Raw genomic sequence first — 72,089 nt, 5'->3', positions numbered from 1 at the left:
ATACACAGTGCCCACTAACTGATTTCGCACACATAGCGCTCGATTAAAGAACTCGCACACATAGTGCCTCAATTACCAATCTCGCACACATAGTGCTCGATTGAAGAACTCGCACACATAGTGCCTCAACCACTGATCTGGCACACATAGTGCTCCGTTGAAGAACTTGCACACACAGTGCCTCATAACTCTAGCATGAATGCCTTCGAGGTTTAGCCCGGATATATCACTAGCACGAATGCTCTTCGGAACTTAGCCCGAATACATTACTAGCACGAATGCTCTTTGGAACTTAGCCCGGATACATTACTAGCACGAATGCTCTTCGGAACTTAGCCCGGATTCATCACTAGCACGAATGCTCTTCGGAACTTAGCCCGAATACATTACTAGCACGAATGCTCTTCGGAACTTAGCCCGGATTCATCACTAGCACGAATGCTCTTCGGAACTTAGCTCGGATACATCACTAGCACGAATGCTCTTCAGAACTTAGCCCGGATACATTACTAGCATGAATGCTCTTCGGAACTTAGCCCGGATACATTACTAGCACGAATGCTCTTTGGGACTTAGCCCAGATATATATAACTCTCAATTCTCATGTATATATACATATATAACAATGCACATTAGTATATCATTTACATTACTTGAATACAAACACAACATGCTTATCGACCATTCAACTTTCAGTTCCATAGCCACATACAAAGATCACATTTATAGTCATAACACTCTTTCAAAATTGCATCACTTATACCCATATAATTCAGCCCAAATCAAAATTCAAATACGAGTACATGATACATACCTGATCAACTTAATAATCCGAGCATGTCCAAGTGAAGTTATATCACAAATTCTCATAGTCAGAAGCTTGCTACAGCTCGATCGGGATCAAGATTCATTACAATACAACAAACACATTTTAATAGTCAAAAATCATCACACTATCATTTTATCACTTTATGGCATGTATAAATAGACTCACGCGTGCTACGTTAGTCCTAGAATCGACTAAACCGTAGCTCTGATACAACTAAATGTAACACCCCTATCCCGTAACCGTCACCGGAATAGGTAAGGGGCATTACCAGACTTGTAACTCATGCCAGATCAGTAAAATTTTGAACATTTTCTTGAAGTAAAGATCATTCAATTGGATAATTGCTAGACACAACCAGGGATAAAATTTAAAAAAAAAAACTTATAAAAGTAAACATTCAAAAGATATCATATTCGCATAGCTTACATACATTAACCAAAATATCCTCCCACTACTAGTCTATTCTATACATGCCATAAGATAATCCAAAACATAGCAGTACCAAACAGTGGATAGTGATAGTGTGACTAGTTGCTGATGATCCCCGAGCCTGTAGCTTCCAAATGAGATCTATAAAACAGAGGAAACAAAGTAAACGGGGTAAGCATTACAATGCTTAGTAAGTTTTAAGCAGTGTCAACAGATAACAATCAAATTATAACATAGTTGTTCGTATTTTTATTTCACTCTTCCTACGGGCATACCATCCCTTTACCGAATATGCACATCTCATCATATATAATAGGCAGATAAATTCTCACTTGATAGTGATCTCTTATAAACATAGGTACATTACATATTTTCACATAACTTTCCACATTGACCAAACGCACAATAATCATAGAACAGTCTTATTGCTTTACTCACATATGCATCACATAACGACCTTGTGATTTAGTCCAAATCAAGCTTAACTATAATCTCAAAATACATACCTGACCAACTTAACGCATTGAACGTATTTATTACCAATTGTTACTGTGAAGTCGTATAATCTTATGCTTTACTCGAATCTTCAGCGAAACCTTTAGCTCGAATAGTCCCCACACGTAGTTATCGGGTCTTACCCGGACAAAATCTCCACACGTAGTCATCGGGTCTTACCCGGACATAATCTCCACACGTAGTCATCGGGTCTTACCCAGAATATATTTCCAAGTTTCATGTACATTTAATCACATGTTACAACATTCACATCGACTGTCATATTTGTAATTCATTTGGCTCATCAAATATCTAATAATATACACCTTTCACATTTGGTCATTCGGCCACAATATACACACATCTCCTACATATTTCACACTAGCCATTCGGCTTTACCACATATACATATCTCATACATATTTCACACTAGCCATTCGGCTTTACCACATATGCATATCTCATATATATATTTCACACTAGCCATTTGGCTTTACCACATATACATATCTCATATATATTTCACACTAGCCATTCGGCTTTACCACATATACATATCTCATACATATTTCACATTAGCCATTCGGCTTTACCACATATATGTATCTCATACATATTTCACACTAGTCATTCGGCTTTACCACATATACATATCTCATACATATTTCACACTAGCCATTCGGCTTTACCACATATACATATCTCATACATATTTCAATTAGCCATTCGGCTTTACCACACACATATATATTTATCTTGTACATCAATTTTAGCAATAGCTTATAAGCAATTCAAATAGTTTCATCAATGTTTACAACAAATTCACATATTCACTACAAGTTGTTTTCCTGAGCAATAGTCACTAAATTATTTATAACTGGAGCTACAAAACTCAAAATCAATTGCCGTTAATTTTCCCTGAATATAGATTCATATATCTTCTATCCATAAAATTTTCAGAATTTTAGGTTTGGCCAATCAATACCAGATTTTTCTTAAATTTTCCCTTGTTTCACTGTTTGACTAATCTGACCACTCTTCACTACGAATCAGATTTCTCATTGTACAGAATTCAAAATATGTTCTATTTGATTTCATTTGAAACTAGACTCATTAAGGAGTCTAAGCATATAAATTTTACCTTATAACCATTTTTGTACAAATTATAATGATTTTCTAAAATCACGTTACTGCTGCTGTCCTAAGCAAATTATTACAATTTGCTCTTAAATTTCCAAGTCCAAACACTTATGAACTTACCATTTGAGCTTAAGACATATCATGGCCACATCATATCTTATTAAATCAACTCATTATGTCCTATTATAATTGAATTTACTCAACGTTTAATCACTTAAAACTTACCTCGGAAGAGGTCGACGACTAGATATCCACGGCCATTCATTTACTTTCTCTTTTCCCCTATCCGACTTTGATCCTCTTTGCTCTTAAGCTTAAGTAAAACAATAGATTTGCTTAAGTACTTAACTAATATTATTCACTTAACAATCACATTTGGCAATTACATATCATTTAATCTATATCTAAAATAATAGATTTCAATATGTATCATATTTAATAAAACATGCCATGACTCGATTTCATGCTTATTTAATTTATATCTAATTCACATTCACAAGCAAGGAGTCACTTAATTTATCATGCTTCCTTATACATGAATTTAATCATATTGCCGAATGTCCTTATGTGTACATGGTACATACATAAGGCATATATATATATACCTATATACGACCATTACAATTTAAACATTTAATCATAATCGGCAAGCTTTATTTCAACTATTTAAGGTGCAAACCAATTATGTTATTCATTAACATTTCGTCCTATTAAATCTTTGATTAACCAATTTAACACATACCAAAATTCAATCATACATCTAACATTTATCTCAATACTAAACCGAGTTACAAGATTATACATTACACTAAGCATATCATTAAACATACCTATTCAATTTAGCTAATTTCATAGCCGATTAATCACCTTTCCCCACATTACTCAATGCCGAATATTAACCCAACATCACAAGCATAATCACCATGAAACTTACCTTAATACACATTTTATCCCATTGCCGAATACATATATATATCATCAAACAAATATTTATTCACATAACAACAATTCATTCACATCTCTATAAATGATCATAATCGGACATTATAAACAAATCATAAAACAGCTCATAACCATCATCTATATTTACTTCACATAAACCGAAATAACCATTACATCATCTTTAATACACTTAGCATTTTACCTATTTAATCAAGCCAAATCTCAAGACCATTCCATCACACAAATTATACCATAAATCATACTTACAATTTAAGTTAATACATGACCGAAAATCACCATCATTCACATCGTTATCAAACCAAAACCAAAACACATCTATCATCCGATACCAAGCTTACCAAAACAAACTACTATGAGTTTCAAGCTTATTGACCGAATCTCAAACCTCAAAATTCTAATTTTAATCTATGGGATAAGTAGAGTTTGAACTAATCATCTCAAACATGCATAGATTTTTAAGAATCATTCAATACATACCTCATTCTAGCCATCTTCTAAGCCAAAAATCAAAGCAACCAAACTTTCTTCTCCCTCCCTTTAGGCTACGGCAATGGAGGACAAGGATGAACCAACTTTGGTTTCTCCTCCCACTAACTATTATCTAATATCTTTTTTTTATTACTTATTTCCTATTATAAAACCATGTAGTCATTATAATATTAATAAAAAATGCATATATTTTGTATCCCATACCATCATGGCCGGCCACTTCCTCTAAAGTGGGGAATTCGACAAGCAAGCCCCCATTTTTTAATACATGTTCTATTAGATCACTTTATATATTTACCTAACCTATTTTACCAATGTTTCACATATGTCCCGTTTCAAAATTTCACATACAAATGGCAAAATTAATGCTTGAAATTTTTTTTTACACATGCATTCACTCACATTATGAACATAGAATATAACTTTCAATTATTTATAAAACTCGGTTTCGTGGTCCCGAAACCACTTTTCGACTAGGGTCTACTTAGGACTGTCACACATGTGTCCTCTTAACATGCCCATGTTGAAGGCCAGTGTAGCTCACACGGCCTGAACATATCGAGACACGCCCATGTCCCTTGCCCGTGCGAATTTATTTCTCAATTTGAACCTACAAGGTTTTCACATGGCTTGTGTAACACCCCTATCCCGTAACCGTCGCCAGAATAGGTAAGGGGCATTACCGGACTTGTAACTCATGTCAGAACAGTAAAATTTTGAACTTTTTCTTGAAATAAAGATCGTTCATTTAAATAAGTACTAAGCACAGCCAGAGGTAAAATTTAAACTTCACTAAGTAAACATTCAAAAGATGCCATTTTCGCATGGCTTATATACATTAACCAAAAATATTCTTCCGCCACTAGTCTATTCTATACATGCCATAAAATAATTCTAAACATAACAGTAACAAGCGGTGGATAGTGATAGTGTGACTAGTTGCTGACGATCCCCGAGCCTGTAGCTTCGCAATGAGATCTATAAAACAGAGGAAACAGAGTAAACGGAGTAAGCATTACAATGGTTAGTAAGTTTTAAGCAGTGTCAACAGATAACAATCAAATTATAACATAGTTGTTCGTATTTTTATTTCACTCTTCCTTCGGGCATACCATCCCTTTACCGAATATGCACATCTCATCATATACAATAGGTAGATAAACTTTCACATAAAAGTGAGCTCATGTGACATAGATATATCGTATGATTTCACATAACCTCTCACACTGATCCGATGTCACATAATCATAGGAATAGTCTCATAGATTGCTCTCGCATGCATCACATAACTACCTTATGATTTAGTTCAAATCAAGCTCACATATAAACTGGGAGTACATACTTGTTTAACCTTACACATGATTATATTTATAAGCAATTCTTATTACGAAGTCTTATAGCTTTAACCTCTACTCGGATTATCGGCGAGACCTTTAGCTCAGACGAAATCTCCACACGAAGTTATCGGGTCTTACCCAGACAAAATCTCCACACGTAGTCATCGGGTCTTACCCGGACATAATCTCCACACGTAGTCATCGGGTCTTACCCGGAATATATTTTCAAGTTTCATGTACATTTAATCACATGTTACAACATTCACATCGACTGTCATGTTTGTAATTCATTTGCCTCATCAAATATCTAATAATACACACCTTTCACATTTGGTTGTTCGGCCACGATATACGCACATCGCCTACATATTTCACACTAGCCATTCAGCTTTACCACATATACATATCTCATACATATTTCACATTAGCCATTCGGCCTTATCACACATATGCATGTTCACATTCATCACATTGGCCATTCGGCCTTAACACATATATGCATGTTCACATTCATCACATTGGCCATTCGGCCTTATCACATATATGCATGTTCACATTCATCACATTAGCCATTCGGCCTTATCTCATATATACACATAAAATCCTAAATCAAAATATAAATTTTCATGTATTCACATCACAATTATCCAAATATACTTCACATACCACATATACTATCATGTATACACTTTGTCTTGGCCAAATCTACATCAATCATTTTCCAATGAATAATTCAATTTCACGCCATACTATCATTTCATATTCGAATACTCATAACCTTACAATTTCACAAATTTTAATATCAAAGATCCATCTAACACTCATATATCATTTTACAATATCACGATTTAGAATTCACGTATGGGTTTAATCAATAGCTTATGAGCAACTAAAACAAGTTTTATCCATGTTTACAACAGAATCACATATTCACTATGAGCTGTTTTCCTGAGCAATGGTCACTAAATTATTTATAACTGGAGCTACAAAACTCCAAATCACTTGCCGTTAATTTTCCCTGAATATAGACTCGTATATCTTCCATCCATAAAATTTCCAGAATTTTAGGTTTGGCCAATCAGTACCAGATTTTTCTTAAAGCTTCCCCTGTTTCACTGTTTGACTAATCTGACCACTCTTCACTACGAATCAAATTTTTCATTGTACAGAATTCATAATGTGTTCTATTTTATTTCATTTGAAACTAGACTCATTAAGGAGTCTAATCATATAAATATTATCTTATAACCATTTTTGTACAAATTATAATGATTTTCCAAAAATAGAACAGGGGATTTCGGAGTCATTCTGACACTGTCCCACACAACTTTAAATATCTCTTTATAGGAAATTTCTTTGCTTCCACGGTCTCTTTTATAAGAAACTAGACTAACTAAGCTTTGATTACATATTTTATTCAGCCTATAATTCCACACCGACAATTTATAGTGATTTTCTAAAATCACGTTACTGCTGCTGTCCAAAGCAAATTATTACAATTTGCTCTTAAATTTCCAAGTCCAAACACTTATGAACTTACCATTTGAGTTTAAGACATATCATGGCCACATCATATCTTATTAAATCAACTCATTATGTCCTATTATGATTGAATTTACTCAACGTTTAATCACTTAAAACTTACCTTGGAAGTTGTCGAACGATTTCAACGGCTCTTCGATTACCTTTTCCTTTCCCCTATCCAACTTTGATCCTCTAAGCTCTTGAGCTAAATCAAACAAATTTACTTCCCAATCAAACATAGTCATACGGCATCCATATACATTTTAAAACCAATTCATTTGAATCAATTGACCACTTAAGTCTATTATCGATCGTTTTCAAATTTGTGTACTTGATAAGTCACATTAAACAATTGTATATGTAACTTTAACACATATTTATATTCGAATGTCTCACTGACACAAGACGTATACATAAGGTATCAACATACATATAAATATATTTTAGTCGATTACTCAAGTTATGCACAACATGTATGTATATACACTCTCATATTCATTATTATAAATGTTGCCGAATACTCATTTAATAATCAACTCATATATTCATACATGGACGATTTGAAGTTTCCTTTAACCAATTATATAATCGGCAATGGCTACAATAACTTATCAAGCCTTAGAAACTTCTTTAACCCTTTTAACTTCATCTTATTACCCCTAAAGTCCGAATGCACACATAACAAAATATAATGCCAAAACGCCATTAACTAATAAAATCACACATACACAATTTATATACAAATTTCATCCTCACAATGTATATAATTCATTCGGCCATTCATCACTCACCTAACAAAACTTCATATCAAATTCCTATGACCGATCACACCTATACTTACATTCCAATATTCGTAATATTCAAAATCACATTCTAAATACAATAGTCATGAACAATGCCGAATCCTTAAGTGTTCAAACATAAATTCTTTTACTTAATTCAAAACATATAAACAACATTTGTTCAAGACATCAAACCTCTTTAATTTCGGCTATTACTAATATAAACATTCACAAATCATATTCTTAGGAAGACCGATTTCTTTCCATAACACATTCATCATCAATACTTAGATGAAACAACCAAAATCCCTTCCTTTATACCCTAGCCGAATGCTCCAATCATCCATCAAAATTACAAATTTTAGCATGGGCTAAGTAAGAACCATGATTATTTACCTAAAACAAGTTAAAATTTCACAATTTAACATAATATACTAACCTTTTTAATGACTCAAGTGACCAAAAATTCTTCCCCTCCTTTGTTTCTTCTATTCGGCCAAGTTGAACAACAAAGAAAGAACTTTGTTTTTCCTCCCCTTTCTCTAGTCACGGCAATGGGGGGTAAGGGGGAGACAACTTTGGTTTCTCCTCCCACTCCCCTCATATTTTATTATTCTTCCCATACATATTAGCATAAAATGTCTATAATATGTTTTACCCCATAGCATGGCCGGCCACCATCTAGATTTTTGGCTAATTTGACATGCAAACCCTTCTTTTATACAACATGCATTAATAGGTCCTTATAGATTAACCTATCGCATTTCAAAAGTGTCACACATAAGTCCTATTACTAAATTCACATGCAATCGACTAAATCGAAGCTTAAAACTTTCACACATTCATATTCACATATAATAAACATAAAATATGACGGCTAATTATTTTTATGACTCGATTTTGTGGTCCCGAAACCACTTTTCGACTAGGGTCAAATTAGGGGTGTCACAGCTTGACACACGCTTGTGTCCCCCACACGGCCAAGACACGCCCGTGTACAAAAACCTTAACATTTTGTTTCTAAAGTAATCAACCATTTAGGGCCACACGGCCAAGGCACGCGCCTGTGTGCTAGGTCGTGTCCTCTACACGGTTGAGACACACAGCCGTGTCTCCTCCAGTGTGGTTACTACTGGGCATTTTGTTTTTCCAAATTTAGGTGCAAGGGACACACGGCCTGACTACACGCCCATAGGGCAAACCCTGTGTCACACACGGTCTAGACATACACCCGTGTGTCTACCCGTGTGGACAAAAATAAGGCTATTTACCAAGCCTTTTTGTCACCCTTACTTACACCCACCTACAAAAACATCAAACAATACCAATACCACATAAACAAATGACCATATCAGCCAATACCTAGGCATCCATACATCATTTCCAAGCTATTTCCTATCACATACAACATCTCCTACTTATCAACACAAACCATGCAACAAACACATTCATGAGAATTTTCATCAAATGCATTTCATAATAATCAGTATTAACCAACATCAATAACCTATACAAAATGAATATCACATCCATATGAGCCAACACTTGTGGCTAAACCAACATGACACTAAACAAAAAAAGACACCAAGTCCCTATACATGCCACGCTCAAAACATTTAAACTAACTATACCAAAAACTTTAGATGATAGTGTGATCAATGCCTCCGACGTCCCTTGATTCCCGAACTAGCTTGGTGGCACTATAAGAAAAATGGAAAAGAGAGGAAGTAAGCATAAAGCTTAGTAAGTTACAAGTAAATAATTAACATTGCTTTACTAAGCAACATCATACTCATAACATATCATATAGTTGCACAAGATTCTCGAATGACTATAAACATAACTTACTCATTTTCATCCCTACTATTCATATACATAACCCGAGCTCATTCTTATGAGTTTTGTGTAGGTACCTGTACCACTTACAAAATAATCATAACTTTTCTCAATCATGATATAATCTTTAAATTACCCGTTGAACCAGTTGGAAAAATAAATGGATACCCAATAAGCCTCATACAAGAGGGTAAGATGCCAATGTCATATCCCAGACATGGTCTTACACTGGCTCTCATATATTGGTGCCAATGCCATGTTCCAAACATGGTCTTACACTAGCCCACATGTCGAGGCTAATGCCATGTCCCAGACATTGTCTTACACTAGCTCTCATATAAATGTCGATGCCATGTTCCAAACATGGTCTTACACTGGCTCACATATCGAGGCCGATGCCATGTCCCAGACATGGTCTTACACTAGCTCTCAGAACCCTAGTATCACGGCATGGATATCCGATCTATTCCTATGGTTCAATCGGGAGTTTTACCATATCAAATCTCGCCATGCATATTTGTAACAAAATCGAACATTTCATGCAATATCAAGTATTTAATGCATAATAACAATATGTTTGTGATACTTACATGCAACTTACCTCGGTATACAAAATATGGGCGACTAGTTGAATTAGTCTACTAGTTTGGTCTTCCTCTGGTCTAGGTCTGGATTTTGTATTTCTTAATCTATAATGATAAAATTCACTAATTTAATCATCACATTAATCTAGACATTTCATAATTCTTATTTTGGTAAAATGACCGTTTTGCCTTTAGACTTCCACAAAATTATTATTTTGCCCTTAGGCTCGTAAAACAATTTTTATTGAATTTCCACATTAACCAAGCCTATCCGAAACTACTTTAAGCCTATAGCATCTCACAACTTCAATTATTTCACACATTTACTACTCATTTTGTAACATTTACAAAATGGTCCCTTTTTGGTGTTTTCATGAAAACTCCTTTTACTAAAGTTGTTTATTTAACAACCATGATTCATTTTCTTCTATAAAAATTCAGCAACCAACTTGAGTACTCTCATATAAAAACCCTAGACTCTCAACTATTTTTCAAAATAGTCCCCCATTAGTTAGCTTAAGCTACAAGGGCCCAAAAAATACAAAAATTATCAAGAAAGACCATCAAAATCACTTACTTGCAAGAGTCTACAGTTGCTGAAAATTTCAAGTTCCCATGGCCTTTTTTCTTAGAGAAAATCGGTGGAGAAGAAAGAATGAATGAAAAAGATGAAAGCTTCTCCTTATTTTATTATATTTCACCTAGCTTTGACCCTACAAATTCTTTGTCTCCATGTTCAGCCGCTAACAAATTTGTGGTATATTTATTCAATAAAGACCTCTAATTTAATGTTCCATAGCTATTTGACACCTTTAGCTAGCAGAACAAAATGTTTGCACTTTATGGGATTTAGTCTTTTTTCAAAATTAAGCATGCAATCACTGAAATTAATTCACCAAAAAACAAACACTTATATAATCATGCTATAACACATAAAATAATATTAAAATAATTTCTTCGACCTCAGATTTTTGGTTCCTAAACTATTGTTCCGACTAGGCCCAAAATCGGGCTGTTACAAAATCCAATCCATAACATATGCTCAAGAGGACTCATATCAGGATTACCCGCCCAGGCTAAATCCTTTTAGAAATGAGGTCAAAGGATTACTCGTCCGATTTAAATCCCGTTAGCAACAAATGCAGGACCTTATTCATTTCGAAAAATCACATATCCATTGATTTTCCATTTTATTCAACCGGGATTTAAACATTTTTTTCTCAAGCATTATCGGGCATGTGATTATTTCATACATCCATGACATTCATATGATTCAAATAAACACATTCCACATTCATTTCAAGGATAGAAGTAACATTCTCATTGTTTATCATTTATCATCTATTGGGCATTATCATTTAATTCAAACATTTTTATTTATCGGGCTTAATCGGATAGGTAATTATTTTCACATATTTATGAAATTTATACAATTTACATAAACACTATAAATGTAAGCATGTAAATAAATACAATTTAGTTACACGAACTTACCTTGACAAAGGTTCGTGTACAAACATCTACTAATATGACATTTTCCTCGTTCTAACTCCAAATTTGGTCTATTTGGATCTATACGAGTAAATTTAACATCAAATTCACACATCTCATATACATTTGGACTTAATTTACATCCTAGTCAAAATTACAATTTTGCCTCTAACTTTTCCATAAATTCTCATTTCGTCCCTAGGCTCGAAAAATGAAATTCATGAAATTTAACCCTCTTTCCAAGCCTAGCTAAAATTTATATTCTACACTTATAGCACATACATTTCAAAAATTTTAGAATTGTCCATGGGTTTTTACCACTTTTTCATTTTAGTCCCTAAATCAAGTTTTCATCAAAAATTACTTTGTAAAAGCTGTTTATGTACCAACAATCTTTCATTTTCTACCATAAATTTCTAATTTTCAGCATATACACTCATGACTCATTTTCCATACTTTGATAACTTATCAAATTGATCCCCCAAATAGATAGATTAGACTATCCCGATTTCAAAAATATAAAAATTACTAAAAACGGGGCTTGATTACTTACCCAAATAAGCTTGATAAGTCTTCTTCCTCTCTCCTAGGGTTTCCATGGAAATATTTGGGGAAGATGATATGAAATTGTTTCCTTTTTCATTTAATTAAATTGCCATTTAATAACTTTTCATCTTTCCAATTTAGTCCTTAGCCTTTTTTTTATTTTTCCATGGATGAGTCATATCAAAATATCTACATACTTTCTTTAATGGTCTAATTACCATATAAGGACCTTAAGTTTTGAATCCCATAGCTATTTGATCATTTTAGCTTCTAGAATCAAACTTTTTCATTTTATACGATTTGGTTCTTCCCGTAATTAAACACATAATCGGTAAAAAATTTCTTATCAAAACTTTCATGTAACATTTCTAATATAATACAGATCATATAAAAAAATAAAAATAAATTTTATTTTCGACTGGGATTTGTGGTCCCGAAATCACTGTTCCGGTTTCACCGAAATTGGATTGTTACAAAAAAGGGGTGTTGATAAATAGAGTTTTGGACATTTTTTAGTTGATCTGTGCACAAATAGAGGATTGGGTAGTCAAACCCTCTAATTGTAGTATTTGGTGAATGGAATGAGATAGGTGGAATGACATATTTCACCATATTTGCTCCAAAATTACTTCCTTTGTCATATGCTCTCAAACCAAATGAGATATGTATCTATTTCTTAAATATTTATGTACTCTTAATTTATTTTCAATTCACTTGTATAAAATGATTTCTTATGCAACTTTATATTAATTGAAATATGCTACTTGACAAATTTATTCAGAGTGTGATATAATTATCACTAATTTACATACTAAGAACATGGCAAAATTATCACTAAAAATATAGTTTACAGTTATATTGATACATTATTAATATTTATCAATTTCCACAAGGTTAATATTTGTAAATAAAGAACTTAAGAAATATGTTTATTTAAATTTTCAAAAATATTCACTAATTAATTTTCATAATGGATGTTTTAAATCATTGGTAATAGTATTTTATTTCAATAATTTCACCCAATAAACACTAAAGTATTATAAACAAATAAATACTTAACAATAAAATATCTCATGCCCTTATTTCTCATTTTACACATATCAGCTTTCAGCTATCAGCTTTTAGCTAAGTTTTAATAAACAGTCCTAAATAAACAATTAATAGAATTAGTTGGTCAAACCAGTCACTCAATCAGCAATCAATTATCAGCCAATTATTAAATAGTGCAGATGTGTTAGAATATAAATATCAATACAACTCATTTATTGGATTTTTTTTAGATAGGGGCAAATTTTGAAATTTCATATTAATTTACTCTTTATTTTTACTATTTAAATGCTTTTAATCTCTTTTTCCCCAAAAAGAAATGTCTAATTAAAAACAAAAATAATAATTATAGTAAAACTTTAAATTTGAGATTAAATAATAATGATTATATTCACCCTTTACTCATTAATATATTAATTATAATTATGATTTATGATGCAATCATTTTTCTTGAATTATTATTTATGATATATATTTATTATTAATTATTATTTTGTTTTGAGCCCGAAAAACATTAGCAACTAAACTTGGCAAGAAATATAACAAAGATAATTTAGTAATAAAATGAGTTTTTAAGTAATCTTACATTTCGTTAACTAAATACTAAAATTTTACATTTCAATTAAATAAACATATAACGAAACATACTTGACATTGCATCTTGTGATATTACATCCTCATAATCATATTAGTAAATGTAGTCTTATATTCTTTGAACCAAACACACCCTTAGCACATTTCTGTTTTTGTCATCTAATTCCAAAAATTTTCAATTTAGTCACAATGGTATCGATATTTGATATTTTAGTCTCTCCTCCGTTAAATAATTAATGAAATGCTGGCATTACTTTTTATATTGATATAATAACACACTTTGCCCTCTAGTTTTTATAGATTATACCAATTTGATCTTAATTATAAAATAAATTTTTAATAAATTTAGCCCTCAACTTCACACATTTTATCAATTTAGTCTTAATTTTAAAAAAATAAAAAATTGTTTAAAAAATCATTTTTTTAGAAAAAGTACATACACGTTTATACATATCTATAAAATCTAAAACCATTACCTTTGGGGTTGTCTAAACTGCATTATCTTCTTCCTTCACTGTCAATTTACACTTAAGAGTTTTGAAACGTTAGATTAAACAAAAAGCAAGAAAACCATTACCTTACCACCAATAAATGGCGTCCTGTATTTCCTTCACTTTTAAACCCCTTTTCGCTTCCCCTTGTTTTCCCCATAAAAATCCGCTCCCTACCAAAACCCCACAAACAACGGGTGGTCCTTCAAGAAATGATTGTCCTTGGCAGTTGGGAATTAAAATTTTTATGCATTTTTTATCGATTTTTAAAATATTTTTTAGAATGATGAGTAATTTAATAGAATATACAAAGTAAAGACTAAATTTATTGAATTGTATATAATTAAGACAAAACTGATAGAAATTGTAAATATTAGAAAATTAAACTTTTTTATTATGTTAATAAAAAATATCATGTCAATATTTTATTAATAATTTATCGGTAGATAAATGAAAAAAATAAAATTAGATGATGAAAATAAAAATAAGATTAATATGGGCATAATTTACAATAAAAAATCATGTAACATGCTTTAAGAAAAGCTATGCCCCAAGTACTGAAATATCATTGAATCAAAATAATAATTCATTGACCATTGCTGCATGTGATGCGAATAAAATCAACTTCGTGTCGTTTTTTTTTTTGGTTATGGCTTATGAGATCACAAATTTCACGACCAATGAATCAGATTTCTTACTTATATGATATGAACTATGCCCCACAAAAGTAGGCAACTGGTTCTTCAACATGAACAGAAGGGAGGGTTGCTTGCTGTAAATTTTGCTCAACAAATAGGTTGCAATGATGACCCATCTTTAAAATAATGATAATCCAAGTTTTAACTCTAAGTTACACAATGCTCACGGAATTATTTAGAAATTTTTATTCAAGTCACTAAGTTTTTTTCTTTTGAAAAGTCCAGTTAACAAGTTACAAGTGATGATTCGACAATCGGTACGATGAATTAATATCCATCGAAGAGTAAAAGAACATATCTTATATCTAGGTTGATTTGATAGTTAGTACTAGAAATTTGAGAAGAAAGGTGTTTAAATTTTGGTTCGTAGATTCGTGACGTTCAGAGTTGTTTCATAAAAAAAAACTAAACTGTAAAACAGATGAGAAAAGAAAACTTTCGATTGGTGCAAAAGGTGCAAATAAAAAATATCATACAACAGTAATTTTATTAACTCAATGACTTGTATGAAAATTTTTAAATAATTTAATAATTATTTTATAACTTTATAAAATTGAGTAATAAAAATATAAATTTATTAATTTGTGTTGCAGAAACGTTAATGTTTGAAATGGAGAGAAATAAAGAGTTGTGTTTAGACTTTAGAGGATGACTTTGAGACCGACAAGGAACCTCAAGATTGACATAGACTTTTTCAATTGTTAGGAAAGTAGGTAGCAAGAGAAGACCACAGCTTCAACTTCAAACATAAATACACATCAACACAGAAATAAAAAGTAGGATTTTGATTACCACCCTCATGCAACACAATATCACTGCCCACATTTCCTTGGCTTCCTTTTTACACCAACCTTCCTTACACTTCGCTTTCCAAGAGGCCACTCTCTTTTTCTTTTTTAAATTTTGTAATTTTTATATGTAAAAATTATTACAATAACAGATATAAATATTAAAAAAAATTAAATAATTGTCAACCCAATCCTTAAATCGTTTGCCGTAAGTTTGGATTTTGGATTTTGAATCAAGCTTATATATTTGCTGTTATAGTAATGAGTAATCACCATTGGATCAAGTAATACGTTTTGGTTCAAATTTTGTTGGAAAAAAATAATGTCTCAATTTGATAAAATTTAGTTGGATTAAACCAAATAAAAGAAAAAATAATAAAGGATGAAGGATCATCAATCCTGTCGCTAGAACATCATTATCAAAGCTCCAAGAAAATTCAACTCAAATGTCAGAAACTTTCATGTCATTATTGCTTTCCCCCCAAACATGCAGTGCTGCAAATTTGGGCATTATATCATACAGGATTTGCTTATTTGATATTTTTAAATGTTTGTTTGTTAAGATTAATTCATCGTTGTTTTAAGAATTTTTATTTTCCATTCAATATATTAATTTTACTTTATTATTTTTAAAAGCTAATATATGAATAATTTATGTTTTTTTTATAAAGATTATATAATATTTTATGATTGCATAAATAAACTAAATTAAATTTTTATTTCATAAATAATATTAAATTATCGTACATTTAAAATTTGGCAAAAAAAGGATTATATAAAAATATTAAAAAAATTAAATGAGGTTTTATTGAAATGATTGATTCTAAGCTTCAGATAGGATGTTATTTGTATATACAAAAATACCTCATATTTTTTTATCTTAATTTTAATACAAATTTTTAACTTTTTTCTCAAAATTCATATATAAATTTATATTTGTACATAAAATAAATATAGTAGGGGCATGAAGTCATAATTTAAAGTACTTTTGAGTTTCTTTTGTAATTTTTTTTTAATTAAACTCCACCAAACCTAAGCAGATCTGCATGCTCTATAATATTATATATATAATTATTGATTTGATTTGTCAATTTAACATACTTACATGTAAGCATGAATTGCACGTCAAGTTATGTCACCTTTCACATTATAAATTATAAAACACCCTTTTTTTTTCCCTTTTCTTTGTTTAACTTTGCAAATATTATAGTATTTTTACTCCTTATAATAACTACCATAAAATAAAATAATATTGGATCTAACTTTAGGGATGTTCTATCTGACTTTCTATTTAGTAATCTAAATTAAACGAAATTAGAACGGAATATTAAAATACTGAATTAAATATTATTATATCACGCGCCGCAGATGAAAGTCCATGACGAATATACACAAAGCGTCCTATGGAGATCAAATTGATTAAATGGAACTCATTTGATCCATTTAAACTGGCCCGATTCATGGAACCCATAGAAATGCTCGTCTACTTGAAACCTCGATAGTCTAGTAAAACACTCCAGTAAAACTAAAGTTACTAGGGTAATTATTGTAAATCTTAAGGAATAACGAAGTATAGAGGTTAAATCTTTTAGGACTCTCATTTTGTAGATAGGTACTAATTTCAATCGTTAATGTAATTCTATTTGTATCGTTGGATATAGGGGAGTTTAACTATAAATAGCGTTTTTTCCTTCATTTGTAGTCATTCCATTCATAATTATTGAATACTATTAAGAGCATTTACTCAAACACTTGATGTACGATTGTTTTCTTGTGGCTTTTCTATTTTCTCATTGCTTCTGCTTTATTTCGGTGCCTTAGATAAATTCCTTTATGAATTCTTATTTTTGAGAGTTAGGTTGACTTAGGCGGATTTGAAGCAAAGAAATCACCTAAGCTCACACAGATTGTTGATGGCCACTAAACTAACTATAAATACAACTAAGGCAAGCACACCTATCGAACAATAGTATAGTTATGGTGAGTAGGGAATATCATATCCACGATAACTAAAAGTACTAGTAATTGTCGCTTTCAGCCGATAAATTGGAGTGATTGTTTTTAATCTAAATTTACTAACCTAATTTATTTAATAACGTAACAGAGAATGAAATAGGAAAATAATTAAAGATAACCGATAAGATAGATAATACCCAGAAAATAATCTACCTAGGCTTCACCTATTATTATGAATCTAAATTAAATAATTTATTCACTTGTGTCTTGATCCGTAGAAATCCCTAAATTATGTTAATATCTCTTTTGAGAGTAAGAACAGCTGACTCTAGGTTGATTAATTAAAATCTCTTTCTAACTAAAACCCCTATCGTCGCATTAACTCGAATGGTTTCCCCTATTAGATTTGACTCTAATCCGATAGATTTATGTCATCCTATTTTTAGGATTGCATACAACTCCACTCAATTACGCTAGATCTACTATTAAAGAGGGACTTTTGCTTCACTGAAATAAGTGCATTAAACATGAATTAATATCCCAAAAAATATTAAAATATGAAATAAGCATACATAATTGAGAACAAGAATCAAGTATTTATCGTGTAAAAACAGAAATTAAATAATAAGATTCATTATAGGTTTCATCCTCCCTAAGTATCTAGGGAATTTTAGTTCATAATCCTAAATAAAAACATCTCAAAGTTAGGATAACCACAAGACATAAAGAAACTCAATAAAACTTCGAAAGAAATTAAATGAAGATCTTCGATCTTGAGGGAGATCAGCTTCTGAGTTGATTATGATGGCGTTCTTCGAGTGTTTTCTTTGATCTTCTCTGATTTCCCCTTTATGTTTTCTTCTAATTGGTATTTATAGACTCTATAATGCTTAGAAAGCCTAAAAATTAGGTTTTTTCGCTTATTTAGAAAGCAAGGTGCGATATCAACACGGGCTGGCACATGGGCGTGTAGCCTGCCCATATGGAAATACCTAGGCTATGTAGATTTTGAAAATAGCTCTATTTGTCCGATTTTGGCTCATTTTTCGCTCCTTTCACTCCCAAATGCTCTCCTAAGTATATAGACATGAATTTAAAGGATTGGAAGCATCAAATTCACTAATTTGCATAATTAATCATCCAAAAGCGCATTAAGAATGAGATTAAAATATGTTACTTTTGTAGCTTATCAATTGCGAGGCTAAAGTTCTAGCCCCATGATAGTTGGTATCCAAGTTAAAGTTCTAAGGCGTTGATCGAGATGAAAAAGGAATAGACGATCAAATTGAACTAATAGATACTCGTGGAAGGGCTAGAAAAGCTAGCCGATTGAGGGATATAATGTCGACTTTGGAAAGTTGAGTCGTCAATCTTGAAAAATCTATGGGGAATGTGAGGGAGACACTCGAGATGGTTGAATGACGTACTGATAATTTAGACTCAATAAGGGAGCAACTTAGGGAAGTTGTGATGAATTCTCTCGGTTCCAATGTGGAAGCAATGCAAGAGAAGTTCAGTTCCACTGCAGATAAGTTGATAGTAATGGATAATACTCTTGAGGCCACTCTAATAACCTTGAAAGAACATATTGAAGAGCTCAAGGGGGACCTCACTATCTACAAGGTTGCTTTAAATAATGCATGTTGGCTTCGGGAATAAAGTAACGTAAAAAGATGTTTCCGAACTGAAAGAGTTTAAAGGGACAATGTCTGCAAGGGATGTGGACAACTTTCCCTAGGGGATAGAATAGTCATTTCGTGCGATGGGCATTGAGGATGATTCCATTAAGGTAAACACTACTCCAATTTGTTTCACTGATGTCACTCTTTTATGGTAGAGCCGTAGGCCCACATATGAGTGACAAAGTTGTACCACTATTGGAAATTGAATGAAGTTTCAAAATGAATTTAGGAAGCAACTTTACCTATAATATATTGAGGAGGAAGCTTGACTCAGTTATGTTGACTTATACAACAAGGCACTGCTCGGGAGCACGTTCAGGAGTCCACTGAATTGTTACTCCAAATCTCTAATTTGAATGAAAATGAGGCATTCTACTGATTCAAGGATGGGTTGAAGCCTTGGGTGAAACAGGAGTTGCATAAACTAGGGATCAAACAGCTTACCAAAAACATGGCCGAGGTAGAGTTCTTTGTTGAGCTTGGTCCGAGGTAAGATAAATTTGAGTCTTCCAAGCTCAAAAAGATGAGTAATGGTAGGAGAGACCGTAAAGAAGAACACGATAGAAATAGAAAGATGGTGGCAATGGGAAACCACCTAATGGGAAGAGGAAACCCAAAAACCATCTGAGGGACAAAGAGAATGAAAAGAAGCAAATATAGTGCTTTTTATGTAGTGGTCCAATTAAAGTGCAGGACTGCCCATAGTGATCTATGCCATCTGAGATTAGTATAGAAGGCAAAGTGGAGCATGATGAGGAAAATATATTAAGGTTTGGATCAATGAAACTCAATTCTACTAAAGTGAAGAGAGATCGTAAGCAGAAAGAGTTGATGTTTATGGGCATCAATATCACAAATCTAATGAGAAATGTTCTTATTGCTGCAAGGGCATCTAACTTGTTTATATTGGAGAAAACCATGGGTAAACTTGGTATCACCATTAGCAAATCAGCTAAGAGGATCAAGACGGTTAATTCTAAAGAGGTCTCAATTGTGGGAGTAGCATAAGTAGTTGAGTTATAAATCGGCAAATGGATAAGCAAGGAAGACTTCAAGGTAATTCATTTATATGATTATGACTTTATGCTTGGTTTAAATTTCCTTGACCGGATTAATGCTCTTTTGGTTCTTTTTGCCAATTGCATATGTATTTTGGATACTCGTCAACGACAACGCTTGGTGCCAATAAATTGTGGTGTGAAACTTGGAACCAATGTATTGTCAATAGTCCAACTAGCCGAGGATGTTCATTGTAGGAAGAATATTGACTGGATAGATCAGAGTGTTACGAAGACCCCCTTGAAAATGCTAAAGATGTAGTAAACTGATATGAAACCTATTAAGTTATTAGTGGGACTACCACTTATAAGAGAGGTGGGTTGTGCATCAAACTTTGTAGGAAAAGTTGCGAGGAAACTGGGAAGTTAAAACAAGTAAATATAACGAGCGAGGTACATCTCAAACACTTTTCTGAATGTTTTACATTATGACTTATCGTTGACTTGGCAAAGACACAAGAGCTCTTTCAGAGTTTTGAAGCGGGTAAGTTGAGGGGTTTACAAACCAAAGTTAGTTGTAATACTCAAAGTTAACCTGGTGTCCAATGTGTGGGTGTTGAAGCCTATTTACTTGGATCAAAGGGGCCCCAACCGAGACAAGTCACAATGGGGTTAAGTAAGAGCAGTGTGCTGAATCTAACGCCCTAAGTGTAGTATTTTTATCTAAGTGCACTTGTAACTTTTCAAACTAATTGGTTAATAAAATTATTCATGAATTACATTAATATTTTGTATATTATCCTTACATGGTCTTTGCACGCAAAAAAAAATGAAAATAAATGTTTCTCATTGGTTGTTTATTATTTAAATTGATACTAAGCAATATTATGTGGTCGCATCTTACTACAAAAAGATAACTTGCACTAGTAAACAAACCTAAACATGTCATTAGTTTAATCAAAATGAACAAACCGATTAAAAGAATAATATGTCGTTTATCAAGTCTAATTGAGGAGATACTCTGCCTTAGGCATCGAAAAAGATGACTCTCAGAAGATAGAGACATAGATGTAACTGATTGGACTAATAGTACATCAGAAATAACTCAAGAAAAATAGATATTGAATTCGTTTACGGATTTATTCACTTGCGACGTTCATAGTGTGGCATACCTAAATCTTAGGTGGATGGTGAACTATGTATGTATGACTCATTCATTTTAATGTAAGTAAAAGTCTAAGTTTGAATAGATAAGAAACCAAAAGCTGGTGTGTTGGGTGTACAACTTCTACAGTATGTAGCATCATTCACAACAGTGGAATTCATAGCTCGAGACATAGGTAAATGATATCTTCTCACTGGCATTACATGGTTGATGAAAAGCAAACGTGGTCATGGGTCGTTCATCTTTGTGATGAATGACTTGATCACTATTTGATAGTAATTAAGTTTTTATGAAAAAAGATATAATGGTTACCATGAGGTAAAATAAGATCATACTGGGAGATCTGATATTATCTAAAATAGATTAAGAATATCCTATGATGGTAACACACTTATGACAAGGTCATTGGATGAGCACTGAGTAGTTACTTTCGTAATGGTATGTCGTTAGGGAGAACTCAGTTACTATACTACAGTAGAATGACTTCGTGACTAAATGATTTTATAATTAATAGGCAAAAAGCTGAAATTTAATTATAAATCATTTGAGCTCTAATTACATATTTTCAATCGATCCCCCCAATAGCTTGTTGAAACCATAAATGAATTGCGTGTTGAATCAAAAATGAGCAAAATGAATAGAAATAGAGAAATGGAAAACATTAAAAAATGACTATGGTTTTCTCTAAAATGGAGAAATGGAATCATTTAGAAATGAATGTGGTTTTCTCAAAATGGAAATGGAAATGGAAATGGAAATGTGAAATGTGAAATGATTCATTTGCAATTCTATGTGGATTACTTAAAAATGATTGGAAGGATAAGTTTATGTTTTTGAGCTGTTTTGAAGCCTGAAAATGAAAATAAATTATTCGATCACAATGAACATGTTGAATTGTGAAATATTAAACATATTTTCTCAAAATTTTACTTGGGGTAAAATCGTCAAAGTTTCACCGAGGTAAAATCATCAAAATTTTGCTAGGGAAAAATAGGAATGAGAAAATTGTTTAATATAGAATATTAAAGTTTATTTTGGAAAATAGAAAAATATGTATTGGGTTAGGTTAAATTATAAAGTATTGGTTTAAAATTTCAGAAAGCACATATAATTAGATCTAATACAATAAGAGGCCCAAATCTCCATCATAATACATATGAGGGGAAACACACCCTATTAGCCCTTCTCACTCTTCTAGTTGGACTAGGAAGTTGTTTTTCTATTTGAAATAGACCTCTACAATTCAACAAGGGTTCTACCTTATTTCCCTATAAATAGATGGCACCAGTAGAACTATATATACAACTTTGAAAAGTTGTTACTCTACTGAAAAATAGAGAGAATTTTTTCTCAACTATCAAATATATTTTTTCAAAATAATAGTTCTACTGGTTTCTATTAAAGAAGAGAGCATTTTCATTCTCACCATAAATAAAAGAGAGAACTTTTTTTAGTTCTATGTTTCGATTTAATGGGTTTTAGCTCACACTCGACATAGTTCGTGGTACGAGAATAGCAGGGAAGATCATTTTGTTGAAAGTCAGAAACAACGAATATCCGCTAAACAAAAACACATGTATGAATTCGGATAGGGTTTATTGCTATAAATATCACAAATCGGGTCGATTTACAAAATTTTAATTTCCTGATGTGCAAGAAAATCGTTTTGAAACAAGATATTTTCCAATATAGTAAGCTCTTGTGAACGAGATCTACAAAGAGTAAATGATTCGAGTTAGACAACGATAGAGACATAAGTTGAGCAAATGTTCTGAAGGGTGGAACAATGTGACAGAGAGGCTAGTTGGGAATCAATTGAAGAATTGAGGCAGCTCCGGGAGAAATCAAACCAGTGTCATTTCAAAGACGCTAGGAGGGCATCGCAAGAATGGGTGGGGAATATTGTCATGGGCCGCAGATCAAAGTTCGTGAAGGATGCGCACAGAGTGTCTCATGGAGGTCAACTTATTTAATGGGGCCCATTTGACCCACTTGAACTGGTCTGATTCGTGAACTCATGGAGAAGCCTATCTATTTTATGCCTTGGTGGCCCAATGAAACACTCTAGTAAAACTAGAGTTATCATGGTAATTATTGTAAATCCTAATGGATAAAGAGGTATAAAGCTTAAATCCCTTAGGACTCTCATTTTGTATATAGACATTAATCTAAATCATTGATGTAATTTGATTTGTAACATTTGGATCTAAGGGAGCTCAACTATAAATAGAGCTCTCCCCCTTTATTCGTAACCATTTCATTCATAGTTATTGAATATTATTAAGAGAATTTACTCAAACATTTGGTGTGAAATTGCTTTCTTATGGCTTTTTTGTTTCTTCATTGCTTATTTATCTTTGAGTTGCTTTTGTTTTATTTCGGTGCCTTAGAGAAATTCCTTTGTGATTTTTTATTTTCGAGAACTACGCTAACTTAGGCGGATTTGAAGCAAAGAAATTACCTAAGGCCGTATGAATTGTGAGACTAAAGTTCTAGCGCCATGACAATTACAGCTACTTCCTTGTTGCCAAATTTAATTTTCACCTTATTAGGTTGTGCAATATTCTATATTTATTTATATATATTTAAACAAAAGCTATTAATATAAATATTAATGAACGGTAAAAAATTATTGTGGGTTTAAGTCCATTCCAATTGGCAACTTTATTGATTCAGTATTGACTCAATTGATATTATGCTATTGTAAAAACAATAAGGATGTGAATTTGAGTGCGCGTAAACGTGTTCTTTCTTCATTTTAAGGATTCAGAGTGTTATGGATACTTAAATAAAAATATGCATTGTATAAGATTTTGCAATAGCTTTGTTGACAATTAGATGTTATATAAGATGGATGTATATTTTTTTAAAAATATAAATATATGTATTTAATAGTACAAATAACACACAAATCTATGATTATTGTATTTAGTAATTAGGTAATGATAATAAAAAAATAAGTTTAGTAGTTTTGGTTCGTAACTTTAAGGATTGATTATCAATCTGGTGTACTTGAATTCAGAGAAAAACAAATTCAAGTTTATAATATAAAAGAAAATAGGGCCAAAAAATAAAAAAACTTAACCACCGAATAAGAGATGATCTCATCAAAAAAATGATATCGAAAGAAAGAAACATTAATTATTTAAGCAATTTTTTTCCAATATTAATTTTGTCTTATACGGTAATCGTAGTATAAAGCTACAACCCCCATCCATGTTTCCATTGCCCATCCTTCCTTCCCTGCTTTCAAAACAAAGCCAATTTATTTAGCTTTTCCCTTTCTGATTGGGGCACTGCAGAAAAACATAATATGCAAGAACAACCGGTCATTATCATCGGAGCCGGCCCCTCAGGGTTGGCTACCGCCGCTTCCCTTAACCTCCACTCAATCCCTTACATCCTCCTCGAAAGAGAGGATTGTTTCGCTTCTCTTTGGAAGAAAAACGCCTACGATCGTCTCCACCTTCACCTACACAAGCAGTTCTGCCAGCTTCCCCACCTCCCTTTCCCTCACTCTTATCCCCGTTTCATCTCTAAGCAACAGTTCGTATCTTATTTGGACGACTACGTTTCTCATTTTAAGATCACCCCTTTGTACTGTCGATGCGTTGAGCTGGCTTTGTTCGATGAAATAACCAAGGAATGGATCGTCAAGGTCAGGAAGTTGAGTTCCGGCGAGGTCGAGGAGTTCAGGGGGAGGTTTTTGGTCGTCGCCAGTGGAGAAGCAACCGACCCTTACACACCTGAGATTGAAGGACTGAAATCTTTTCCTGGAGATGTTTTTCATTCAACCCAGTTCAAAAATGGGAAGGCGTTTAGAGACAAGAACGTTTTGGTTGTTGGGTCAGGCAATTCCGGCATGGAGATCGCCATGGACCTTGCGAATCACGGTGCCAAAACATCCATCGTCGTTCGCAGCCCGGTAAAAAGAAGAAAAAAGAAACAAGATACTACCTGGATCTGATTATTTGAAATTCAAATCATTGAACTGTATGTTTGTGTGGGGGTGCAGGTTCATATACTTTCGAGGGAAATGGTGTACTTGGGGTTGAATCTGTTGAAGTATATACCATTAAACATGGTGGACTGGTTGATGGTCATGCTTAGCAAGCTGGTTTACAGGGAGTTGAGTAAGTACGGGCTTAGCAGGCCTAAGGAAGGTCCATTTTTCATGAAAGTTGCCAACGGCAAGTACCCTGTTTTGGATGTAGGAACCTATAGCAAGATCAAGTCCCGGGAGATTCAGGTAAAGTTCATATCTTTTTCAAGGAATTTAAGAATTGCCCTACAATTTTCCTTGCTTTTTTCTTTCTAGTCTTGTACTAGGAACTCATAATTATTACAAATCTTTCCTTATGCAAAACTAAAGTATACTAATTAATTGCGGACCTTCAACTATAACAGTATAACCGCTTTCTATTTTTATATTTAAATTATTTTTTGTTTTCTTTTGATCGCTGAATTATCAATTTTTTCATATTTTATCATGGGTAAAATTAGACAAACAATTTAGGGATGGTTATATATTTTTATGATAAAAAAATTTATAATTTTAATAGTTTTAATATTTTAAAAATTAAATTAACTTTTATCATTTTAAACACTCAAAATGTAATTATTTAAAAATTTTATAAAATAACTAAAAATTAAACTTCCACTTTAGGGTAGAGGCCTCACAGCCCCCGCTCCACCCCTATATTCATTGTCTAATTTTTAATAAATTAGAATGAAAATGATAATTTATGTGTTAATTTTTTTATCAAAATAAAATTAAAAAAATTGGATATAGTTGAAAGACTAAATTAGGGGTTAGCGTTTGATCAAATTGAATGGAAAATTTTCGTGTTAATTGAGTTGATGAATCTTATTTTATCATCCTAACTCAATTTGAAATTTTCTCAAATCAAATCGAGTGAGATGAAATTCGAATTGAGTTGAATATATTTGTCTAAGTTAAATTTTAAAAAATGACTTTGGGTCCTTTTAGCCGTTCTCACTCACCATAATCAAATTTATTATTAATTGTCATCCCCTCATAATTTATTTATTAATCTTTTATATACGAGTTAGCTTATTTGCTTGCTTAGTTGCTTCAATTATCTTTTGATTATTGTTACCATTTATTTTGAAATTAAAAAATATATTAAATGTAAAAAATGTGAGTTTTTTAATAAAAATTATTTTGAACATAAAATGTGAAATTGATACTAGCAGAACGTTTTAATACGAATATTTTTTGGTATTAACAATAATTCAATTTTAATAAAAATCGATAAAGATTCATCATGATTAAATAATTTAATAATATAAATAGTACAAAATATAAAATTTAATTTAATAGATATAAATTCAAAAAAAAAATTGGGATTGGGGGAAAGCAAAAGGGAAAAAAATTTGGGGGTCTAGGAGGAAGTAATTTTTTTTAGGGGAAGCAAAAGTTTTTGGGAAAGTAAAAGAAAAAAGTTTTAGGAAATTGAGGAAGTAAAATGTTTTTTTAGGAGAAAGTAAAAGGTTTTGCACGGAATCGGAGGAAGGGAAGTAAAAGAGTTTGGTATTTTAATTATTTGAGTTATTTGAATTTGAAAATTTAATTCGATTCAAATTTGAAATTTGAAAAAAAATAGTTATTTGATTAATTCGAAATTCGAAATTTTTTTTTGAGTTAAATCAAATTTTGTTCACCCCTATAATAATTTATGAATTAAAGGGAAAATTTTAAGCATCGGTTTTAGCCTTACTCAATGCTTGGATTAGTATTAAAAATATTTTTATATTGATATTTACATATTTTTATAATCAAATTTAAATGAAAATAAATTATTATTAAATCTGATCCAAAATCCAATACGTAGTGGAGCAAACAGATGAGTTGGCCCATGGTTAGCTGTTACTATTATTTGGCTTCAGTTTTCGTTAACTTTGGGTAATAGAAATTAGAAGAGAAATGAGGAATTGAAGGCAGAATGGTGGGTCTCTTTCTCCTTATAGAGTTTAGGGTTTGTAAGAAGACCAACCAGCAAGTTGGTGGTGAACAATGAATGTACCTTTGTCATGTCCTTTGCAATCACCAAATGTTGTCTTAATTTGCTTCAAACCCAAGAATCTCTTTTCCTAATTCCTTGGTTGGCAATCAACAACTGTAGGAAATATACTAGTATTAGTCTTAGACTTAATGTAGCTTGTTAATTATAAAATATCAAAACATGCATCCGTTGCAGGTATTGCCGGCTATATCGAGTGTAAAAGGCAATGAAGTGGTGTTCGAGAACGCCGAATCACATGCCTTCGACACAATTGTCTTCTGCACTGGATTCAAGCGCTCCACACATATCTGGCTTAAGGTAACATCATCATCAACATCAACAACATGATGTAATCCATTAAAACAATGAACAACTGCCTTAAAAATTAACCAAAGCAAGGTTCTGGTTTTGTTTCGAGACAGGGAGATGATTACCTGCTGAAGGATGACGGAATTCCGAAACCGAGTTTCCCGAACCATTGGAAGGGAAAGAATGGATTGTACTGTGTCGGATTGTCGAGAAGGGGCTTGTATGGGGCAGGCTTTGATGCACAAAACATAGCCGATGATATCAAGTCTCTTCTAAAATGATTCATTCATTTGAATAAGGAATAATATATTATACTATAATTTATTTGCAAATTTTCCCTTTCTTGAGGGCCCTAAGAACAATTACACCAATAGATTCAATTACAAGAATATCATGCTTCAGGTGTTTTTCTAGAATTTTCCTAAAGTGTCTAAATCATACCAAATGTTACTCTTGGGGTTTAAAACTACTTTGAACTATAATGAATTTGCCTGCTCTAATAATACCAACCTCTGCAAACCTGTAACATAGCTTACATTAGATACAAGATTAACTTACCTCTCATGAATATAAAATGAATAACTAAAAGAGAGAGAGGAAAATATGAATTTAATACTAAGATTTTATATTATTATTAACTACATAAAATATTTTATTCGTTATTGAAATTTAATAATTTTGATTTTTAAAATATCATGATAACTATAGCTTGATAGTAGGTTATTAATTAAAATAATTTTTTTTAATTTTTTTGTGTAATTTTGTTTTAAATTTAATACTAAAGAATTTAAAAGAATTGATGACACACAAAAAATAATAATAAAGTAAGAACATAGAAAGATATGCTAGAAATGAAGAAATTAAAATAATTTTCTTTAAATAGTTTTATATAATAGTTGTGGGCATTTATATAGATTTTTTTATAATTTTTAAGAAATAAAAAATTATATATCTAATCATCTTAAATTTAAATTTAAATTAAATAATACATATTTTATAATAATTTTAAATTTAATGAAATAATTAAAAATATTTTTAAAAAATAATTTTAAATTAAATTATGATAATTTTTAAAAAAAATTAATGATAACAAATTTAAATATTAAGATAAATATTTATCTTAATGATAATTAAATAATATTTTTATTTATGATAATATTTTTATTTTTATTTTCTTACATAAAAGTTTCAAAGTTCATCTAACTTTACTTAGGATTTTTATAGGGAAAACTTAGCTGAAATTCTTTTTCCTCTATTTTAAAATTAATTTTAGTAATTGTTTTCGATAACAAGGGAAAACTTAAGTTTTTCCAATGAATTACCTGATTTTTTGTAAAGAAAAATCAAAGTTTTTTTTGCAAGGAACTGAGTTACAAGTAAAAACTTAGATTTAATTTTTCATAGTTGAATAAATCAATTTCCTATAAAAATTTAAATTCTTTTTCTTTTTTGAAAGAATTGAAAATAATTTTGAAAAAGAAATGAGTGGTCAGAATGAACATTTATTAAAGTTGTATGACTAAAATAAGTGTACAATAATATTAAATTAATAATGAGTGACCAAAATAAAATTAGTTTTTAATAGAAGTGCTTAAAATGAAAATTTTTTATTTTTTAATGCCTAAAATAAAAACTTATAAAAATTGAGTTACCAACTAAATATTTTACCCTCTTGTGATATTGGTTGTATAGGTATGAAAAGCTGCCTAAGTTAAAGCAATATGAGAACTGAGAAGCAGGCAGAAAACCCAAGCCACGTGTCGAGATTTTGATCCTATAGGATTCTTTTTATAATAGATGTTGAATTCAACAGAAATCAAGCCAACTACCAGCGTTGAAATCAGTTTTTAAAATTTCGTTATATTTTTCTTTAGTTTTAGTTTTACTACTGAGGAAAAAAATTATTTATTGGATATATAATAATTAGATATAAAATAAATAATAAATAATAATTAGTATAAATTTAAATTTGAAATTAAAATAATAAATAATAACTCTGATAAAAAATAAAACATCTTCGAGATAAACAATACTTTTTTATTATTTTTACTAGAAATAAATCTTATGAGTCACTAAATATTATTAGTTGAATTAATTTATTATTAACTTATATACTAAAATATATATATAAAAAATAATACTTTTATCAAATGTAGCAATAATTTACAAATCTATAAATAAAGTAAACTATAACTACCACCTCGCTAAAATCTCTTTAAAATAAATTTAAATAATTTTTTAATTTTTTAACATATAATATCATCTTTTTCACTAATCACTATCAATATAAAATCATATATTGAAATATATCAAGAGACATTTGGTTCACAGAATTTAAGATCAACGGTAGTAATTTTACTTTCTAAGATGACATTTCTATACTTGACCAAAAAGATTACCTTAACTTGGTAATATTATAATACCAATATTGTAAAGAATTGGTTTCTAGTGATGCTAGAAATTATGGGTTTAGGATTTTATTTCCGTAAATCGAGTTCATAAATATTAAATAATGATAATTATGAACTTATTATATAAGTGAATTGAATTTTAAATTGGTAATTTAGTTGAATTAGTGATTAATTAAGGTTTAGGGATTAAATTATAAAGTCCAATCGCTATAGATTTTTAATTAAAAAATTACTTAAGATCTAAAATAGCAATTAGACCATGTCAAGGTAGGTGTTAGTGTCACGGACCGCAGTTCAAAGCCCGTGACAAGCGCACCAAATGCATCCAATGGAGGTCTGTTGCTCAGATGGGGATCATTTGGCCTACGAGAACTGGCCCGATTCAAAGAGCTGTTGGACAGGCCTGTCACATTGAAGCCTGATGGGCCCGATAATGAAGATAGGACTAAGTAGTCTTAGAAGTTCTAATTGTACACAGCTTCTAATTCTGTAAAGTTAGAGTCCTAATTGAATACAGCTTTTAATTGTAGCCATCGGTTTTGGGGGAGCTCAACTATAAATAGAGAGCCTCCCCTCATTTGTACTCACTCCTGAATTGTTTCATTATTCTTTGTGAATAAGAATTGAGAGCATTTACTCAAACTTTTCTCTCAAGCGTTCTTTCTTTTGTTCATCTTTCAAAGATCGTTCTTAATTCGTTCTTCCGCTGTTCTTCATGGAAACTTTAAGGGAATTCTGTTGAATATTTTATTGTTGCGAGTTGAGCTGACTTAGGCGTTTTTACGGTTGAATCCATTATTGGTGGAAGTTAGGCTGACTTAGGCGTTTTTAAGCCAAGAAACTGCCTAAGGCCGCACGGATGTGTGGGAAAACTCCAAGTCCGTGACAAGTGGTATCCGAGCCAAGTTTTGAGCCAAGCATTCGAGTTGGTTCAAAGGCACCGTTGGGATGTCGAAAGAAGAGTTCGAACAAAGGTGGGCGAGGAAATCTTTGAAGGAGACAATATCGGCAGTAGAGGAACGTGTGGGTAAACTCGAGGGATCCATGGCGGATGTAAAGGAGGCACTCGATGGGGTCGAGGATCACATAGCAAACTGGGAGGAGCAGTCCAGAGACTATGTAAAGATGTCTCTTGATTCCACCATGAATAAGGTAAACGAGTTGTTTAATTCACACAGGGATAAGCTGTCGGAAAGGAATGATGCTCTCGAGGCCATGATGATGGCTTTGAAGGAGGAAACAATGGCCACGACGAGGGCTTTGAGCACAAGAATAGAGGAGCTCGAGGGAGAGCTGGCCTTGTGTCAAGCAGCCGTGGGAAAAGGAGTGGCGAATGCAGCACTTAGTAATGAGGATGTCCCAAAGCCGAAAGAGTTTGTGGGGACAAGGTCTGCATGTGATGTGGACAATTTCTTGTGGAGGATGGAAAACTACTTCCGTGCCAAAGGCATCATGGAGGATGCGGTTAAGGTAAACACTGCTTCAATGTTTCTTACTGACGTTGCGCTTTTATGGTGGCGAGGTAGGACCACAGATAAAAGGCGAGGTGAGATTGGGACGTGGCAAGAGTTCCAATGCGAGTTGAAGGGACAGTTTTACCCAGAATTTGCAGAGGAAGAAGCTCGGGCAAGGTTGCAAGAGATAATGCAACGGGGCACAGTGGGGGAGTATATTCAAGAGTTCAAGGAACTCATGCTCCAAATTTCAGATGTGACCGATGAAGAAGCATTGCTTGCTTTTCAAAAGGGATTGAAGTCGTGGGTCAGACAGGAGGTGGAACAAAGAGGTGTCCAAAAACTGTCAGAAGCCATGACGGTAGTTGAGTCCGTGGTGAAGCTTGGTCTAGGGAAAGACAAGCTTGGATCTTCCAAGTCCGAAGAAAGAGGCGTATGTGAAATGGATCACAAGGAAGATATTGTTGATGGCAATGGCAACGACAACAATGGTGGTAATGGGAAACCACGCGTTGGGAAGAAGAAACCCAAGAGGAAAAGGGACAAGCTGAAATGCTTTCTCTGCGACGGTCCACACATGTTAAAGAAATGTCCGAAGAAATCCACGCTTAAGGAGAAGCCGATGGGTAAGGCCTTGGTACTTGGTTCGAGCGCAAGGGGTGTCGAAGCCAAGGAGGCCGAAAGCGAGAAGAAGCAAGTGGAGTGCTTCTTGTGTCATGGTCCGCATAGGTTGCGAAAGTGTCCGAAGAAGTCTGTCATCGAGGGGAACGATGGAGCAGACAATGAGCCCAAGAAGCTTGGTTCGAGCAAGGGAAAAGCCGAAGCCAAGAGGGCAAAGAGGAGCAAAAAGAAGCAAGTTAAGTGCTTCTTGTGCCGTGGTCCGCATGAGTTGCGGAACTGTCCAAAGCAAGCCGGAGTCGAAAGAAAGGCAACGTCTGAGCTTGGTGAGTCGTCGAAGGGGCTTCCACCCAAGGAAGAGGTGAGTTTGTCATCTAACTTAGTGGAGAAAGTTGCGATGAAAACAGTGAAGCTGGGACCAATGAGGCTCAAGTTGAGTGAAGTATCAGAGTTAGTCGAGTCATCGACAAGGCTTCCACCTATGGGAAAGGTAGGTGTGCATCAGACTTTAAAGGAAAAGAAGTGATGCATGTGGGACAGTTGACCAGAGTAAATGCGATGAGCAGGACGGCTCGAGTTAAGAAGCGACAGAAGCCGATGCAAGAATCCCAAAGAAAGGGAAAGGCTAAGGCGACGAGACGAGACCGAGGCAAATCAAGTCAGTGCCATTCAGAAGTCGCAACGAGGGCGTTGCGAGAATGGGTAGGGGAGAATGTCACGGACCGCAGTTCAAAGCCCGTGACAAGCGCACCAAATGCATCCAATGGAGGTCTGTTGCTCAGATGGGGATCATTTGGCCTACGAGAACTGGCCCGATTCAAAGAGCTGTTGGACAGGCCTGTCACATTGAAGCCTGATGGGCCCGATAATGAAGATAGGACTAAGTAGTCTTAGAAGTTCTAATTGTACACAGCTTCTAATTCTGTAAAGTTAGAGTCCTAATTGAATACAGCTTTTAATTGTAGCCATCGGTTTTGGGGAAGCTCAACTATAAATAGAGAGCCTCCCCCTCATTTGTACTCACTCTTGAATTGTTTCATTATTCTTTGTGAATAAGAATTGAGAGCATTTACTCAAACTTTTCTCTCAAGCGTTCTTGCTTTTGTTCATCTTTCAAAGATCGTTCTTAATTCGTTCTTCCGCTGTTCTTCATGGAAACTTTAAGGGAATTCTGTTGAATACTTTATTGTTGCGAGTTGAGCTGACTTAGGCGTTTTTACGGTTGAATCCATTATTGGTGGAAGTTAGGCTGACTTAGGCGTTTTTAAGCCAAGAAACTGCCTAAGGCCGCACGGATGTGTGGGAAAACTCCAAGTCCGTGACATTAGTGGCTGGTGGTGTTAACAGTGGATTGATTAAATAATTTCAAGTTAAATAAATTGTAATGACCTAAAAGTCAGTGGTATCAGAAAATACGGTTTCGAAATTCTATTTTTGATATTTTAGTTCGTAAATATTATTATTTAATATTTACGGGTTTAGTATAAAGTCTAATTAAAGTTAGCCCCTTAATTTTGTTAATTGGATTGTTAATTAAGGTATAAGGACTAAATTGTAAAAGTGTTAAAAGTTAATCGCTATAGATTTTTAATTGGTTAAAGGACCAAATGAGCTATTAAATCAAAGTGTAATGTATGTTAGTGGGAAATGATGTAAGAAATCACTAAATCATGTTTAAAGGTGGATTAATTAGTTAAAAGTAAGATTAATTGATAAACTAAATTAATTAATACTAAAAACAAAGTACAAAAGCTACAAAAAAGTATATATCATCTTATTCTATCATCATCTTCACCGAAACTTCAAGAAACAAAAGGGGCAGAAAGCTTTCTTAGGGTTAAACGTTTGGTCCTTCATTTGTTAAGTGGTTTTAAATTCATTTTCTGTAATTTTTGTGTTTTTGAGGTTTTGTGAGTTTGATTTAGTTAGCTTGTGTACCAATTTGTGAAACTGTTAAAGTTTTTAAAATTTTTCATTGTTGGATACTTGATGAAATTTGTGTTAATTTGTTAGATTTTAAGCTTAGATATGAAAAATGACTAGTTTGTAAAATTTAATTTCTAGTTTTTGAACATACAGACTAAAGTGCATAAATTTTAAAATTGGTGTAATATCTTTATAATTATAGATAATAAAGGGTTATATAAGGATGTAATTGAGATCGGTTTTAAAATCGAAATTCAAATTTGAAAGATATGACTATATCAGTTTTATGGACTAAATTGAATAATTTATAAAATATGTAGGATTTTGTAATTGAATGTGATTTGGATAGAATTTGATATTATACCATTATTTAATTATTATTCTTGGCTAAAAATGACGCAAGATTGTCAAAAGGGGAAAGAAAGGCGAGAGTCGACGACGAGTGACATGAGCTTTAGGTTTGTATCTTTATGACCTGAGACCAATGAATTACTTTATACTTATGAAAAATTTTGCATTATATAAAATTTAGGTGAGTTATTAAAAATTATTGAGTTGAAATACTATGGTTGAAATTGAATATTAAGGCAAAGACTAAATTGAGTAGAATAGAAAATTGTATGACGTGACTGATATAGGAGTTTGTATGAAATTGAGCCGGATTATGTTATATGATGAATCGATATTGAATTGAGTATGATGGGATGTGGATTGAACTATGTGACGAAATTGGAGATTTATCAATCTACTAATTATACAAGTCTATATTTTGGTTTATTCAGTAATACACTACGGTTTCAATTTGAGATGTTGATTGATAAATCTAAATATTTGTCTTGAAAATCCAAGTGAGCGTATAAATGTGATTTGCCTATAAAGCAGATTTGATTTGAAATGTGAATTGATTTGGTATAATTGCATACTTGCCTATATATATAAACTTATATAAATTACAAATTGAGTTCATATATTTATTGTTATACTTATATATTAAATTATTACCTCTTAAATTGTAACGACCCAATAGTTAGGGTGTCACAAAATGAAGTTCGGGACTCCATTTCCATAAAATAAATTCGTAAATATTTTTATTTAATATTTACGAGGTTAGTTTGGTAGTGAATTAGATTTTGATTAAATGAATTTTGTGAAATTAAGAATTGTTAAAATACTAGGACTAAATTGTATATGAGTTAAAAGTTGAATTATAGTTTATATTAATTAAAGGACTAAAATGACAAATATGCATTTACCTTGTTGTAGTGGACGGCATTAAGGAGTAATATATATTATATGTAAACTTATCATATATATATGTTATAATAATTAATAACTAAAAAACTAAATGTATGTATATATGTATTATAATATAGTAATAAAATTAAAGTAAAATAAATGAAAAGAAAGTGGGAAAGGATCAAACATTTTTCATGCAAAATAAAAGAAAGAAAGAAATGAAAGAACAGAAGAGTGGACGGCAAATCTAGGGAATTTTAGCTTTTTAACTTTAATTGGTTAGTCAATTTAGTATTTTTTTTTTGTAATTTTTATGTTTTTAGAATCTCGGTACTTAGAGCTACCCAACTCATATTGTAATTTTAGTATTGCTTAAGATTTTAAATGTTGTTATTGTTGAATATTTTAAATTCTAGGGATTAAATTGATAGATTTCTAAGTTTAAAGTGAAAAAGGACTAAATAGTGAAATTAATTCTTGATTTTGAATAATAGGGACTAAAGTGTGGAAAATTCAAATTTTGATGTTATAATTGAAAATAGGGAATTAAATTTAGCTTAAAGTGAAATTAGCATTAAAATATAGGGTTAAATGTGAAAGTTAAAAATTGGTCTTAGTTTAGGGACTAAATTGAAATTTAAGCAAATATTGTGTAAAAATTAAAATATTCAATGTGGAATTGAATTATGTAGTATTAATGTATTTTAATTGTTTTAATTTCTAGCTAACGTCGTACCGAAATCCTCGACTAAAAAGGGAAAGGACAAAATCGACGTCGAATAGCTTGGAATCCATGATTTGTATTTCTATAATCCGAACTAAGTTGTTAATTATTGTATTTTGAATTATTGCATATGGTAAGTAGTTGAGGTGAGTACTTTAATACTTTGAGATTAAATTGAATTTATAGTTGATTGAATTGGATTGATTTGTATATATTATGAATGTATTGAGTATATGGAAATTGAAATGAATATATGTTTAAATGTGATAATGTGCAAATATGAGAATTGGATATTGGATGTATTTGTAAGTGAAATGGAACCCTATTAACTATTTCAGACTAAGTCGAATATAAATGGCATGACATAGGATAGGAAGAGTTCAGAGATTTTTTCAACTTCGAGTCAATGAGGCACTGGTGCCAATTTGCTTCGGTTTAATCGATAAGACATTGTGTGTCAATATATATAGCGCAGGGCACGATTATTACTTTAGATTTACCCGATGAGGCATTAGGTGCCAAATTGGTGTGTTGGTTGGATCCGTGTATCCTTCCGAGTTCGGGTCGTGTTAATGGGGTAATTAAATAATAAAGTTATGTAATTGATATTGAAATGGCAAAGTACGTGAATTGGAAATGAAAAAGTGGATTGGAAAATGAAATGTGAATTATGTTGTGAACATAAGTGAAATATATAAGTGATGCACTCATGAATTGGACATGGATTGGTTTGTGCCATTATATAAGTAAATTGTTGATTGATCTACGAAAAGTTATTCATATAGCAAGTGGTGTGAATTGAGATATATGTTAAAAGAAACTAAGTATGAATACTTGTGAAAATTGAGCATAGCATGAAATAATGTGGTAATATGCATGAGATTGAAATAGTGATATCTTGTATTTGCATGCTTAGATAGTTGTATGAGTGTATAATTAAATTTGAGCATTCATGTATCATATCATATCTTTAAAATTTCAGATTATAGAAATGAGTTTTACTCAGCGTGCGATTTCGTTTTTCGTGCGCAGGTTAGGTACTTTTCTTTTGATCGCCAACTCAACATCCAACAACGATCCTGATTTCAAGTGTGGTGATGTTTATTTTTGTAATGGCATGTACCTAGGAGGTCTTTGGTTGATAGATGTTTTTGTGAATGTGATGTAAATTTGAGTTATAAGTATAATGATGGTCATTGTATATAAGTATATGTTTGGTATGTTGTTTTGACCCAAGGCTTGATTTATGTGTGTGCAACTTTAAGCTTGATGTAATAGGTAGTTATATGTTAGGCTAAAGTGAGTGCTTTTGGCATGCATGAAACCTTGATTTGGATGATGTTTTATTGATGTGTTTTAATTATATAAATGTGTACCAATGGGGGTACATTGGTTAGGCACTTAAGATGGTTGTTTTGTCATATTTTGAGTATGTTTAATCATATTTTGAATAGGTTAAATGATTGGTATTTGAGTTGCTTAATACCCAAGCAAGTAGGAAATGGTAAACTTGAGGTTTAAGGTTCATTTTGGTGCACACGGCCTGCCCACATGGGCGTGTGCCCTGAACATGTGGTATAATTGCATAGTGTAGTGTCACATACGGGCTAACACACAGCCAGGGACACGACCGTGTCACCTAAGTCAGAGAGTTACACGAGCAGAGACATGGGTTGAGACACAGTTGTGTGTCTCAAGTCAGTGAGTTACACAAGTTGGGACACGACCATGTGACCTCTGTATCCAAATTTTTGCAACTTTTTCCCTAGATTTTCCAAATGATTTCAATTTAGTCCCAAGTTGTTTCTAAGGTGTTTCTTAGGCCTCGAGGGCTCAATATAGGGAAGGTATGTATATATGAATGGTTTATGTTATGTTTATGATATTAAATGAAATTAAGTATAATTGTTTCGATTATACGGTAATATTCGTAACCCTAATTCATGACAGAGAGGGGTTAGGGGTGTTATATGAATCATAAGGTACCATTGGATAAATTACTCAGCGTACGATCTTGTTTTTCACGTGCAAGTTAGATTCTATTCATGAAATCAAATATCGACTCAGCATCCAACCGACAATCCCGGACTCAACAAAATTCGTATCAGTTTTATTTTGTGTTAAGAACATGTAGTTAGGTTGAGTAAGTTTAGTAAGGTATGAAATGATATAAAAGTGATTGAATTTGGGAAACAAGGAGAGTATGCTAAATGGTTTGGATGATTGATATTTGAAAGATTAATTGGATACATGTATATATATGGATGAACATGGAATGAGATATGTTAGTTGGTTAGATTATAAAAGCTAAGGTAAAAGTTTAGTTTAATATAAATGTGAATTTTATGGAGTGTGGGATTGAGATATGTTTATGATAATTGAAATGATTTAAATGGATGTGTTTTGGCGTGTTGGCATATATAAGTTCTAAATAAATTGTATTAATGATTAATAAGGTGATGATGTTATATGCTTAATATGCATATTCTAGATTAGCTATAGTTTGATTAAATGTGCTATATGAAATGGCAATATGAGTAAATTGTAATGAATGAATATGTAAAGATTGTGTTGTATTATGTTTTGAATATTATATAAGTTCGCGAGAATGTTTGAATGTTTGAATGATTGGAAGTATTGATGGTTGAATCATGATATTATGAAATTGGATGATGGTAGAATTCATAGATGTTGTACAAACGGTCAAGAATTAAGTTTGAAATTAGCTATGCAAATTTTGTGTTTTAAATGGCAGGATTATGAAATAAAATTTGCACAAATAGTCTGTGATGTTGCGACGTCACACAAATGTCATTGCGATGAGATCTGGGCTCCAGACTACAGCGCGACAAGGAAAATTTGTCGCCGCGATGAGGAGGCCATTTGATCAAGTCAGTATGTCACGTCGCGGCATCGACCTTGAATATTGAAAACTTTCATTTTGGTCCTAATTCAACCTCAAATTAGCTTTAGAGCTTTTGTAAGTTCTTATAAAGCCTGAGAATGATTGTATTTCATGTTGAATGTATATTTGTTTGTTTTTATCATTAAATTGTATACTTTAATTGTGAATCGTTCGTAGTTACTCTAGTAACAAATGTGACACACTATAGCTCAAACTCGGTGATCGGGTTGGATATAGGGTGTTACAAATAGTGTCATTATTTGGTACCACATATTCCTTAAGTAATTTTATATTCTTTGGTAATGTGATATTATTGACAATTTTACTTTTTTTTTCACAACTTTGATTATTTTACTTAAATTAAAATTAATTAATAATAAAAACTAATGGATTTAAAATTTTTCAAGTCTTTGATAGATTCTTCAAGTAACATGTAAACTATATTTATTTATTTATTATAAGTTAGAGAGAAATTAGCATTTAGTCAATAAATTACCTTTTGCGTATTACATCTTGTCTCGAACATTTTTTTCATCATTTTAGTTAAATTTACTCTATTTTTTTATGACTAATCTATATTTTATGTTCGTTTTACTATCCATGAAAATTAATCTTTTTAGAGTTAAGGGCTACTTTCCTAACAATGTACCTCTAGAATTCAAACCTAAGTTTTCTCTCTAAGAGTGCAATATTATCACTGCACTATAACTAATAGCATGTTAAAAGAAAAATTTTCATTTTCTTCTATCATTTTGATTGAAAGAGAAGGCTCACTAGCATATCTATCTTCTTCAATTTTAGTTTATTCACTTGAAAAAGAAGATGTAATATTAACTTGTAAGAGAACTACGTGAAATAAAATATTATAAGCTTTAATATTTATATACTAAACAATAAAAAAACAATATATTTTATTAAGATAAGTTAATAAAATTTGTATTTAAATATTTTTTACATTTCATCAATCAAATAATACAATTTTAATATAACTTATATGGTAATGTGCATAAACAATTTTATTGTCTAATAATCATATTTATTTTTTCTGGACATAATCACACATATATTCATCTGTTTTACTATTTTGGACTAAAAATAATATTAAAGCACAATCCTTCTGAAAATTACTAGATATGTTTGGAAAAACAACAACCTCCACTCATTCAAACCACATAAAAACAATTTTACATTCAACATATATTATTATTATTATTATTATTGTTATTATTATTATTATTTCTTTACCTTCCTAATATTCAAATTCCCCAAAAAGAAACTGTCCTTTTTGTTTGTTAAGGAATAACTGACCTACAAACAAACAAACAAACAAACATTTAGAAGGTAATAAATTGGATTTGGTCTGATGCGTCTTGAAGTTTAAAAAGAGGTGTAGGAAGGATCTGGTGGCAGTTGGGACTGGCAGAATACAGATGTAGGCCATGCTACAATACTCTCTCATGCTTTCAAATTTACAATGACACTTAATACTCTTACCTAAACCTACCTTTAGTTTACTCCCTTCAATCACTTGTCTTAAAAAGAAAAAAAAAAACCGACATTCATCATAAGTGAAACACAGTTTGTCTCTGGTCTTTTACAAAGTAGGATCCTAAAAAAATAAGTTTTATATTAATCAGGCTTTGTATTTATTTAACCTTAGTTTAGGTGTTATGTGAATCATATTACACTAATGATGATGTGATTTTCTAGTACATTAACATATGTACATATACGTGGGTTAATTTGATTGAATATCGAGTTAGAAATTTTAAATTGATTTAATTTTAAAGTATTTTTATTAAGTCTCGAAATATTAATTAAGTCCATCAATCTAATGTTAATTTGAGCATTAAATATTTGATTTTACTGTACAACATATTAGTATTTGTTATCAAATATTAAATACATTTATATTTATTGTATAAATAATTTGGATTCAACGTATTACAAAATAGAAATAAAAAGAGAATGTGATTAAAATTGAAGAATGCAATTCTTTTAACATAATAAATCTGAACAGCATATGTGATGGGTATAAAACTCACATGTTTATAATCATTGAGAGGTTGGGTAAAGTTAACATATTAATATATGATTTGAGGAAGAGGAAGTGGAGAAAGCTAGAGTTGGCGATATATACGTGCATGAAAAGGCAAAAAAGCACCTTGGACTCATCGGCATCTAAGGTAGCAAATATCTCCCAGCATCCAGACAAACAGAGAAGTTAAAAGGAAGAGAAAGAATAAGTGCAGAGTTTAAAGGGGCGATGTAAACGAAACTGTCGAACTTCAATTTTTTCTCCCTTCCCTTGTATGCACATTGGGGGCATGAACATGATATAAACGTTTATTTTGCAATACTGATCATAAACATAGTATGGAGGTAGAGGGGGCCGGGGGGGGGGGTTGAAAAGACTGAGGTCTCTTTTCTGTCAACTTTTGTCATTTTGTTATTTATAATCATCATACTTGTATACATAAACGCCTTTGCCCCCTTTCTCTCTTCTCTCTTCTCTCTTCTCTCTTCTCTCATATTTGCTGCTCCTTCCTTTTTGTCGGAAAGGGCCTTCTTCTTCTTCGAAAAAGAGAACGAGAGAGATGGATGGTGAAGGGCATGGTTCAAAAGCTAAGTTCCCTTTTCACTCCACTAGAGGTATCTACATCAATGGAAACCCGTTTAATTAACTCTTGTTGCAAATTTTGGATTTTTATTTTTATTTTTATTATTTGTCCCTTTTATCATGTTCCGAGCCGAGAACCTGTTTTCGATTAAGGTTTTATCTTTTTACTTTATTTAGAGCCGAAAATTCATTTTCGATCGAGGTTTTATATCATTTTACTTCGTTTCGAGCCGAGAACCTGTTTTCGATCGAGGTTTTATCTTTTTACTTTATTCCGAGTCGAGAACTCGTTTTCGATCAAGGTTTTATATCATTTTACTTTGTTCCGAGCCGAGAACCCATTTTCAATCGAAGTTTTATCTTTTTACTTTGTTCTGATGGGATCATAAAAGTGTGTGCTCCGATAGGATCGTAACTTTAAATGATTAAATAGACGGATTTATGTAGAACGTAAAAAATTAGACATGATTAGACTCGACTTGATGACTTATCGCATATAACTTATGGATACTCAAGTCGGGCCATACACAGACTTTTAAAACTGCCATGGTTTCACCCAAAATATTTTGTCTCTATAAACTCATCGGAACCTTAACGGAATCGGGAGATAAAACCTTAGGAGAGGCGAGAAATGAACTTTCTTAGGCGGAGATTACTTTTTTTTTTTCAATACAAGTCATAAACCGAATTGTCTTTTGTTCTTTTCTTTTGTATTTTGTTTCAACCTCATGTGGAGTACCAAAAAAACAGTGGAAACTAATCAATCATATCTCATTTTGTTTTTGTTGGTCCCAACTCTGGACTAGCTCTTTTAATTTGCAGAATTAGTCCCTAATGTTTCACTTTTTTTTATCATCAATTATCAGTAGAACCGGTTTATTACATCATTTTGTTTCGAATTTTGTGGCTTAAATTTTTTATTGTGAAATCAGGAGAAAACAATGATCTCTATAGTAAACTATGGCATGCATGCGCGGGTCCTTCTGTTTATGTTCCTCGCTCTGGAGATAAAGTTTTGTACTTCCCTCAAGGTCACATGGAACAGGTTCTATCTTCTTTAGTCTTTCTGTTCATATATATATGAAAGGATAGAACTTTGGTTGTTTCTTTTGCATATAAAGATTAAGCCATTGGTGCAGGTTGAGGCATACATGAGTGAAGATGGCACTATGGAAATGCCCATCTACAATTTACCTTGGAAGATCCTCTGCAGGGTTTTGCATGTTGAGCTTAAGGTATCAAGTAAACATGCATGTATATTTAGATGGGGTTGTAGTGTAAATAGTTTATTACTTCTTTGCATGTAACTTAATCTCATTATAAGTTGTGGCATATGATGCTTCATTGGTGCATTTGCAGGTTGAACCTGACACAGATGAGATCTTTGCAGAAATTATTTTGCTTCCAGAGGCAGAGGTTAGATATTAGTATTTTAGATGCATTAAGATTATATAGCAGTCTGGTTTATTTAATGCTTTTCTGTTCTGGATTAACAGCAAGATGAGCAAAGCATGGAGCATAGATATTATCGAGCGTCGCCTCGGGAAAATTATTCTCGTTACTTTAGTAAGAAGCTAACTCCATCGGATATAAAGACACACGGTGGATTCTCTATCCCAAAGCGGCATGCCAATGATGGGTGTCTTCCGCTCTTGGTTGGTATTTTGGTGCATTCAAGTTCGAAACATTTAGTTTCAAAGTCTTTAAGTGATCAAAGTAAAGGCAATATCGTGTTATTAAGTTTATGCATATTGTGGCAGGACATGTCTCAGGAAATCCCCCAGCAGGAACTGCTCGCAACTGACTTGCATGGTCATCCATGGTACTTTCGACATGTTTTTCGTGGTACTTTCCTTACCTTTTCCATTCAAACTCTCGGATTTAAGCACTGCAATGATCAGCTCATGCCAAAATGAAATTTAAGCTAGTTTTCTTATGGACTCCGTTCATGTAGGCTATCCAAAAAGAAATTTGCTTACCACCGGTTGGAGTACCTTTGTCACCTCGAAGAAGCTTGCTGCTGGGGATTCATTAATCTTTCTAAGGTTCTCTCTCTGCCACTAATATGCAAATTTGTTGTAACAATGCTCACATTCACGATTTGACATGATCTTTTGGAAGTTAATGTGGAGTTTCATTGTTTCAAAATGTTGTTTTTATTGTATATTATGAGCAAAAATGTTTTTGTTCTTCTAGAGGGGAAAATGGAGAGTTCGGTGTTGGAGTTCGCCGATCAATGACAAAGCTACTGAACAGTCCATCTCCATCGATCATATCCGCTCACAGTGTGCGACATGGAATACTTGCCAGTGCTTTCCATGCCTTTGCAACCAGAAGCATCTTTAACGTCTACTACCGTCCTTGGTAAGTTTGATGTAACATAGAACTGGTAACACTGGAACTGAAAGAGGAAGGCATTAACTCTCTTGCATCTTGCAGGACAAGGTCTTCTGAATTTATCACTCCACTTGATCAGTATATAAAGGCGGTTCAATTCGACTACTGCTTCGGGACAAGATGTAGAATGCGAGTTGAAGGTGGAGAATCTGGGGAACAGAGGTGCTTACTGCTTTACCTTATCATTTGTGGATAGTTTGAACCATGTTTTCATTCCATACCTCCCTTTAACCTAATGCACTCATCCTTAAAACCAGATCCCTTGGCACTATCATTGGCACTGAAGATCTCGATCCTATTAGATGGCAGAATTCCAAATGGAGATGTGTGAAGGTAACATGTGCTTTTTTGCATGCATGATCGCATGACCTTTGGATAGGAGATGCCTGCTTTCTAATTTAATATTCTTATTCTCAATCCATTCATGAACTTCTATTATTCCTTAGGTGAAATGGGATCCCGCAGCGAGTTCGGTTTTGCTTCCCGAAAGAGTTTGTCCTTGGAGCATCGATCTCACGGAATTCACCAAGAAAAAGAAAACTTCCACTCTGCATCATCAGAAGAGGGCTCGCCCCAACAACGCATCATCCCCTGAGTTTTCTTGCTTGCTTATGGATGGTCGGTATTGAAATCTATAGTATGGTCATATTAGTTTTGCAGTGTATAATATCACTAGGAGACTTTGCAGCTACTAACAATAATTTCTGCTTTACCAGGCATGTTGCATGGTACAGCTAAAAATCAATCTCAAAGTAGTTCAGGGGTCTTGCAAGGTCAAGAAGACAGTGACACATGCGTGAATCAATCCAGTGTACTGCGACAATCATTACCGCATCTTCTTCCGCAAGATCCTGGTTGTGCCTCAATGCAACAGCAGATGCATAAGCAACTACAAATTCAGATTCCGACCTGTGACACATTTTATCAATGTTCCAGCAGCACAGCACACTTTTCTGGTAGGAAAGTACCCGGTTTGTGTAATGGGCTCTCAGCATTCTCCTCTAACAGAGTTCATGATGATGCTCGTGCTACCAAAAACGGAACTTCTTTGTCCAGACCAAATGGCAGTCACAGATGCATGGTTTTTGGAGTAAATTTATTTAATGGCTCACCCGAGCTCCCTTCACCACAAGTTCTCACTTCTAGTGAGGTTCAATGTCTTTGTTCGACTCCTCTCACTTCTCAGTCGAGTGTTTCCATTGCTTCCAAGGGTATATCTAGCAAGCAATGCAACAACTGTTGCTCCATCGGCGATCAAACTTGCACCAAAGTACTGCTTCTATCTTCTCTTGAATGTTTACTTAATGGACAAAGCGTTTCGGTAGTTGGATGTCATATGAAATTGATTCTGAGAACAATATTCCTTTTGCTCTTGTAGGTGCTCAAGTATGGAACTAATCTTGGAAGATCGGTTGATCTCTATCGATTCAATGGATACAAAGGCCTCATCCTTGAGCTTGATCATATGTTTGATTTCAATGGAAAGTTGATCGATGGAAGCAGCGGCTGGCACATAACCTATACCGATGAAGATGGGGATATGATGCTGATTGGAGATCCTTATCCATGGCAGTTAAGTGCAAAAAACCAAAAGCAAACCACTACCTAAAATACCCAATTAGTTTTTAGTATGAGCTTTGCTTTAATGATGATGATATTCTCTGAAATTACAGGAAATTTCAGCATGAAGTCCGAAGGATGGTTATCCACCCAAAGGAAGAAATCAACAGGCTGAATCCGAGCTCACCGAGTTCAGCATCTTACTGAAATGTCTTGTGCAGACGTTTCTTTAAGAAGTAAGTATGGTAAGGTGTTTTAGAGTTTTAGCTTGCGGTGCAAGAAACAAGTTGTTTGTTCTTCAAGTTATGTAGTTTTTAATGGGATTCAGTCCCTATGGATACTGCCTGCATCTTTGATTCCTGCATTGACATTCATATCATATAGATGCAGCTCTGTGTTGTTTTGAGAGATGGTTTATGTTTAGAGATGCTCAAATATGAATGACAGTTTTTATGGAATAAAAATGAACAAGCTCTTTAACTTTTAATTTAAATTTTAATAACTTTTACTTTTTAATTTTGTGGTGTGAATACATAATATAATTTTGAGATTGAATCGGAAATCGATCAATATATCGGAGTAAAAGAAGAATTGGCTGATTTTTCAAACTGATATGAAGTGGATTAAAAAATTTGATTAAACTAACAGTTGAACCAAATTTTATTTATTTTTGATAATTTTTTTTAAAAATTTAAAGTTTAAAAATAATTTATTTAATTGAAATCGACTAATCAGGGAAGTGATGGCTTGACTGGTTGAAACACTAATTGGTTCCCTAAACATTGGTTTTCACACACAAAGGAGAGCACCCCACAAAAACAGATAACATCTATTAGGAGTTTGAATTTCGGCAGGCGTGCAAAACTTCAAGGACTTATGAGTAGTTAAAAAAAAGAGTTAATTGCATAAATATTTTCTAATTAAGTTCCTAAATTATTAACGTTATATCAATCAGGTCCTTTTGTTATTAAAACCATTCATTTAACTTTTAAATGATATGTAGCTAAATTTAAAATAAAAAAATTAAATAAAACTAGAATATTATGGTATCATTTTTAAAAGTAAAAATAAAAATAAAAATAAAGTAAAGCTAAAAAAAGGTGAAGAATAAAGTTTTTGTAAAAGTTTTAAAAACCTTAAAACTAATATTTTTAAAACATTTGTTTTTACAATATTAGTTTTTTTCATAAAATTTTCATTTCAAATTATACTACATATGGATTTTTAATAGTTAAATTAACGATTTTAGTAATGAAAGGACTTAAATAATTTAACCTTAATAGTTTGAGGATGTAATTAGAATAATTTAAAGTTTAATGACCAATTTAAAATGAAAGTCATAATTTAAGGGTGTTTGGTGCAATTAACACTAAAAGAATGCGGGTAAAAGATTAGATAAGTGGTGATAAACTTATAATAAATAAAAAAGTTTATTTGAGAATAATATAAATGTAAAAAAAAAGAAAAAAGGAGTAGGTCAAAATTATTTCAAGTGAAATTCAAAAGTGGAAGCGAACGGTGTCTTTTGAGGATAATATTTTCCCAGCAGACAAACGACCATCAGTTAGTTTTTCCAGCCAAATCCCGGGAGTATCACCAACTTTGCTCCTTTCTCTGAAACAGACATGAAATCCATATGTTTTTCCTTTGCAATCGCTGCAGAAGCCATCCCAAATTCCAATCATCTTCATCGTCCACTAACTCCTCCTTATCCCCCGTCAATTCTAACCCCTAATTTTCCTCTCAAAAGAACCCAAATTTCTCCCCTCCCTCTAAGATCTCAATCTTCTTCAGAGCCACCAGCGAATCAACAACGACAGGACCTGAGAATCCCGGACCCCTGGTTACTCCCTTCAAAGGCCTTGGAGGTAACACCCATTATTGAAAAATTCACTTTTTAATTTCAAAATTACCTGATTTCGGTTCGTAGCATTTGCGATTTTGATCGGCCTTGTAGGAATCCGAATGGCTCAGAGTTACCCTGCATAAGTGGTTAGATGATGAATACTGCCCAGAGGAAACAAATGTGGAGATCAGCAATGTGGCTGCCCGCTCCTATTATCACTCTTTGTTACACAAACAAACCGACGTGGGTGAGATTCTTTTGAAGATGGCTAGGGAACTAGAATCCATTTCTTATCAGGAAAGCTTTCACGGGCCATTCTCTTCAGCAAATGCTGCTGTTAGCTTAATCATCCAACGAATAGAGCAGCTGTAGGTTGAGTTTTTTTTTTTTTACTGTGTACTTGTATTTACTGATCATGAAACTCGTTGGAGCTTGGGTTTTTTTGGTTGTCAATTCTGCTTCATTTATGTAATACTACCCTCTCTGTACTCTGTTATTAGCATAGAATTAGAATACTTTGATTCTTTTTATTGTTCAGTTTAAACTAATTTATGTCATGTTTTGAAACCAGTAAAAAGGTCAACCATCTAAAATCTCAAGGTACTGAAATTCATTTGTGTTTAGTCTAATTGTTGTTCCCCAGACTGTCAAAAACTAGAAGAAACTTGAAATATACCTCGTACTTCAATTTCCAAAATATATCCTTTGAGCAGCATTTATAAGACTTTAGCTCTTAGGAAGTTCCAATCTCTTAAATGATGTAAAACCTCCATCTACCACCAAATTATGCCCACTAACATACTTTGCATCATCTGATGCAAGATAGACTGCGGCATCGGCTACATCACCTGGTTCCAATGTTGCTTTGCCGAGCACACCAAAACTATGTATCATTTTGACGAGCTGCTCGGCATCAATTTGTGGATAAATCTGGCTCATCTCATCTAGTGTAAATGGAGTCGGAACTGCAAAAGGTGATATGCAGTTGACACGGATTCCGTACTGGCATAGCTCAGCTGCCATGGACTTAACAATTCCTATGACAGCAGACTTGGACACACTGTAAGTATGTTGAGCTAGTCCACCCATCATTCCAGTTACGCTAGCTGTGCACAGAATGGAGCCAGTTCTACTAGGGATCATCACACGCGAAGCGTGTTTGATGCCGGCCAAGACTCCTCGCACATTGATGCCCATAACTCTGTCGAAAATGGCAAGGTCAAGGTCCACAATGCTCGGAGGCGTGTAGCAAGGTACCCCAGCATTATTGTACATAACATCCAGTCGTTTGTGTTTGGAGACGGTAAAGTCAACAGCATCGGATACATCTGATTCTTCCGTTACGTCACAGGGTATAAAAGTAGCATTGGGTCCAAGCTCATTCGCCGTTGCTTGCCCTAGTTGGTGTTGTATATCAGCAATGACGACTTTGGCACCATTACTGATGAATTTCGCTGCAGCTGCCTTCCCGATACCGCTTGCTGCCCCAGTGATCAATGCTATTTTGCCTTTCAGCCTGCTTTGATGGAAGTATACATAGAAACAAAGATTTTAATGGCATTGATCTTTCAACGTTTTCTTTTTTATCTTCTGGTTTGATACAAATTCTCATTTCTCCGGCATCTGTTTTTGGTAAAAGATTTAATGTTATGTAAAATTTAGTAGAGAATATTAATGGGGTAACTAAGATTTTTAGCATATTTCCATGACTCATTCTAGTCTAGTGTAAATGTCGAATATGCTGAGGTAGTGGTTGGATTAGTGGAATCCAGTTGGGATTGGTTGAAACTTACCAGTGGTCGCCATCAATGGCAAAGGCGAAAAAGAAAGCAAAAAGGAAAGGTTAAATTTTGCTAGGGATCCTAGTTTTTATACTTATTTATTTTTTAAATTTAAATTCATTTGATTAAATTTAATTATCAATTTACTCTAATTGAGTATTCCATGTCTCTATATTTTTCTAAATTTAAAATTTCAATCTTGAAGCAAATAGTCATCATTAATTCAATAGTTAAATTTTTAATGAGTAATACGTAGAATAAGTTGATATGACATTATACATAAATAATATATTTGAGATTCCATCTATGATATTCAAACAACAGCTTTGCTAAATACCATTTGAATAGTCGAATTAGAATAAAGTAAAGATTAACCAATTTCTTTTTATTAAAAAAGCTTCAGATCTTTTCCATGGGGTATCTTCCAAAGCTATCACATGCATTGTTGAATTAGAAACAAATTGTTCTAAAAAGTAAAATGGAATTTCCAGTAAAAGCCAAGGGATCAGTAGAACAAAAGAGAAAAAGAACATTTTTTTAATATTTCATGGAAGATCTTTTCAGAGTACAGTGACACCGACCAGACTTTTTGTTTATTATCGGATCAATAACATCAATGATGGTTTAAAAAAGCTTTTTATTAATAATTATAAAGGAATTAAAAAAGTAAAGTCGAATCTAGATGCAAAGGCCATGGGGTCTAGGGATTTTAGCCTTTTTCATTACCTCTGTAGGCTTTTAATGGCGTTAACCTCCTTTTTATCTAACAACTTAAAACAAATCACCAAAATTAAAAGTGAAATAAAGGTCAAATATTATACACTTTAATTTAAAGCACTGTGAAAATAATAAAAAGAAGGATGAAGAACATTGCTATACCTTCCAGTTTGTGTCGATAATTCCCTGTTATAAAAGCACTGAGGAAGTGAGGCTCTACATATGAAGCCATTAATGATGTTTCTGTAGTAGCAAACTAAATACAGTAAGCTGCACTTCCAGAAAATAATGAAAGAAGAAAAGAATCCCAGAAAATATTGTGAAATGATTTGAGTTCTTTTTGTATGAATCTGTAACTGAAAAATAAGTTGGAATAGCAAAAAAGGAACAAAGACCCAAAAATGTGAAGAAAGTCACAAACCTGAATCCAATCCTCAACATGCTCTCTATGAGGGAAATATTGTGTTCTTTAAGGATGGAGAGAGAGAAGGGGGGGGTGAAGGTGGGCGGTGGTGAGCTATATTTTTGAGAAGCCAAGTGAGGACCATTTGACGAGAGAGAGAGAGAGAGAGAGAGAGAGAGAGAGAGAGAGAGAGAGAGAGGCATACATATTTTTGAGTTTCCCAAATATGCCCCATTGATTGAACCAATCCATTTAATTGAACCATATGATACAAGGGTATGACAAGTTAGGATACTGTCAAACGAGAAGGGCATTATTGTCATCGAAATTAGTTTCATAAGATGACAGAGAATAGAAAAGAGGGGCGGCAAAGGAATCAACGAAGTCAATAATATTAATAACGTAGAAATTATATTTGTTATAAAACATTATAAATTTTTTTACAATTAAAATTTATTTTTATAATATTTATATAGACGTAACAATAAGCAATATTTAATTAAACTTTTGAAGTAAATTTATAAGAGTAGATGGTGGTAAATTAAGTAGATTAATTTATATTATTAAAATATTCATATTTTATATTATAAAATATTTATTATTAGATATTTATAAATTATATATATTATAAGGTTTCATGCTTTCAGCGAACATGGAAGCTTAATTTTTTTACACATAACATATTATCCCTTAACACCTCAAATTTTTGATATTTCATTTGGTACTATCCTAGGATGGAATGCAATGAAATACCAAAAATATTAGAAAATGATTCAGATCAAAGAATTTCATGAAAGGAAAATTGATGTTGGAGATGGAAATCAATAGAAAGAATTGTGAATATGCAAATTCAGAAAAAATATTAAATTGTAATTTTAAAAAGTTGGCACAAGAATAAGTTGGGATATGTATTGGTGTGATGAAAATCACTTTTGAGACCAAATTGAAAAGATTTAAAAGTACATGGGCTAAATTATAAATTTTCTCATTATTATCGAGAGAAGGATTTAACTACCCAAGGATTCTTACTAATCACTAAAGGTGAATTATGGAATTTGAGTGATTAAGTGCCTACTTGTGAAAAAAATGTGATTTGAGGCAAAAAGGGTAAAATGATAATTTTGCTATATAAAGGCATTTTGGTTTTTACTCGAGAATTTTATAATAAAAATATTATTTGATGAGATGTTTGATAATTGGTTTTAACATAGTCCATTAGACGTGATGGTTAATGTGTTGATCTGTGCAATTAGACAATGAGTTATCTATCAAAACTCTGAACTGTGAAACTATGAATCTGTCTCCATATGAATATTAAATAATATTTTGAATTAAGTGGATCTCTAAACTCTGAGTATACCTATACCTAAATTATAAGAAAGTTATTGGTCTCAGTTAATAAGTTATCTATGGTTATTATTGTGCCCTAATAAACTTAGTGAAATAGTTAAGATATGATTGACATGCCAATAGGGATTAGATGTGGAGTTCTCTTGTGATATAGAGTTTTGTTTCTTTCGAGTCTTACACATATTATGTGCAATATTTGTTGTCTTCAATTATGCACTCGTGTGCATTCTTTGTTACCTTCGAGCTTAACATGTATGTGCTCTCTAGTGTGTCTTAAGGATTTGTACTTATATGCTATTTGGTTTGTTTGGAGCATCAACACTGTAACACCCTTCACTCGACCGCATCAACACTGTAACACCCCTCGCCCGACCCGATTGTCAAGTTTAAACTACAGGGTGCTACAATTTTTGTCGGAGCAACTACTGACAAATTCACAGTAAAATCATCATTTCATATCATCATTCATGCAATGAAAAACAATAAAACATTGAATATCATGAACATTCTTTCTTAGGTGTTATATGAGCATATGAATGCTTTAATGTCAACCCAAGATCGAGTAAGGACTTTTTTGCAACAATTTTAAATTTTCAAATCAAGTATGTCATAAATAAATCATTCAAACATTCAATTATGTCATAAACAACTAGATATTATGATACACAATTAAATTCGAGCGTTAATCGAGCTTACGAAAGCTCTTCTCTTGGCCCAAGTATGAAATAAGACCAAATTGCAAAGTTTTCAAAATTTCATATCAAGTATCGATACCCTTACCTGGTCTTCATGTGAATTTGAACTTCGGTGTTTAGAAAAATAAAATTAAAACCAAATGTATCGATACTAGTTATAAAGCATCAGTATTTTATTTAAGGTATCGATACCCTACCCTTTATATCGATACCATTTTAAGGTTGGTTCAATGTTTAATAAATTTAAGAAAAATTGCTAAAGTATCGATAGGTATTGATACCTTAGAGCAAAATTTTCAAAATCTACATTTTGGTACCTATTTCATGCCAACCAAAACAATTGCACTTTTGGTGCATTTTTACCAAACTTTTTGTAACACTCTATACCTGATTCATTCGCCTGACTCGAGCTATAACGCATTACAACAATAATTCATGAACATTTATCACAAGTTTCAATCAAATTCAACCAAATAAATCATATTCAACCATTTCCATGATTTTCAATCAATTCTGGACCTAATTTGCGCTTACAAAATATTTAAAACAAACCGAGATCAATTCTAGATTAAATTGAAACTTCTACAAATTTTGAGTAAAATGTACAAACAAGGGTCACACGGCTGTGTGAAAAAGGCCAGGCCATGTGGCTCAGGGACATGGCTATGTGGTCAAACTGTATACAATTCAAAAATAGGGTCACACGACTGTATACTCGACCGTGTGGAATTAGAAATAGGGTCACATGGCCATGCCACTGATTGTGTGCCAACCTGTGTATGACTCGAAATAGTGTCACACAGTCGTGTCGCAAGCCATGTGTGATTTGAAATAGGTTCACACGGCCGTGTCTCCAAGCCATGTAACAACCTGAGACCATGTAGTACATACCTACACCAAAATTGAATAGGCCACATGGCTATGTGAAGTGACCGTGTGTGGCACACGGTTGTGTGACAACCCATGTCCCAGGCCATGTGCACCTAAAATAACTTCAAAAATAAGCCAAACCATTACCTATTTCTTAGGTGCCAAGCCAAACTAATATCAACCATTTTCATACCATCAAAACACATTCAAACAAGCTCAAAACATGCCAAAATCATTCAACCTATATTCCTAATCAATATACCCTCATTGGTACCAAAAATAAAATATCAAACTAAGTTCATATTAAACAATCACAAGTTCAACTACTTGATAATCTTATCAAGCATACTATTCCATCCATCAAGCTAATAACCTATCATAGCAATTTCAACCACTTCATTCTATGAACAAGTCTATACAACCTTGATATCTCAAACATTCATATTCAACAATCACAAGTTCAACTACTTGATAATCTCATCAAACATGCTATTCTATCCATCAAGCTAATAACCTATCATAGCAATTTTAACCACTTCATTTTATGAACAAGTCTATACAACCTTGATATCTCAAACATTCAAATTCAATAATCACAAGTTCAACTACTCGATAATCTCATCAAACATACTATTCCATCCATCAAGCTAATAACCTATCATAGCAATTTCAACGACTTAATTTTATGAAAAACTTTATACAACCTTGATATCTCAAAACCTTTATAGACATATAACTCCTACTACATGAAAAGTTCTATATCACAATTGGATTTTCATAACAAACCATGAAAAAACATATTATCAACTAAAATCATACATTCCTTGCACATGTATAGAACATGCCATTTTGTAGTAAGTACTTAAAACATATACAAGATTCTTCTCTTACATGCCACCTATCCTAAAATAAAATTTTCAAAATCTACTGAAAAATAGTTGGATACTGTGATCTTCAAGTTGATCCAGTCTCTTGATTCTACAAAATGCTATCTACAAGGAAATAATAAAATGACACAAGTAAGCTTTAATAGAGCTTAGTAAGTTCACAGGTCGAAATGATAAAACTTACCATATAAACATAGCATAACATTTAGCAACATTGTTAATAAACGTTAGCCCTGTCAACCACAATCATTCAACAAATGAGCTTTATATACACAAGTTGCACAAACTATTCAACTATACAAAGTCATTCAATTACCAAGTCATGATCTAATGTCAGAAATCATGTAAACATTCATGTAATTCATTAACAAGATATTTAACCATTTAAAATCTGCCCGATGAACAATATAAACATATACAGATTTACGGTTATCCACCCAAGATAATCCAGGATGCTCAATCGAGCCAATCTGTAACACCCCTAACCCATATCCGTCGTTGGAACAGGGTTACAGAGTATTACCAGAACTTACAGATCAATTATGGACATTTAATATCATTTACCATTCATAACAGAAACTAATCATAATCAATCATATTGTCCTTTATATAAGCCTTCGAGACCCAAAATACACGTTAGAAATAAATCGGGACTAAACCGGTAACTCAAATAATTTTTCTAAAAATATAAAAAATTTTCAAAGGAGTAGGGGACACACGCCCGTGTCTCAGACCATGTGGGCATTCAAAATAAAGGCACACAACAGTGTCCTAGCCCGTGTCCAAATTAGGGTGCTTATTGACTTGGGTCACACGGCCAAGCCACACGCCCGTGTGCTAGGTCGTGTGAACATATTGACCTGAAAATTAATGTGTAGGGGTCACACGACCAAGCCACACGTCCGTGTGCTAGGCCATATGAAAATACATGGGCATTCTATTTTTTAATTTTAAAGATGCAGGGGACACATGGCCAGACCACACGCTCATGTGATAGGCCGTGAGTCACACATGGTTGAGGCAGACGCTCCTATCTTTACCCGTGTGGACAAAAATAGACTCTTTTCAAGCCACATTCCTCACCCATTTTTTATTTCAACCTAAACACTTCATTTAGCAAACTCATATACCATAGCAAAACCTTCAATACAACCAAATCAAGCTTTAAACATATCATATTATCACAAATATAGTAACATTAAAATTTACCACATTGATCAAATCACATATTTGATTACTTATATCAAACATACTATACCAACTCATTCATTAACATACCTATAAACTATTCATCACTTAACCATACGTAAACATATATCAAGCATGATAAGACTACATATACATATAAGTTAATTAGAAATATAAACAAAATAAAGTTCATAATATTTACACAAATCAACTTTACTCAAAACCATCCCAACCTTATACATGCCATATAAACCATAGTGTACATTTCAAAAGCTACTAGAATAAGCTGGATAGTGTGACTTGATGTGCTGATCCAATCTTTCGACCTCTTGAAAATCTACAAAGACATTAAACAACTCGAGTAAGCTTAATGAAGCTTAGTAAGTTCGATAGGTTAAACATAAATCTTACCGAACCTACTATAACACATTAATTACATAAATTCATTCAATTTAAATTCCCTACCAATCACGACTTTAATTGATGAATACATTTTTTCAGATTAATACCAATAATAACGATAAGTCTTTCAATTTCAATTTCATAAGTCACGTACTAAATCTTACCAAATCGAATAACGACTTATGGATAAGAGTACATTGTTTTCAAAAGTCTGAAGGCTGAACAGAAGTTCATGAAAGCTAAACAGAAACATATAATGGTTTAACAGAAGCTCGTAAGAGTTGAACAGAAACCCATAAGAGATAAAGAGAAGCTCAATAGAGCTGAATGGAAACCCATAAAGGTTAAAAAGAAGCTCAATAGAGCTAAGCGAAAACTCATATGAGTTAAATACAAGCTTGTGAGAGCTAAATGGAAAGTAAATGTAACAGCCCGATTTAGACCCTAGTCGAAATAGTGGTTTCGGGACCATAAATACGAGTCAAAAAAATATTTTAATAATATTTTTTGTGCGTATAATATGTGAATTGATATGTGTGAAATTTTTATAATTTAATTTTACCGTTTGTGAGCTTAATTTGCGAAAATGACTAAATCACAGAAAATGCAAAAGTGGCATTCTATTTGATTAAGTGCCAAATTGATGTGTCTTTTTACAATGTGGGTCCTTATGTTGTTATTAAACCACATGGTTAATGGATGGACAAAAATGGGCTTATATTAGTGGAAATTTAAATGAGTTTATAAAGGTTATAATGGTAATTAGTAAATTACATGTAAATTAAGTAAAAAAAAAGCCAAAATTTCATTTAGTTCATCCATTCTCCACCGAAAATAGAAAGAATAGATAGAGTTAAAGCTTTTGAAGTTTCGACACACACAAGGCTTAATTAGGGTATGAGTTTTTTGGGTTTTTGATGATTTCTACGTTTTTGTGATCGTTGTTAAGTGTTCTAGCTAGCCCATGCTTAAATTCATGAAATTTTTGATGATTTGATGAGCTGCCATTGATGAATTCATGAATTTTGTGATGTTAAATGGTGAAATATGAAATCTTGGTAAGAAATAAACATGTTTTGTATTGTGATTTTTGAAGAATTTGCTTATTATGGACTAATTTGTGAAAATGAGAAATTGAGGGGTTGAAATTTGAAATAAATGAAATATATGGACTGCTAGGGACTTGATAGATATTCAGCCAAGCTTGTGTTTTGTGTATTTGTGAAATAGGGACTAAACTGAATGAATGTGAAATTATAAGGGCTAAAGTGAAAAAATGCGTAAATATGTGTTTGTGGATTAAATTGAATGTGTTGGTGATTAAGTGATTTAATTTTGAATACATATAGATCAAGAAAAGATGAATTCTGACCTAGATCGAGGCAAAAATAAAGTGCTCGATCGATCGACTATTATCGTCGTTTTTACGTCCGAGGTAAGTTTATATATAACACATATGGTTTAAATAATGTTTATATGTGTTGAAATTAATAGAACTGTGATTGTGAAGTTTGAGTATGTGAATTGTGGATTAAATATATGAGGCACTAAGTGTGCGGATAATGAAATAGCTATGGCTACTAAAATGGCAGTGAGTGTACGAGATTATAACAGCGTTGGCTGAGTAAATGGCACTATGTGTGTGACGCCGGTATAAATTTGGTTTAATGTAATGGCATTAAGTGTGTGATATTATTATAGCTTCGGCTAATTAATTGGCACTAAGTATGCGAGTTCATTGAACGTTTAAGGATGATCGAAGGAATTAGTGCATGAAGCATTGAAGTGATAAATGTGATAGATAAGAACGTGATAGTACAGGTATGTACAGAACCTATGTGGTTGATGATATTACGTATGATGGAAGATTTGGTAAATGAATAATGAAATGAGTTGGATTGAATAGAGTTATGAATGCTTATTATAAGTGTAACGCCCCAAAAATCTCAAACTTTCTTTTTATGATGGTTTTGATAAAATGTGTGCTTAATATTCCTAGTCAAGTGTTATTTATGTGATAATAGGCCTTGGTTAAGTTTAGAGTTAGAACTTTGGGGTAAAGGAAATTATAGTATAATAATTAAAAGAACCTTGATGACAAGTAGTTAGGGTTTTAAATAAATAAAGGAGCAACTGGACACAAGGAGCCTTGTGCTGGAGTGGCAAGTAAAGTCACATATGGGGCTTAGAGGTGGCGTCACATGCATAGCAAGGAGGTTTGGGGTTCGAATCCCTCATTGCTCAAAAGAAGGATATATTTTTGCTCAATAAATGGCCAGTAGTGGCGTTGGATGTGAACTATGAAGAGAGTGATAAGAGGAGAAATTTAAGGAAGGGATTAAGGAGTTATCAGGGAGAAAATTTAGGAGATGATGGGTGCAGAGAAGTGGAGCCGAATAGAGAATTTGGGGGATAGGTAAATTCAGCTATAGTAGATATAGGTGCCAAAATTGCTTCTATTCCTTTAGCTGAATTCCTCATTTTTTTTGTGTTGCCGAAACACTTTTCTTTCTAAGTGCTCAGAAGCTGAATTCCTTATTCCTTGCTTACTGATTTTCCATTCTTTTTCTTCTCAAATTCTCTTTTGATTCACCTTTGGTTTTAGCCGATTCCTTCTTCTCTTCTTCTTATTTGTACCGAATAACCCCTTTTACCAAGTGGGTGGAGGCTGCTTCATATGCTAATGTAACTAAATCGGCAGTTAGCAGATTTTTAGAGAAGGAAATTATATGTCGATATGGGTTGCCTGAGAGGATTATATCTGATAATGCATTAAATTTGAGCAGTAGTACAATAGTAGAGGTCTGCAGTCAGTTTAAGATCAGACATCATAATTCATCACCATATCGCCCAAAAATGAATGGGGCGGTGGAAGCAGCCAATAAAAATATCAAGAAGATTGTGGGAAAAATGACCAAAACTTACAGAGATTGGCATGAGAAGTTGTCGTTTTCCCTCTATGCTTATCGAACATCTGTCAGAACTTCTACTGGGGCAACGCCTTTCTCATTGGTTTATTGAATTGAAGCAGTTCTAACCATTGAGGTGGAGATACCTTCTTTGCTAGTTTTGTCAGAATTGAAGTTAGATGAAGCAGAATGGATATAGTCCCGATATGATCAATTGAACTTGATTGAAGAAAAGAGACTAAGGGCTATCCAGCATGGTCCGATGTATCAAAAAAGAATGATGTGGACTTATGACGAAAAGGTTCACCCAAGAGAATTTCATGAAGGAGATTTGGTTTTGAAAAAGATTCTTCCTATACAAAAGGATTTCAGAGGAAAATGGATGCCAAATTGGGAGGGGCCTTATGTGGTGAAGAAAGCTTTCTCCGGAGGAGCATTAATCCTAGCTGAAATGGATGAAAAAAACTAGTCTAATCCAGTGAACTCGGATTCAGTCAAAAAATATTATACCTAATGAGGGGAAGAAGCCAAAGTGAAAACCCACAAAGGGTGCTTTGAGACCTTCTTAAAAAAAAAAGGAAAAAGGGGCCAAAGTGAAAACTCGCAAAGGGCACTTTGAGACTCAATAAAAATAAAAGGAAAAATGGAGAGGCCAAGGTGAAAACCTGCAAAGGGCGCCTTGAGACCAAAGGGGATTTGAGTTGAAAACCCGAAAAGGGCGGCTCAAATGTTGATCCAAAGTGGGAAGGCGGTGATCTTGATATACTTGAATTAACAAGGAATGGGGTATGTTGCATCTTGGGGCATTGACAGAGTATTTCTGATCTCCTAAACACATGACAAGTTTGAATTGGTCTTCAAGAAGTTTGTACAGAGAAGCTCAGTTTGTGATATCAAGGGTACCTGGTCTTCATTTTATTTCCAACAAATTGGATATCTTTGAATTATTCTTGGATATCTTTGAATTATTCTTTCTTTTTCAAGATATATAGTCCCAAATTAATGGCTATTTTTGTTCTTTTGATGATTTATTCACTTTGAGCTCAAGTTCAATTCCATTCTTATCTATTATAATTTGACTGTAAGCATGTTGCATTGACATAATGATGAATGAACTAGTAATGTTTTCACAATAGAAGTTTCGTATATTACTCTAGGAGTTTCTACATAATACAAGAATTTGATACAGGACTATTGTTTAGAATGCACCAAAGTTCAAGGACATACTTGAATAAATCGCTTCTTTGGATTTTTGTCCAAATGATGATTGAGCAAAAGGACAAGATTTGGCGTTGATGATACAATTTTGAAAAATGATAAATATAAAAAGGAATTATTCTCAAGAAAGGGGAAATGATATTTTGTATCCATGCAAATATCTAAAATGCATCTAACTATAACACCTGAGGAGTAAGGTAGCAGATCGAACAGGGAAAAATTCAACTATGAGTTACAATGTTTTTGTCTCAAAAAGAATAGTGGAAGGGCATTGGAATTACAGCGGGGCAAGCTTGCTGAGCAGAATATGGTTGTTTCTTTGGGATACTCTGTCAAAATGCTGATTAAGCGAGATGATTGTGTAATATGGTAGGGACAACATACTGATGAACAACGAGTAATGATACCTTAATTTTTAAAATGAAATTATTCTCATTTCTGCAGATATCATGCATACCACATTTAGTTAGGAGCATTGGATTCATTTCAATCATAGCATTTTAATTATTTGGCATAAACATGCGCATATAAAATGGAATCTACAGGACATGTTCCCTAGAGGACAGTGCAATGACATTGGTGAAGTTAGATCTTATCTCCTTGAAGTTGCAGTGGAGTAGATCAAAGATGGCGAATCTTTTCTCCATGTATTAGCAATGGAGCAGATTTTAGCCACCAGCCTTATCTCTCTGAGGTAGCAAGAGAGCAGGTTGGCGATTGTAGTCTTATCTTCCTGAGGTAGCAAAGAAGTAGACTGAATATTGAAGATCTTATCTCCCTAAACAGTAGCAGAGCAGATCAAATATGGTGAATCTTATCTCTATGTATCGGAAATGGAGCAGATTTATGCCCCAAGCTTTATCTTTCTGAAGTAGCAAGAGAGCAGGTTAAAGATTGAGTCTTATCTTCCTGAGGTAGCAAGGAAGTAGACTGAAGATTGAAGATCTTATCTCCCTAAACAGTAGCGGAGCAGATCGAAGATGGCGAATCTTATCTCCATGTATCGGTAACGGAGCAGATTTAAGCCCCAAGCCTTATCTCTCTGAGGTAGTAAGAGAGCAGGTTGAAGATTGAGTCTTATCTTCCTGAGGTAGCAAGGAAGCAGACTAAGAATTGAAGACCTTATCTCCCTAAACAGTAGCAGAGCAGATCGAAGATGGCAAATCTTATCTCCATGTATCGGTAATGGAGCAGATTTAATCCCCAAGCCTTATCTCTCTGAGGTAGCAAGAGGCAGGTTGAAGATTGAGTCTTATCTTCCTGAGGTAGCAAGGAAGCAGACTGAAAATTGAAGATCTTATCTCCCTAAATAGTAGCGGAGCAGATCGAAGATGGTGAATCTTATCTCCATGTATCGACAATGGAGCAGATTTAAAGTACCACTGGCCTTATCTCTCTGAGGTAGCAAGAGAGCAGGTTGAAGATTGAGTCTTATCTTTCCGAGGTAGCAAGAAAGCAGACTGAAGATTGAAGATCTTATCTCCCAAAGAAGTAGTGGAGCAGATCGAAAGAGGCGAATCTTATCTCCATGTATTGGCAATGGAGCAGATTTTAGCCACTAGCCTTATCTTTTTGAGGAAGCAAGAGAGCCGATTGGCAATTGTAGTCTTATCTTCCTGATGTAGCAAGGAAGCAGACTGATTGTAGATCTTATCCCTTTAAGAAAACAGATAGAAATCGACAATTTTTAGTGGAGTATATCCCTAAAGATGGTGAGACTAACTAAGATTACTTAAAGAAGAAGAGTGACAAAGAGGACAGGATTCAGCAAAACCGGGCAAAATTGGCCCTTTTAAAGTCTTTACTCTATTCTCATTACATGAAAATAAGCAAAGAGGGGCACTGTAATAGGCCCAATTCGCCCGGACCATTATAAACCAAAATAAATATTAAAAAAAACCAAAATAATAAAAATAATAAAAAAACAAAAACAATAAACAGCCCAAAATAAATCAATGTCCATTTTCAAGTTATTTAACCCAAAATATATATATATATACAGTTTAGCCCAATAATTATACCCAAAGTCCTTAACCCAATAAACCTAGCTTGAATATCCTAATAATCCTGACCCAATTCGAACCATTAAAACCCTAGACCCAACATCAAATGGCCCAAATTCGGAACCAAAAAAAACCCAAAATTCAACAGCCCGAGAGCACCAGAAGCTTCTGGAATACGCTGGAATGGCACCAGAGGGTTGGCTTCCAACGTGAGATCCCCACGTGCGGCCTCCACGTCACCAGAGTCATCTTCTCCGTACAACCACTCCTACAAAAGAACACACGAGAAGCAACAAAATAGAAAAAATATATAGCAAAAGAAAAAGAAAAAGATCTATTATTTTTAAATCTGTATTTTTTCCAGGCTATAAAAAGCCATTACCTGTACCATGTATTTTTACGCATATTGAAATACACCAAAAGGCCACCAAAATTCAAAGGTGATTTTCGATTTAAATTTCTAGATATTCTATTTTTTTTTGGTTTTCGTTCTTTTGGGTTTATCGTTTTTATATTTGAAAGGAAATAAAAAGAAAAGAAAGTGGTTCGTACTTGGAAAATATGCCATAGATTTCCTTTTTCCTTTGTTAAAATTGAAGCCAAGAGGAGATTTCAAGGCTGAAAAGTCATTCCCCAGGCCTGAAAGTGTAGCTTGTTGTTTGGGGGGATGAGAATCAGCCAACTGAGGGGAAAATATGGGGGATTAGGGTTTTGATTGAATTGCTATAGGGAATGGCAGAAGGCCTTTCAATTTCTTTTAATTTTAAAACAAAATAAAACGGCGCCGTTTAAGGGGAGTAGATCCGCGTGCCAACTCGCTCCAGAACCCAGATCCGCGCCTTTGCGCTTCAAATGGGAAAATTATGTGGCTATTCCCTCCCCTTCGCACCTATTTTCAATTGCCTTTTATTTTTACTTTATTTGTTTTTTTAAATTTTCCCTAAAATTTGTGTGTTGTTGCGATTTAGACCACGCCTTAGCGCAACATTTTGAGATCTGGAATATTTCCAGATTTGGTCCTTGTGCGTTTGCACACATGGCGCGTTGGTCCTCTTTTTGATTATTAATTTTGTTTTAATTTGATTTTAATTAAGCTCTTTAGATTCATTTCACAAGTCATTTTTTTATTCTTGTTTACTTATTTATATATTTTGAATTACCTTGGTAATTATTTTTTTATATATTGTAAATTTATTTTTTATCATATCATTTTCACATTTTGTATACTATTTTATGTAAATGTTTTTTACACATTGTTATATATATATAATTCGTAATAAAGGTAATTTTAGCGTATGTATATTATTAATATTATGTTATTTCATACATACAACTGCTTTTGAATCTATTCACATATTTTAATATATATTTTGTTATTTAAAAGAAAATCCCACATGTTTTATACATTATTTAAATTATTATTATACATATACATATACATTGGTACATATCTTTGGTCTATATGCATTACTAGATCCATATATTCTATACACATATATATATTTTTCCTTTGTATACATAATTATTTTTTAAAATCTATTACATATATAACTTATAATAAAATTAATCTAATCTTATAATTCATATTTTTAAATTCCATGATTATTTTTGCATATAAATGGCTTATAAATCAATTTATATACGTATATATGTTTTGTAAATCTATTATGTGTATAATTTATTTCCTAAATTATTATTATGTATTCTTACTATCATTTCATATTTTATATATTATTTAAATTCTCTTTCATTGTATGTATATTGTCAATTTTTTCTTATAAATTATTATATATATATTCTTTATTTTTTCTTATAAATTATTTCAAGTTCTAACATATGTTATTTGCTCATCCATTATTTTTAGAAATTGGTTTTGATTAGTTTTATGTTGCTTGGTATTTCATGTATTAATTGTTTTTATTTCATGTACATTTGTTACACCACATTTATTCTTTTTTATGTATTATTAAATTAATTGTTGTTCACCCATGCTTGTGAATTTGGTTATATTTTGGATTAATTATATCTAATTGTTTGTTTTGAAGGTTGGTCAAATGAAGTTATGTTATCTTCATTCACTAATTATTGTATTTTACGCATGCATATTATCCCATGTTTTTATTTTTTCCTTTTGGTTTACAAATATCGTTGTATAATTTCCAACTCTTTAAAATAAATTATTCCCTTTTATTTCAAGTAAAATTAATATGTTTTGAGTTTACAAATCTTTTTAAAAATCCTAAAAATAAGGCAATGTTCAGTATTTAGAAATTCGAGAAATCGTGCCCCTCTGCGCTGGGTTTCGATTTTTCGTTGGACTAAATATTTAGACATCCTTTTGTAATTTTTGACCTAAGAGCTTTTGGAAATCAAAACTCAATCGTGTTCTCAAAAGTATAAAGGATCATGTCCTATCTTGCTAGATGTGATGCTTTATGCCTTTGAAATGAGAAAGTTTTGACGACCAGCTTAAACCACTCAAATGTTTTAAAAGAAACCATATTTCAAATTTTTTGAAAAGACCCTAGACATAAGTACAACACTTAATTAATCTGGTATCAGTTTTTGGGCGTAGTGAGGGTGCTAACCCTTCCTCATACATAACCGGCTCCCGAACCCATTTTTAAATTTACGTTGACCAAAATTGTTTTAAAATGTTTCATTAGGTGATCTAATCACACCTAAACAAAAAGATTGGTGGCAACTCCAGAATTTTTTTAAAATTCGATCGCCGTTTTTCCAAATAAAAAAATGGTTTCGACACCATAACTGTTTTTAAATACTACGTTTCCGCAACTCAATTTTTAAATGACAAGTTTTCATAGATCATCTATTTTAAATCAAGCTTCTGCAACTGAAAAGAGATTTTACAAAGTGATTATTATTATACAAGAAGGAATAGTTTTTTTTAATACACCTCACTTTGAAAGCAACAAATACAAGCTAGGATTTTACTTTAGGTTTTTGTTTTAAAGAAGAGTTTTCAATGAAAACAAGGTTTTTGATAAAACACTTCAATGTGACACGCTGGATCTGGCCATAACGACCGGGCCGGGTTTGGGGTGTTACATTTAGTGGTACTAGAGCCAAGTTACAAAACTCAGGCTGTGAAGTGGGCTTTATTATTTGGGTTTGTTTTAAAGAAAGAATTGGATCACAATGTTTGGGAAAAAGTTCTTGTTGTGCAGCACACCGAGTCTCCAACGTCAAACCAAGTAAGTTCTGTTATTATTAAGCTTGTTTAATTTGATAAATTGTAGATAGTTAGTGGGCTACTTTAAAATGATTATACTGATGCTTTTAGTTAGATGGAACTGAAGCCCGTAGGACCTTGAAACTGTAGAGGATTTACAAAAATAACTTTTTTTAATACTTTCATAAAACATCGGCCTAATTATTGAAACTAACTAAAACTTCATAAAATTTCTAATCCAGATAATACGTGAATTGATAATGAGTGTTAGAAGAGGTGCAAAAGGCTGTGGCAGAGGCCGTTGAATCGTCGGCATTGGACCATGTGCCCAATGTTAGAGTAGAAGAGGCTCCGGACTCACCCGTGACTAAGACTGGACCGTATAATCGGGCCACATAGGATGATGCATTGTCGTAGGAAATGCGGAGGATTTTGGAAAGGGTCGCAAGGCCCAATAATGGCACGGGAAATCGAGGGTCAATTCCGGAGCAACTTTGATCAAATGGGGTTGAGATCTTTAAGGGCATGGTTGGTGTGGCTCTTAACGTGGCTGAATACTGGTTGGAGGCCATTGAAGGGATAATGGAGGACTTGGAATGTTCACCTGAACAAAAGTTGAAAGGGGCAGTGTCACTACTTAGGGAAGAAGTGGCTGACAGTGAAAGAGGGCACCCAACCTGAGCAGGTCACTTGGGAGTTCTTCAAAACTGCGTTTCAAGGGAAGTATGTGAATACAAGTTATGTGGATGCTAGAAGAAAGGAGTTCCGAAACTTGACCCAGGGAAACAAATCTGTGGCGGAATATGAGGCAGAATTTCTACGCCTTAGTAGGTATGCAAGAGTTATAGTGGCAACGGACTATGAGCGTTGCGTTAGGTTTGAGGATGGTTTTAGGGATAGCCTCAGAGTAATGATAGCTCCACAAAGGGAGCGAGTTTTCTCAGAGTTGGTAGAAAAAGCAAAAATAGCAGAGAAGGTGAAGCACGCTGAGCGCCTGAATCGGGAAAAAGAAAGGGGTAAGAATAAAAGGAAGGCTGAGACTCCTGGTGTAATATCCTGATTTTGGGCCTAGTCGGAATAGTAGTTTCGTGACCACAAAATCCAAGATAGAAATAATTATTTTATGATTATTTTGAGGTCTATGATATGATTGCATGATTGTGTGAAAATTTTGTGAAGAAATTTTATGCATAAAGTGCTTAAATTGAAATTAGGGACTAAATCAAATAAATTGCAAAACTTGCATTCTAGAAGTTTCTAGTATGAAATTGTTTTGAAATATTAATTTGGAGGTCTTAAATAGAATTTTACAAATTTCTAAGTCTATGGACAAAAATTGGACATGGATGGAATTTTTGGAAAGTTTAGTAGTAAGGGCATTTTGGTCATTTAGGGGTAAAATGAATTAAAATACAAAATTAAAAGCCAATTTTGCTCATCTTCAACCCCATGGCCGAATATAGCAAGGAGAAACCATGGCTAGGGTTTTTCAAGCTTCCAAGCTCGATTGTAAGTCCGTTCTAGCCTCGTTTTTAATGATTTTTACGTTTTTGGAGTCCCGGTAGCTCGATTAAGCTTATGCTAGCAATTATTCAACCTAGGGTTCATATTTGGAAAAATACCCATAGGTGAAATTTGTGTATTTTGGTGTTTTATGATAGAATATGAGGTTTTAAATTATGTTAGACAACTTGTGCTACTCGGTTTTAAGCGAAAACTAGCAAAAGGGCTTAATCGGTAAAAATACCTAATAGTCATAAGTACATGTTAGAGTGAGAATTTGATGTTACCATAGAAGGGAAAAATGATCAGCATGTCATAAAACATAAGAAAATAGGCTGAATTTTAATTTACGAGCTTTGGGGCAAAAGTGTAAATATGGAAAAGTTTAGGGGCAAAATTGTAATTTTTCCAAAATATTATTTTGGGTCAATTTGAATAATGTGAGTCCTAATTAGACTATATTTTAAATGATAGAGCAAGGAAAACTGAAATTCAGGCTAAAATGGGGAAAATACCAAGTTGTGGACGAAATGGTAAAAATAGTCATTTTCGCATACGAGGTAAGTTCATATGTAAATGTTGGTAACATAGTTATTATTTTAAATGTTTTTATGTTATTTAAATGATATGATAATTATTATGAAATATTATACTCGTGATAATTGTTTGATAATATGTCAAATTGTGTGATATACTTGGAAAATGTGAAATACTACCGAGTATCGGTATCGGCATTCCGTAGAAGATGGTTGAGACACATGATTGGGAAAAAGGTCCCGTTGAACCTTAGGAATGGATTAGGATACAAGTGACATGTCACTAGGATATTTGGGCATCCGAACTCGTTGAGTTGAGTCCGAGTTCACCTATGGATGCGAATGTCCGAACTCGTTGAGTTGAGTCCGAGTTCGTGAGATGTAACTAGGCATCCGAACTCGTTGAGTTGAGTCCGAGTTCACTTATGGATGCGAACGCCCGAGCTCGTTGAGTTGAGTCCGAGTTCACTTATGGGCGGGTTACATGGTAGCTTGGCTACATATGTGGCACTTATGTGCAAACTTTCCATGTATCCGAATTATATTCCGATGTGTTCAATGGGTAAAGTTCTACTCAAATGGAGGAATACTCAAGATGAAAGGGGCGTATTGGTAAGTGTTGTGAAATGGATACTTTGAACAGGTATGTACTTAACCCTCGGGTTGAAAACTCGATATAACAACAATATGGTAAGATGATAAATGAAAATGTGATATGAATGTCTTGGTGATGATTATGCAAATGATGTTTTATGTTTGCTTATATGGTTATGTTACTTGCTATTTGCATGTGAACTTACTAAGCATTTATGCTTACTCCCTCCTTTTCATTCCTTGTAGTGTTGACAAGCCAGCTCGGAAATCGGAAACGGTCGGAGGCACGCTCACACTATCCGTATACCATCTTGGCATAATGGCTTGTATATTTTGAGTATGGCATGTATAGTATTATAATCATTTTGTGTATATGGTCTTATGATATGGTTATTGAGTGGTATGGAAATGCTTGGTAATGATTAGCCATTGGAATGGCTAATCATGATCATATTTGGTGTTATGTATGCTAAATTGCTAGCTAATCCATGGAAACCATGAAATAGGTAAAATTTACCATAAAATAGATTCAGACAGCAGTAGTGACGTGAATTTGAAAAATAACTAAAAATAGTAGAAATGAAATTAAATAATGAATAAGTTATCGAATCAAATCTTGATGAGTCTATTTTCATATGGAAGAAGAAAAATAGGTATATGAGCTATATTTTATGAGATGTTTAAATTTTTGTGAAATAGGGCCAGAGCGATTTCTGGATTCCCTTTTCTGACTTTGGAAATTCACCATAAATTTTAAAAAGATAATTAGAAGTCATTATTTATATGTAAAGATTCCTTATTGAGTATAGTTTTATTAGAGACAAACAGCATAGTCATTGAAGCTCTGTAAAGGGAGATATCTGATTCGTAATACACAGAGGTCAGAGTAGTTGAACCCTGAAACAGGGTAGACTTTAACTAATAAACTGTACTAAATGGCCCAACCAAAAATTCTAGAAGAATATTAGTAGATATATATATGAGTCTAGTTTCAGGAAAAATTTACGGAATTGGATTTCGAGTTTCTTAACTCGAGATATGATTTTTAAAGCGACTATGATGCAGTTAGCCAGCTTGTCTGGAAATTTTAAAATGAATTGTATGAGCTGTTTAATTAATGAATTAAGCCCGTTAACACCTCGTGTTCGACTCCGGTAACGGTCTCGGGTACAGGGTGTTACATTTAGTGGTATTAGAGTAGGTTTAGTCGGTTCTCGGACTAACCTATCATGTGTAAAAGTTTAGCTATACATGCCACTGATCTGTGATAGTGTGATGTCTTCCGACACGTATAAGTACCGTCTTATTTAGACAGGGTACTCTCCAACCGAGCTGTGCCGACCATGTTCAATGTTATGTGAAGGTATTTGAGTAAAATTATGATTATGATAAGTCTCGGTTCAGAAAAGTATGAATAAAAGTTTATGATACATATGTGATAATATGTGAGATGAAAGTTCATGTTGTGATAAATATCCATATTTGCTTAATGCTCATATGATGTAATGTATGTGGCTTACTTGATAAGATGAACGGAATAAATAGAAAGTAGTAGAGGTATGAATAAAGGTCATAATATCATAATACGAATAAAAATGTCCTTGTCTTGATTGGACGTTGAATGTTGATGAATGTTAACGATATACAATTTTTTATGGCATAAAGGATTATAATGAAATGAACTTATCTATGTTAAATTGTTGGACTGAATTGTATGATTGTAATGATATGTACATGATGATGCACGAAATGAAAGTTGTGATTGTGATGCAAATATCTATGTTTGTTTGGCCTTATATAATGTCATGAGCATGAATTAATTTAATTAAATGAATGGATAAGTAAAGCTGTCTAGAAAACATAGAATGTATGCATAAGTATATTGTCTAAATAGGACAATAGGAAAATTGGTGTAAGCCAACATAAATGAATGACATGATTTTGATGATGTTACTATGATGATGGAAGTTGTGTCATATGTGTATGTATAAGAAAGTCGAGTCAGAGGTCCTACAACCCCTCCCCCTTACCAAAGTGGTACTTATAATGGAATTTCATGAGATTTGTATTGAATAAGTTTCCGGTTGAGAACCTAAAGAGTTCAGTGATAGAATAATTATAAGTATGATCAGAGATTGAAAATGAGCTGATAAGTAAAGTCAGAGCCAGTAAAGTATCGGATTGATATAAAGATTATTGGAATTATGCACTGTCCCAGTTAGAGAAGGAATTCTCTTTGGTAAATCGAATTACTCAGGTGCAAGGTCGAGAAAAGTGTGAATCGAAATTTATTCAGAACTGACATTCTTTAGTGAATGATTTAATATGAAATTTGTGATGGCAGAACTAGTTGGGGAAATGATATTTGAAATGTGAATTATCTGAGTGTGGCAGTTATGACCGGACAGATTTAACAGTCTCTTTTGAGATGTTCTATGTGTTCACCCGTTCTCAGAAATATTTCTATGGCTATTGATCTTCTGAAGAAATTCTTGTTATATGGGAATGTCTTCTAATTCTGGTGTTGGATGAAAGCATTGGTAGTCTGACTGGTTTATAATTTATATTGCTCTATTTCATCGGGTATTCTATTTCATTTCGTCTGATAAGAATTGATGAGAGAATACATATGATATTATGATTCTGTTTCTTCTACTTGATGCTTCATCTGATATATATGTATGGGAAGATATATTGATCCTGTTATGTTTGATTTCAGTGGGATTAAATGATGTTTTCTTTTGGACTTTCTTTCTTTGAAGAATTATCAGGGTATTCTGTATTTTCTCTATGAATTTGGTTTTCGATTCTCCGACATAGTATCGTATCTTGGGTTTCTTTATCCTGGATCTCTTTATTCTGGATTTCTTTATTCTGGGTTTCTCTATCTTGGATTTCTTTATTCGGTTTTCTTGTTATCTTTGTTCCATAATTTGTCAATTATGACTCGTGTTCGAAGTGCGCTCTTCAGCTCGTGATAATCATGTCAAATATGACTATACTTCTAATTTGATCTTGGTAATGTGGTGATTTTAGTATTGGGATTTTTTCTAATTTCTGTGTAAGGATTTGACATCAGTAAAGGCATAGGTGATAAAAGCGTGAGTTTCAGTCGGTAGGGTGAATTATTTATTTGAAAGATTTCATGTGACAATTATGTCAGGATTATTTTTCTCAAGTCTGATAATAGAATTTCATTTTGTACAGATAAAAGAGTAAATAGTCTAAACGAGAAGTGTATATTTATTAGAAAGAGTTGGATATTAGTTAAAGTCACTACGAATGATAAGGTTTTCGTCTTGTGAAAGCTGAAAAGTTTATTACATGTTGACAGAGTTCGGATAGATGAGAATATTGGTAACCAAAGCGTCTGAACTAGACTAGTCTACATTGAGTAAAGACTTCCTGACTTTCAGTAATGTGCTGTTGTATGAATTGTGATGTGTTTCAAGACAGTGAGGTAATGTGATAGTTTAGAGCATTCGATGTTACATAAAATCGGAATTGTTAAAAGGGTTAAAGCCGAGCATTGGAATCTATCAAAATTATCCTTGTCAGTGTTGACATTGGGATGGAAATGAGAAAGATTATTCTTGAGGCCATATCAGAATTAATTCCATAGCAGAAAGAGGAAAATGTGATGTATCCTATTGTTAAATGTTTAGGGAGATCTATAAATCATATCTGTATTGAATGAATTCCTACTCATCAGATTCATGGAATTTCAGGTCTCTTTGATTGTTGGATTTCTTGGAATTCCGGTCTCCATTAAATCAAGTTGAGATCCGGGTTTTATGTCATGATATCATGGGAAACTGAGAAGGTTTGAAAATTTAAGAACAGTTGAGAGTTGAAACTGTAAGCTTTCAGATCATATGAGAAATTAAAGAGATGTATTGGAGGTACAATCTAAGTGAAAGTTCTTTGGCACCGAATATGAGATT

At 33.0% G+C, this 72,089-nt stretch overlaps 4 protein-coding genes across 5 annotated transcripts; 3 read left to right on the top strand and 1 right to left on the bottom strand.

Annotated features, from left to right (window-relative positions):
* Positions 1 to 25,080: 25,080 nt before the first annotated feature.
* On the top strand, positions 25,081 to 28,615 carry LOC107948990 (probable indole-3-pyruvate monooxygenase YUCCA10). 2 transcript variants are annotated; one of them, XM_016883691.2, is made up of 4 exons: positions 25,081 to 25,789; positions 25,880 to 26,113; positions 28,086 to 28,208; positions 28,290 to 28,615. In XM_016883691.2, the coding sequence occupies exons 1-4, from the start codon at positions 25,178 to 25,180 to the stop codon at positions 28,329 to 28,331; spliced, it is 1,011 nt and encodes a 336-aa protein (XP_016739180.1). In that variant the 5' UTR covers positions 25,081 to 25,177; the 3' UTR covers positions 28,332 to 28,615. The 2 variants fall into 2 exon arrangements, with proteins under 2 accessions (XP_016739180.1, XP_016739172.1); XM_016883683.2 differs by having other exon boundaries at positions 25,082 to 25,789; positions 28,313 to 28,615.
* Positions 28,616 to 41,911: 13,296 nt separating this feature from the next.
* LOC107949001 (auxin response factor 24) lies at positions 41,912 to 46,537 on the top strand. Its single transcript, XM_016883699.2, has 14 exons — positions 41,912 to 42,125; positions 43,026 to 43,138; positions 43,233 to 43,328; positions 43,453 to 43,509; positions 43,590 to 43,748; positions 43,854 to 43,938; positions 44,048 to 44,138; positions 44,290 to 44,457; positions 44,533 to 44,652; positions 44,748 to 44,823; positions 44,937 to 45,108; positions 45,207 to 45,760; positions 45,869 to 46,062; positions 46,164 to 46,537. Exons 1-14 carry the CDS (start codon positions 42,071 to 42,073, stop codon positions 46,255 to 46,257), a joined length of 2,034 nt encoding a protein of 677 aa, XP_016739188.1. The 5' UTR covers positions 41,912 to 42,070; the 3' UTR covers positions 46,258 to 46,537.
* A 911-nt stretch (positions 46,538 to 47,448) lies between these two features.
* Positions 47,449 to 48,426, top strand: LOC107949017 (uncharacterized). The gene is made up of 2 exons (XM_016883719.2): positions 47,449 to 47,918; positions 48,008 to 48,426. Exons 1-2 carry the CDS (start codon positions 47,676 to 47,678, stop codon positions 48,266 to 48,268), a joined length of 504 nt encoding a protein of 167 aa, XP_016739208.1. The 5' UTR covers positions 47,449 to 47,675; the 3' UTR covers positions 48,269 to 48,426.
* Positions 48,427 to 48,497: 71 nt separating this feature from the next.
* Positions 48,498 to 51,160, bottom strand: LOC107949012 (short-chain dehydrogenase reductase 3c). The gene is made up of 3 exons (XM_016883709.2): positions 50,816 to 51,160; positions 50,557 to 50,637; positions 48,498 to 49,412 (listed from the first exon to the last, which is right to left on the bottom strand). Exons 1-3 carry the CDS (start codon positions 51,133 to 51,135, stop codon positions 48,623 to 48,625), a joined length of 1,191 nt encoding a protein of 396 aa, XP_016739198.2. The 5' UTR covers positions 51,136 to 51,160; the 3' UTR covers positions 48,498 to 48,622.
* Positions 51,161 to 72,089: the final 20,929 nt, after the last annotated feature.

This window comes from Gossypium hirsutum, chromosome A08, assembly GCF_007990345.1.
Source record: "Gossypium hirsutum isolate 1008001.06 chromosome A08, Gossypium_hirsutum_v2.1, whole genome shotgun sequence".
NCBI lineage: Eukaryota > Viridiplantae > Streptophyta > Magnoliopsida > Malvales > Malvaceae > Gossypium > Gossypium hirsutum.
The sequence above is the reverse complement of the archived record's forward strand: the minus strand, read 5'-3'. Positions and strand labels throughout refer to the sequence as shown.

What these genes read in the sequence shown, in the direction of transcription:
- LOC107948990 (XM_016883683.2), top strand. Translation starts at nt 25,178, where the DNA reads ATGCAAGAACAACCGGTCATTATCATCGGAGCCGGCCCCTCAGGGTTG. An exon ending in TCAAGTCCCGGGAGATTCAG is followed by an intron (nt 26,114 to 28,085) that starts GTAAAGTTCATA and finishes CATCCGTTGCAG; the next exon opens with GTATTGCCGGCTATATCGAG. An exon ending in CCACACATATCTGGCTTAAG is followed by an intron (nt 28,209 to 28,312) that starts GTAACATCATCA and finishes GTTTCGAGACAG; the next exon opens with GGAGATGATTACCTGCTGAA.
- LOC107949001 (XM_016883699.2), top strand. Translation starts at nt 42,071, where the DNA reads ATGGATGGTGAAGGGCATGGTTCAAAAGCTAAGTTCCCTTTTCACTCC. An exon ending in CTCAAGGTCACATGGAACAG is followed by an intron (nt 43,139 to 43,232) that starts GTTCTATCTTCT and finishes CCATTGGTGCAG; the next exon opens with GTTGAGGCATACATGAGTGA. An exon ending in TTTTGCTTCCAGAGGCAGAG is followed by an intron (nt 43,510 to 43,589) that starts GTTAGATATTAG and finishes CTGGATTAACAG; the next exon opens with CAAGATGAGCAAAGCATGGA.
- LOC107949017 (XM_016883719.2), top strand. Translation starts at nt 47,676, where the DNA reads ATGAAATCCATATGTTTTTCCTTTGCAATCGCTGCAGAAGCCATCCCA. An exon ending in TCCCTTCAAAGGCCTTGGAG is followed by an intron (nt 47,919 to 48,007) that starts GTAACACCCATT and finishes TCGGCCTTGTAG; the next exon opens with GAATCCGAATGGCTCAGAGT.
- LOC107949012 (XM_016883709.2), bottom strand. Translation starts at nt 51,135, where the DNA reads ATGAAACTAATTTCGATGACAATAATGCCCTTCTCGTTTGACAGTATC. An exon ending in ATGTTGAGGATTGGATTCAG is followed by an intron (nt 50,638 to 50,815) that starts GTTTGTGACTTT and finishes TTGCTACTACAG; the next exon opens with AAACATCATTAATGGCTTCA. An exon ending in TTATCGACACAAACTGGAAG is followed by an intron (nt 49,413 to 50,556) that starts GTATAGCAATGT and finishes CCATCAAAGCAG; the next exon opens with GCTGAAAGGCAAAATAGCAT.